A 72,089-nucleotide genomic window follows, 5' to 3' on the forward strand; every position below is an offset into this window, starting at 1 on the left:
AAGCTCGAATAATATCCCCATTCCTTGTAACCAAATGTTTAACAGATACCTTAGGGCCTGGCTATAAGGTATCAAAAATGGCCAGCGGCGACCTACTTCTTGAACTACGCGAGAGCATCCAGTGCTCAAAACTCTCAAACATCGATTCCATAGGGGACATCTCTGTCTCCGTAACTCCCCACCGATCCCCCAACACAGTCAAAGGCGTAATCTCAGAGGCTGACTTCATCCATCTAACAGAAACCGAAATGCTTGAAGGACTTTCCGATCAAAATGTAATTGAAGTGCACAGAATCAAAATCCGCAAAGACAACAAAGAAATAGACACCAAACACATGGTCCTCACGTTTAACACCAGCAGTTTGCCCGAAACGATCGATGTTGGATACCTGAAAATCACCGTAAGGCATTACATACCCAATCCCCGTCGCTGTTTCAATTGCCAGAAGTTTGGCCATGGCTCACAGAGCTGCCGCGGCCGCAAAACCTGCGCGAAATGCGCATCAAAGGACCACCAGTCTCAGGAATGCGACGCAGCTCTACGCTGCGCGAATTGTGAAGGAGATCACGCTGCATACTCCAGGGCGTGTCCGTCCTGGAAAAAGGAAAAAGAAATCATCACCATTAAGACTAAAGAAAACATTTCATTCAAAGAAGCGAGGAGGCGTTTTGTGCTTACCAATTCATTCTCCTTCACAACAAAACCAAACTTCGCTGATGTGGTGCGCGGGGGCGTAGCACCACACAGCGCTCCGGCACCTGCCGCGGCCACTTCCACCGCGCCTGTGGCAGTGCCATCCACGCCCCAGGCCGAGACAGCGAAAGCTGCTCTGCCAACTACAAGCCAGGGAGTGCCGGCCCACAGGTCAGCATCCCGCAGGACTTCCCCCCGTCGTGGGAGGCTCCCCCCCTTCTTCGCGGTCGTCCAGCACCTCTTCCGAGGTGATGGATCAAACTCCCAGCCCGTCTGCTTTACAGCGGCGGAACAGCTCTCTTGAGCGAAAAAAAGGCAGGGCTACCATAACGGCCCCAGAACATAAGTAAACCTCTCGTTGCTCCTACCCCAAAATATAAAACATGGCTTTTCTAGTTCAGTGGAACTGTAGAGGAATATTGAGAAACTACGATGACATAAAAACATTTTAGGGTCAATGTCACCCGTAGCCTTGTGTCTCCAGGAAACCAATCTAGGTCCACAACATATGAACATCCTGAAGCAATATAGAACTTTTAGACACGATCGTGAGCAGGCAAATAGACTCTCTGGAGGCGTCGCGATTATCGTACAAAGCGGCGTTCCTGCTCGAGAAATAAAACTCAAAACAAAACTTGAAGCCGTTGCGGTCAGTGTCGTCAGCCAAAAAACAATTTCTCTCTGTTCTGTATATATTCCTCCACATTCTACATTAACAGTCCACGATTTACAAGAACTTATCAATGAACTTCCAGAACCGTATCTAGTAGTTGGGGACTTTAACGCTCACTCCCCTTTTTGGGGAAGCGAGCACTGTGACTCTAGGGGTCAAATAATCGAAGATTTTATCCTCACAAACAATGTATGTCTTTTAAATACAGGAAAAGCCACCTACTGCTCCCCTGCCTCGGGGAAAATGACCTTTTTAGATTTGTCTTTTAGCTCACCTTCTGTTTTTAATGATTTTAAATGGGATGTCATTGACAACCCATATGGCAGTGACCACCTCCCTATACTAATCACTTTAACATCCCCACCGGAAATAATCCCCACAAGGCCACGGCGCTGGAAGCTTCACCTCGCCTACTGGTCACTTTTTAGAGCAAAGGCAACTTTAGAAGATATAGTTTTAGATAATCTCTCCATCGACCAGATAAATGAAAAGTTCACTAATAGTATCATAACTGCCGCACTCACAGCTATTCCACAGTCGTCAGGAGTGGTGCAACAAAGTCATAAAATATGGTGGACAAAAGAGTGCAAGGAAGCAAAAAAACTACAAAACAGAGCTTGGGGTAAATTTCGCCGGTACCCGACACATGAAAATCTCGTTAATTTTAAGAAGGCAAGAGCCAAAGCTCGGTACGTCCGTCGGGGTGCCGAGAAAGCATCATGGCAGAGTTATGTTTCATCCATTAACAGTCAGATGACATCTAAAAAAATGTGGGAGCAGGTTCGCAAATTAAACGGTAGCTTTTCACCATTCACAATTCCGCTTTTAACAACACCTGGCACACAAACAAGCATACAGGAACAGGCAGACATATTGGGGAACATTTCACTGCAGTTTCAAGTTCATCACACTACACGCAGTCCTTTTTAAAATACAAAAATACAGCTGAAAAACAGCGGCTGCCAACAACTGGAGGTGCAAATGAAAAATACAATAGTCTAATTACCCGCCAAGAAATCAACAGAGTACTGTCTGCCGAAAAAAAAAACTGCTCCAGGACCCGACCATATACATTATGAAATGCTTGCACATCTTTCTGAGCCTGCCATAGAAGCACTTTTAAGATTCTTCAACACAGTTTGGATGTCAGGGAAAATACCTGTAGCCTGGAAGAAATCTATTATTGTACCGTTTCTTAAACCTAGTAAACCCCCAACCTCTACTAGCAGTTATAGACCCATAGCCTTAACCAGTTGCCTCGCCAAATCCTTCGAAAGTGTCCTAAATATAAGACTAACCTTTGTTCTTCAATCCTGTGAACTGCTTGATATCCATCAGTGTGGATTTAAAAAAGGATGCTCCACTACAGATCACTTAGTCCGCCTTGAAAATACTGTCAGAGAAGCTTTTATACACAAACAACACTGTCTTAGCGTCTTTTTTGATTTAGAAAAAGCATATGATACAACCTGGAGGTTCGGGATTCTCCAGGACTTAGCTGAGCTCGGCATCCGTGGCAGAATGCTCAACTCCATTAAAGACTTTTTGTCTAACCGCTCATTTAATGTCCGCCTAGGCTCGACCCTTTCGAGGGACTTCATTCAGGAAAATGGAGTTCCTCAAGGGTGCATTTTAAGCACAACTCTCTTCGTTGTAAAAATGAATTCTATTAGAAAAATAATCCCAAGGTCCATTATGTATTCAATGTATGTTGATGATCTTCAGATAGCATGTACATCTTCCAATATATCCACATGCGATTACAAGTACAACTTACAATCAACAAAATGGCAACATGGGCAGACAAGAATGGTTTCCAGTTCTCAACACAGAAAACAGTGGCCTTACTTTTTTCACTCAAACGAGGCTTGCACACAAATCCAACATTACACCTCAACCAAACCGAGCTGCCTTTCAAAAACGAACACAAATTTCTAGGCATCACCTTCGACAAAAAACTAACTTTCCTGCCTCACATAAACGCACTGAAAAAGAAGGCGTCGCTAGCACTGAACATACTGAAAGTCCTATCACGCAAACACTAGGGTTCAGATCGGGTATGCCTTCTACACATTTATCGCTCTGTAGTACGTTCCGTTTTAGATTATGGTTGCATAGTGTATGGATCAGCAAGGCCATCGTACTTGAAGCGACTGGATCCTGTGCACAATTCGGGATTGCGCCTTTCGACTGGTGCTTACAGGACGTCACCCATAAATAGCCTGTACGTCGAAACCAATGAACCACCACTTGCAGACAGACGAACAATGCTCACATGCTCATACATTTTAAAGATCCGTTCCCAGCCTAAACACATCTGTTACCCACTCGTTACAAAGTGCCCATCCCGAAGACTATTTACCAACAAACCTCTAGCAATCAGACCACTTCTTCTCCGCTTTGAAGAGAAATGCCAAGAACTAGACATAATAAACGTATTACCTAATATTGCCCGCAAACCTGATCCACTCCCGCCTTGGTACTGCCTACCATCTGTGTGCGACTTCACATTAACACAATTTCAGAAAAAACATACTCCACATGAACAGATATTACAGGAATATTTAGCACTCAACGAAAAATACGGAGAATACGAAGCATTTTATACCGATGGATCAAAATCGGCGCACTACGTGGGAAGTGCTGTAGTTCAGAATAATTGGGAAAAAATAGTACGGCTACCTGAGTGTGCATTCATTTTCACCGCCGAGTGTTACGCAGTCTTACTGGCTGTAGAAAAAATAATAAATGAGAACATTCAGAACAGTATCATTTACACTGATTCTCTGAGCATACTAACCTCACTTCACCATAGCAATGCATTGATACCACTAATCGGGGATATTATACACAACATAACAAGCGCGATAATACAGGGACAAGACATAAAATTTTGCTGGGTTCCCAGCCACATTGGAATCGCTGGCAATGAGAAAGCAGATGAATGTGCTGGAAAAGCTCGGAACAAAGAAATCAAGAAAGTGAACATCCCCTACAATGATTGTATGAAGTTGGTACAGTGCAAGCTAAGAAATAAATGGCAGTCGCAATGGAATATTGAAAGAAATAATAAACTACATTTAGTAAAACCCATCCCAGGCGAATGGAAATCATGCTCACACCAAAAACGATTCATCGAAGTTATTCTATGCCGTCTCCGTATTGGACACACACATCTCACACACAACTTCCTACTTACAAAAGAAGACAAACCTGTTTGTGAAAAGTGCGGAGATGAACTAACAGTAACCCACATATTATTCTCATGTACGGAACTTGAATCTATAAGGAAAAAACATTTTACTACCTTTTACAAAGAACAGATTCCTTTTCATCCAGCATTGATTTTAGGCAAAGATGCACTTGTCAGTATACCCTGTGTTTTTAGCTTTTTAAGGGAAGCCAGTATTCTTCACAAACTTTAATTTACTCACCCTGTGCTTCACTACATACAGTTATACACCTCAGCCACTTTCTCAATCATGAGAGGGAGGCTGAGGTCTTTATCTGAGCTGTTGGGAGCCTCGTAATCCTTGCCGAGCCAAGGATGTCTGCGGAGGCGACCCAACCTTTAAAAGTTTCTGCTCTCAGACATTTTTAAAATTCTTGTCTTTCATCAGCTAGTTAGTAAAAATAACTTTTAGGCCCTTTACACCACCGTTTTTATCCACTTTGTTTTCAAACTCTGACCAAGCCAATTTTTCCATACCTTGTTCTTGGCGCATGATAGCCTTAGCTGCTTATGCGCCAATAAATTCAACACAACAACAACAACACCTTGGCAGAAATATGTCTCCTCAATAAATAGTTCAATAACATCAAAGAAAATGTGGGAAAAAGTTCGTAAATTTACTGGTGACCATACCCCTTTCACACTTCCTCTCTTGACAGCACCCGGGACACAAACATCTTTAGAAGAACAGGCCAACATACTGGGCGAGCATTTTGCTGAGATCTCAAGCTCATCCAACTACACAAACACATTTCAGAAACACAAAGCAATAGCTGAAAAACAAAAATTTCCATCTGGAGCAGGTGTTCATGAGGATTATAACCAGCCTCTCACACTACAAGAATTAAATAAGGTACTATCTTCTGGCAAAAAGACAGCACCGGGACCAGACAACGTGCATTACGCTATGCTTGCACATCTCTCCGAGGCTGCTGTAGAGGCACTGTTAAAATTCTTTAATAAAATCTGGATAACTGGAAATATACCTGACAAGTGGAAAAAAGCAGTCATAATACCTTTTCTCAAACCCGGAAAACCACCAACAAGTCCTAGCAGTTACAGACCAATAGCCCTCACCAGTTGCATTGCTAAATCTTTCGAAAGTGTAATAAACATTAGATTGACCTTCATACTTGAATCTCAGCAACTACTAGATAAACACCAATGTGGGTTTAAGAAAACATGCTCCACCACAGATCACCTTGTCCGTCTAGAAAACACCATCCAAAAGGCGTTCATCCACAAGCAGCACTGTATTGGGGTCTTCTTCGACCTGGAGAAGGCCTACGATACTACGTGGAAGTTCGGCATCCTCCGTGACCTAGCAGAGCTAGGTATCCGCGGCAGGATGTTGAACTGCTTGAACGACTTCCTGGCTAACCGCACATTCCGAGTCCGCCTAGGAGCAACTCTCTCCATGACTTTCACCCAAGAGAACGGCGTACCCCAGGTGTGCATTCTAAGCACGACACTCTTCATAATAAAAATGAATTCCTTAGCTAAAGAAATACCCAAGTCCATAATGTATTCAGTTTATGTAGATGACCTACAAATAGCATGCACGTCCTCCAGCATATCAACCTGTGAGAGACAAATACAAATCACACTAACTAAACTAGGTGCTTGGGCAGACAGGAATGGGTTTATATTTTCTCCTCAGCTGTTCTTTTTTCATTGCGACGAGGCCTACAGGTCGATCTAAATCTATACCTGAATCACACTGTGCTACCAATTAAACAAGAACACAAATTTTTAGGCCTAACTTTCGACAAGAAACTCACATTTCTATCACACATTAACAACCTTAAAAAGAAAGCTTCTCAAGCCCTCAATATCTTAAAAGTTCTCTCATGGAAGCGGTGGGGGTCCGATAGAGCAAGCCTCTATAGCATCATTTACACCGATTCCCTGAGTATGCTCAAAGCACTGCACTCCAGAAATGCTGCTGAACCCATAATAGGTAACATCATACATAACATTATTAAAATCACAAAACAAAAACATAACATTAAATTCTCCTGGGTTCCTAGCCATGTTGGAATCGTAGGTAATGAAAAAGCAGATGTATGCGGTGGACAAGCCCGGAATGGCCAAATAAAACAAGTGAGCATACCGCACAGGGATTGCTTAAAGTTTATCAACAGTAAACTCAGAAATAAGTGGCAGGCCGCATGGCAAGATCACGTAAACAACAAATTACAATCTGTGAAACCAATTTTAGGGGAATGGCAATCATGTAGGCATCAAGAACGTTTTACCGAAGTTATTTTATGTCGGCTCCGCATTGGACACACCCACCTCACGCACAACTTTCTGCTAGCCAAACAAAATAAACCTCTCTGTGAAATGTGTGGTGCTGAACTCACAGTGAACCACATTTTAATTTCATGCATAAAACTAGAAGAACTAAGAAAGAAATATTTCACAACATTTTACAGGGAAAGCATCCCATTAGACCCCATGCTACTCTTAGGTGATCGAGCACTGGTTGACATTTCATGTATTTTTAGGTTTCTCAAGGAAGCCAACGTTTTAAACAAAGTCTAAGTATTTTTAAAAAGCTTCACCATTAACAAAAACTCTAACCTTGTGTTTGGCGCAGCATGGCCTCAGTTGCTTTTGCGCCATAAAAATCAATATAACTAACTAACTAACTAACTTGTTCTTGGGGTATGATAGCCTCAGCTGCTTATGCGCCAATAAACCCAACACAACACAACACACAGCTTGTAGTGCAGTTAGTTGTACACCTTTGCCACTGGTTGTCCTAGAATGCCTTTGATTGCCTGCAACGTGTGCCTGGACTCGTTGTTTTCGTCGGCCCTTGTCAGTTTGTTCGAGATGCCTGCCTATGCCATGAAACTAACGTATTGTTCTGAGGCTTCAGTGTATCCATTTATGCTGTGTGCCTGCTCAGTAGCTGTGACTGTGGGTCTGCAAAGTGTCCTTTCCTAGGTTTATGTACCATTTCAAAGTAATCACAATGTTGAGGCAAAGGGTTGATCTTTTCATTCAGGCGGATGGTTTTGCTGCTTTTTGATACAAAGCTTCCAGTAGCTTGTCCGTCACCAGTTCTTACTGCTAATTTGAATATGAGCTCTTCGTAGCGCCTCAGACGACAACCAGTGCCGCTTGTTTTTTTTGGAATATCTTCTCTCCACAAATGTGACAGATCTGCTTGGATATGAGTTTGGGATAGTAGGTGCAATTGCTTTGCTCTTTGGTTTATACTAGGTCTCCTCGGTTTGGGTGCTCTTTCTGCACTAGTTCTCAAAAGTACCGTGCCAGTGCAGCGGCAGTTCTTCCAGTGCGAGTGTGGCTTGACACTAATGCCTTTGATGCAGCGGTCAAATCGAGGGCAAAAGTGCAGAAACGTGCCGACCTTTGCTGCGGTAAATGTTTGGATGTTGGCATTTGTCGCGTGCGTTCACATGTGTGCGGTATTGTGCATGTTTAGCGCTCAGCACTGTGAAGTTGTTCGAAATGACGTATTATTTGGCAGCGGCCATTGAACTTGCTGACTCTGACAGCGAGGAGGAATTTGTGTTTGCACTTTCTGTTGCGTTGTGCAAAGTGGCGGATCATCTGTCACCGAGTCAATGGGTACTTCGAACAGGTGACAACTAAAAAGTTACGAGGGGGCACTTTAGTGATCTAAAGTGTAATGAGGTGAAAACTTTTCCCGTAGTGCTTTCCAGCTTCCTTACTCTAGACAAGAACTGCATATGCGTTGGCAGGAAGTTGGCCTAACATAGTGGTTAGCGCACTCGGCTATGGAACGGAAGGATGGTGGTTCGATTCTCACCGTGCACAACATTTTAGGGTTTTTTTTGTGGACTTTCACTTGAAATGTAATGGACGGACGGACAGAGTCATGGCCACAGGTATGAGACATTAATACTTGTACTTTGAGTTCAAGGGGCTGTTCAGGCTGTCACGCGAGACATTTGACAGTTTGTGCACGTGGTTCCTGCAGCCACCCTTCTACCCGAAAAGTGTCTCCGGCCATCCGCAAATCACTGCAGAAAAGAGTTGCCTTATAATTTTGAGCTACCTTGGAGCACAAACAAGCATGTACTCGGTAGCTGACAGATTTGACGTTTCTAGAGGCCCGTGTGCTGTGCGATGTCAGTGCACGTTAAAGAACCCCAGGTGGTCGAAATTTCCGGAGCCCTTCACTACGGCGTCTCTCATAGCCTCAGCCGCTTTGGGACGTTAAACCCCAATAAACCAAACCAAACCAGATTTGACGTTTCTGAATCGTTGGTTGCACTGTGCATGCAGCGGGCACTGCACTTTCTGCAAGCAGTTAGCGCTGAGGTGATATGCTGGCCAAGTGCTGCCGACATGGCCCGCAGGGAAGTTGACTTTCTGAGAAAAAGCGGTGAGAAAGGGCCCCGCAACGCCGTGGGGTGCGTTGATAGCAGCCACATATTCTGAAGCTAGAAGACTCCACTGCTTCATATATCGACCGGAAAAAGTGACCTTCAAGAATCCTTCAAGCAGTCTGCAATGATCAGAACAGGTTTTTCGATGTCTTTATTGGTTTTCCTAGTTACCATACAAGGACAATGGCTCAAGTTTTCCTGCAAGGAAGAAGCGATTTAAGAAGTTTCACAGCCAACAGAGAGTTGCCATTGAGAACACCTTCGGTCTTCTGAAGCAACGCTTTAGATGACTAACTACCTTGTCGATGCAAAGACAATTATGCAGTGTTGCCGTATAGTCATGGGAGCATGTGTACTCCATAAAATATGCAATTCTGAGAGGGACTTTATTGCAGAGCATGCAGACCTGGCTGCTTATGATGATGCTGGTAATGATGAGCCGAGTGAGACTGACACAAATGCAGGACACTGTGAAAGCCGAAATAGCCCAGCACCAGTGTTGACCGAAAAAGAATGCACACAGGAGCAATGTGAACTTGAACTCGATGCTCATTTATTTGCCTCTAGTGACTAATTTTCTCCTCGTGCTGCTGCTTCTTTTGTGCCTTGGCTTCTTGCAGCACCTTCACGGGGCTGCTGATTGCAGTCCTGTCCTGACGACATATTCTAGCTGGTTTTGCTTCGGTGCTGCGGGAGGGCATAGCTGGTTCCTCTTCAACATCAGCAGGCCCATTGTTGGGCAACATGTTCTCTCTCCTTCCCTATTGCTTTCATTAATAAAGGTTCATTAATTTCAACATAACAAAATTGTTCGTTCCATGCTATAGCTATACAAGAGAAGTGGCAGAGAAATATGCTTTAGGTAGCTTGGTTTCTCGCCATTCCTGTAAGGAGAGGAGCGTACATAGCATATTTAGGAGCTGGAGAGATCACTATAAAGTGAAGTAAAAAAATTAATTGCAGATTCAAGAAAGTCATATTTACCTGAATTGTACAATAATCAGAATTCGTTAATTAGTCAAGATTTCTCTGTACAGGCCCCACGAGAAACACATGCATGCCAACATGTGAAAGCAAATTAGAACCACAACTAAACTAAAACATGCCAGTTCACATTATGTGAACATATTAAAATGGCACAGTTTTAAAAAATGTTCACTTGTCAACTTACGCAACTACTTTTCCTGGTACGAGCAATGCCACAGGGGTAAATATATGGTGCTCTTTCTTCAGCACCTCAGAGAGTTCTCTGTCAAGAAAATACAGTGTCACATTATCTTCAGAGGATATCTACATGAACAAACAACTGAAATGTCTGCTGACCATATCGTTCGAACAAGCAGGTTGCTTGCGAATGGCCAGGTGAATCGTTCTTTGCTTTAGACTTTTATGTACTCTACATTATTTTCTATTTATTTTCCGCTTGCAGTGGTGTGATGTGGCAGCCAAGTCACAGTTTATTTCATCGGCAAGTTTTCCCGCATGGCCTTTTTGCCAAGCGTTAGTACCTCAATATTATATAATACGCTCTTGCATATGGATAGCATAAGTTACAGCACGTTACAAACTTATACCATTGACCTGTGTGCTTTCGTGTAACTTTTAACGCCAAAGAACAGATGAAACTGAGAAACGATGAATGATGTGCTTTTAGAAGTAGATAGTAAACATATCCGTTGCCAGTTCGCCAAGCCATAACTTACGGCTGAGAAAACGTGCACCTAAAATTCAGCAACAGATTCAGAGGGGTTAATGACACAAAGTGCACCAATGGTGCATTGCAGAAATGAGGCATCTGTGCTATCTGGTACGCGTCATTACGACATTTCACACGCTGTGACTTACCTAAAGCCACCCTTTTTGCCAATGCTACCTTTGGCTTCCTTGTACTTCGTGATCAGGAATCGAGAGTTGCTCTCGCTCCATGATTCGCGTTCACCGTCGCCAGACGGTGGCGATGAACCACGACATGGAGGCACAGGTGACGGCGTGGGCTGCCGAAGAAGCGTTGGCGGGAGCCAACTGGCACCCTCAATGACAGCCGGTACCATGGGTGGAGGTGTGCTGGGTTCTGCAACATGCAGTACACTGATGTGAAGGCCGCCTAGGCAAATAAAATAACTTGCAGCACATCACAAACAGCAACATAGTTAACCAACAACAGTACTCACCTTCAGTTTTGTAAAGGAACCGATCATCGCTCTGCATGTGCGAGCCGTACTCGGCAACCACGACATGTACCGGTGATACGTGCTTACACACGGACTTCCCCGAAGTGAACTTGGCGAAATGGTAGTGCAGAAGTGTAGAAAAACCCGTGCAGCGCTTGGCCAAATCGAGTGCTGGAGTGCAGGTGGCGTTGGCTACACCAACAAATCGAGTGCGCGAGTGTAGCACTGCCTGCACTAGTGTAGAAAGTGTAGCCAAATCAAGGAGACTAACCACCAGTCATTTGTCTTTTGCAGGAGCTGTTCAAACAAGCTAGCTAGACTTTCAAGTTGTGGCAGGAGTTCTCCATTAAAGTGGCAAGTCCCATGAATTTTTGCAGCTCACCGATCATTACTGCGCCTGTTCTCTCTTGAATGGTTGTCTTCTTCTAGTGTCATGCCTTTTTCATAAAGCATGTACCCCCAAAACTTTGAGTTTGTTGTCTGTAAAGGCACACTACCAAGTTCATTTTCAGTTCGTCTTTCTTTGGCATTTCAGTACCCTGCCTAGGCATTTGTTCTGTTCCATGTCCTTGCCATATGCAGCGGCGTCTGCTTAGACATTGCTTGTTTCTGCACAGTTTAGGAGCGTTTGATTGTGTGTTGCAGAAGGTACTCCAACAAGCTTTTCAACCTGTATAGCCCACAGTGTCTGCAGAAGGTCATGTACTAGGAACCCTCTTCAAGTTCCAGCTGGTGTTACTGCAGGGTTAGGTCTAGTTTGGTATTCATTTGCATTGTTCATCTTCTCTGTGGTTACTTCAAGTATTTACGGTGTGTCTATTTCTTTCAATGGCTTTCTTGGCTTGTCTCAAGTCCACATGAGGTGAAATGTTGTTGCTCTTGCAGATTGGTACAATAGGTGAGGCACCCAAGGTGTTGATCCTTGAATTGGTCCCGCAAGGGCACCTTGTGTAACGAGGTGTTGGTGCTTGGCGCCACCACGGACCCTTTAGCCCCCATACCGAAGCTGTCATCCGTACCGTGGCGATAGGTTGAAAGGTGGAGGGAAGAAACCTTGAACGGTGGCGGTCGAGGAAGTGGTCAATCCTCGGCCGATGGGCTCCTCGTCTGTCTACCAGGCGGGGAGTCCCGGGACCTTCCTCTGTGTATAAGGGTGAATCAGAGGCGACAAAGTATTGGGAACCCTTAGTCAGTACATGCCGTATGGAAAAATGTGCAAAAAAACCTGATCGGCCCCCGAAAAGGGGTCGCACCGATGTGAAGAAACTAAGTCCACAGAAGCCAGAAGCGTTTGCGAAGTTTTTTATGCTTCACTCAAACACTGATGTACCGGTAGCCAACCTATCTGCATTTGTCATCGCCAACACCCTAAAAAGTTGTGTAGGCAAAGACTACAAAGCAAAAAAGCAACGAACCGGAGACCTCCTTGTAGAAGTAAACACAAAAGAACAGAGCACCAAACTAATGTCACTACAGAATCTTGGAGAAATGAGCGTACAGGTAACCCCGCACCGCACCCTGAACCACTCAAAGGGCGTAATATCTGAATATGAACTCCTACAGAGTACCGATGCTGAAATGGAAGAAGAACTAGCCGAACAGGGAGTAATAGCAGCCCGACGAATAACCATCCGGAGAAATAATGCTGAAATCAAGACCAAACACATTGTACTAACTTTCAATAGCACAACTCTGCCTCACTCCATCCACGCCGCATACCTCCATTGTAAAGTCCGCCCATACATACCGAACCCGAGACGATGTTTCAAGTGCCAGCGCTTTGGACACAGCATGTTGGCCTGCCGGGGCAAACCCACTTGTGTCACATGCGCAGAAGACACACACACAGAAGAAAGATGCGAACGCACACCAAAATGCATCAACTGCAATGGCGCACATGGCGCGTACTCCAGGTCGTGCCCAGTCTGGAAAACAGAAAAACAAATTATAACTTTGAAGACTACAGAAAACCTGTCCTACCTTGAGGCAAAAAAACGCGTCTCTTTCCAACAGAAAGGGACATACTCTGAAGCGGTGACGCGGGGACCGCCGCCGCCTTCAGTTTCTGTCGGCACACAGGTCTATCCGGTGGACCTGGTGTCGACACCCAAGTCCCCACCACAGAAGTCGGTGGTACAGTTCACAGGGCTGAAACTTTCGCGAGAAGACCACGCGATACTCGCCGGAGGCCCTCAGGCCCCACTTTCAGCAGCGGCATCCTCGGCGACAGACACCCAGAACAGCTCTGCTGAACTGGACCTGTCGCCCCACCCCTCTAAGAAGGCGCCTGCTGGCCCAAGAGACTCTGCCCCTGGAGCAGAGCATGGTTCAGTGGTGCCAACAAAAAAGACGAATGCGAAGGCCACGGGCCATCGCAAACAAAAAACATCCTCCACGTCCACCGTGGAGGAGATGGATGTCAGCGAAAGTCCGCTGACATCTAAAACACACGCAACCGCGGATTCTCCGCGGAAATCCGGCGCCACGAAAGTGGCGATGGATACAACTGCTGGTTTGCCACCGCTGCAGCGGCGGCGAGACTCCCTAGAGAAAAAAGGGAAACCACGAATCACTGCTCCTGAGAATAAGTAACTTTCCCCAATCCCCAACTTATCACAATGGCGTATCTAATACAATGGAACTGTAGAGGTCTACACAGAAACTACACAGACATAACCGATATGCTCAAAACAATGGCACCTACAGCTGTGTGCCTGCAAGAAACGAACCTTGGGCCACAGCACACAAACATCTTAAAAAAATATAATATTTTCCGGAAAAACAGAGTACAAGCTAGCCGACTCTCAGGAGGCGTCGCTATCATTACGCAAAGCGAGGTCCCTGCAAGAGAGGTATCATTAAAGACGAACTTAGAAGCGGTCGCAGTAAACATCATTAGCCATAAAACAATAACAATATGCTCTGTGTACATACCACCACACAACACAATAGCCATGCATGACCTTGAAGAACTTCTGGAACAGTTGCCAGAGCCATATGTAATGATAGGGGATTTTAACGCACACTCCTCATTCTGGGGAAGTGAGCATACTGATTCCAGGGGTCAGCTCATCGAAGATTTTATTCTTTCGACTAACATATGTTTAATGAATACGGGAAAAGCAACGTACTGCTGCCCCAGCTCTGGAAAAATGACCTGCCTAGATTTAGCGTTTGCATCACCATCTGTTTTTAATGATTTTATTTGGGATGTTTTAGATGACCCCCGGGGAAGTGATCACTTACCTACGGTTTTAAAGCTAACATCAGCGACATCCATCCTCCCTACGAAGCCTCGGCGATGGAAAATTCACCTCGCCGATTGGGCACTTTTCAGAACGAAGGCCACATTAGAAAAAGAATATGCCGAAACCCTTACAATAGAAGAAATAAATGAAAAATTTGTCACATGCTTAATATCTGCAGCAATAGAAGCCATCCCACAAACGTCTCAAACTGCACGAAAAACACAAAGTCTGGTGGTCAAATGAATGCACATTGGCTAAAAAGCAGCAAAACAAGGCTTGGGGCAACCTTCGCAGGTATCCCACTGCAGGGAACTTGCTCACCTTCAAAAGGGCTAGAGCCAAAGCACGATACATTAGACGCAACGCAGAAAGGGCATCATGGCAACAGTACATATCCTCCATAAACAGCTCAATATCATCAAAGAAAATGTGGGAGCAGGTACGGAAATTCACTGGAAATTTTACTCCTTTTTACATTTCCAATGCTAACAACACCCGGTAATCAAACAACATTAGAAGATCAGGCCAACATATTGGGTGAGCATTTTTCCACAGTTTCAAGCGCATCCAACTACACACACACATTTCAAAAGTACAAAACAATAGTAGAAAAACAAAAACTTCCCTTCAGAACATGCATACATGAAGACTACAATCAGCTTATTACAATGCAGGAACTAAACACAGTACTAACATCCGGTAAAAAGACAGCACCAGGCCCAGACAGTATACATTATGCCATGCTTGCTCACCTCTCTGAGACTGCCATAGAGGCTCTCCTAAAATTTTTCAATAAAATATGGATGAGTGGAGAAATCCCCCATGCATGGAAAGAAGCCATCATAGTACCCTCCCTAAAACCTGGCAAACTACCAACTAGTCCCACCAGTTACAGGCCAATAGCACTCACTAGCTGCATAGCAAAATCATTCTCCCCGCAGGGAGGCGTCTGCAGCATACAGACGTTGGTGAGTGGCGACACCACGGGGTTAACCCGAGCATCCGCAGGGACATCCCCGCAGGGGGATGATGGTGAACAATGCGTCACCACAGACCCGAGCATCCGCGCTTAGCCGTGCGTGGCATCGCCGTGTCCGGGGAAAAGGGGATCCTGGTGGTTGAGCCGATGCCGAGCGTTTGGACCCTTAAGGCCCCTCGGCGGCGGCAACACACCACTTTGGCCCCAGCTTCCTGTAGACGGCACCTCCGGCCTGACCCGACCGGGGGAAATCGGCAGTCGCCTTTTCCTGTCCTCCCCTCTACCTTTCACTTTCCTATTTCCTTTCTTACAACTTTCCTGTATCCTCCTCTCTTCTTTGTTTTTTCCTTTTTTCCTGGCGGCGAGGGTTAACCGTGTGTGACCAACTACCCTGAGTTGAGTCATATTAGGTTATAGTTGAGGTGTACAGCTGGCGTGGGCAGGACTTTCTTTCAAGTACCTGTCGCGTCCCCTTGTTGGACTCCATGGTGGGTGGCTGGCACCATGACCGAAAAACTAAATTTTTTTATGGCTCCCCCCCTTTCAAAACTTGATCGCTCTCTCAAGAGAGGGCGGACCGAAGCAGATGACTTTTTCCAGAAAGAAAAGTATCCTTTCCAAACTTTCATGTCATTCGCAGTAAAGCAGAAGAAACACAAGCAAGGATAATATCCCCATTCCAAGTCTCAAAACGCTTGACGGATGCCTTAGGCCTTGGCTACAAGGTGTCAAAAATGGCCAGTGGCGACTTACTTCTTGAACTGCGCGACAGCATACAACACTCAAAAGTTGCAACAATTGTATCCATTGGGGACATCCCTGTCTCTGTGACCCCACATCGGTCTCTGAATACTGTACGAGGCGTCATCTCTGAAATAGATTTTGTCCACCTTTCTGAAAAGGAAATGCTCGAAGGACTTACTGACCAAGAAGTTATAGATGTCCACCGGATCAAGATCCGGAAGGATGGCAAAGAAGTGGACACCAAACACCTGATCTTGACATTCAACATGAGCACATTACCCGAATCCATTGAAGTAGGCTACCTGAAAATAAATGTAAGACCGTATATTCCCAACCCACGCAGATGTTTCAACTGCCAGAGATTTGGCCACGGCTCACAGAGTTGTCGCGGCCGCAAAACTTGCGCAAAATGCTCTTCGAAGGACCACCAATCCGAAGAATGTGTTGCTAACCCACGGTGTGCAAACTGTGAAGGAGACCATGCTGCCTACTCCAGGGCTTGTCCGTCCTGGAAAAAAGAGAAAGAAATCATTACTCTCAAGACTACGCAAAACATTTCTTTCAAAGAAGCAAGAAGGCAATACTCTCAAACAAACAAATTCTCCTTCACTGCAAAAACAAACTTCGCCGATGTGGTGCGTGGGCGCGGCGCACCACACCAGGCTTCGGAACCTGTCCAGGCCACACGTAGTGAGCCTGTGGCGGGGCCATCCGCGCCGTCTGGTGGAGTAGCTCACGCTACTCCGCCTACCCCAAAGGAGGGGACGCAGACCCCCGGGTCGGCGGGCCCAAAGACCTCTTCCCACAGGTCGAGGTCAAATTCGAAAATCAATGTGCCTCCTGCACGGTCGTCCAGTGCCTCCGCAGAGGCGATGGACACGACCCCGGGAAGCCCCTCGCCGTACACGTCGGATTGTCTGCGGAGCTCCCTGGATCGGTCAAAAAGAGACAGGCCCCGAGTCACGGGGCCATAAACAACTTGATCTAGTTTTTTCAATCAGTACAAACACAAAACTAAGATGGCTTTCATAATACAATGGAACTGTAGAGGAATGTTGAGGAACTACAGTGATATAACTCATATTCTAGGGTCAGTGATGCCTCTAGCCCTATGTCTCCAGGAGACCAATCTTGGTCCACAACATTCAAATATCTTAAAACATTATACAACTTTTAGGCGTGATCCCGAACATGCAAATAGACTCTCGGGAGGCGTCGCAATCATCATCCAAAGCGGCGTCCCGGCTCAAGAAATCAAACTGAAAACAAAACTTGAGGCGGTTGCGGTTAGCGTCATCAGCTACAAAACAATTACAATATGTTCTGTATATCTTCCCCCACACATCACATTAACATGCCAAGATCTAGAAAGCCTGATCGATGAACTGCCAGAGCCATTTCTGGTAGTTGGCGATTTTAACGCTCACTCTCCGTTTTGGGGAAGCGAACGCTGTGACTCTAGAGGCCAAACAATCGAAGATTTTATACTTTCGAATAATGTCTGTCTTTTAAATACGGGAAAAGCCACATATTGCTGTCCAAGCTCAGCAAAAATGAGCTCTCTCAATTTAGCTTTCGCATCACCATTACTTTTTAACGATTTTATATGGGATGTTTTAAATGACCCCATGGGCAGCGATCACTTACCTACCATCATCAGGCTCTCATCGTCGACTCCAATCATCCCCACAAGGCCACGGCGCTGGAAAATTCAGCTCGCCGACTGGTCACTTTTTACAAAAAGTGCCACTCTGGAAAAGGAATTTTGTGACGACCTTACCACAGATGAAATTAATCAGAAGTTTACTGAATGCATGATATCGGCCGCAACACTCGCTGTACCACAAACAACAGGACTTGCACAAAATAAACATAAAACGTGGTGGACAAAAGAATGAAGATTAGCAAAAAAACAACAAAACAAAGCCTGGAGCGCTCTGCGTCGATATCCCGCTGCAGAGAACTTACTTACCTTTAAGAAGGCAAAAGCCAGAGCGCGGTATGTGCGAAGAAGTGCAGAGAAAACCTCTTGGCAGAAATATGTCTCCTCAATAAATAGTTCAATAACATCAAAGAAAATGTGGGAAAAAGTTCGTAAATTTACTGGTGACCATACCCCTTTTACACTTCCTCTCTTGACAGCACCCGGGACACAAACATCTTTAGAAGAACAGGCCAACATACTGGGCGAGCATTTTGCTGAGATCTGAAGCTCATCCAACTACACAAACACATTTCAGAAACACAAATCAATAGCTGAAAAACAAAAATTTCCATCTGGAGCAGGTGTACATGAGGATTATAACCAGCCTCTCACACTACAAGAATTAAATAAAGTATTATCTTCTGGAAAAAAGACAGCACCAGGACCAGACAACGTGCATTACGCTATGCTTGCACATCTCTCCGAGGCTGCTGTAGAGGCACTGTTAAAATTCTTTAATAAAATCTGGATAACTGGAAATATACCTGACGAGTGGAAAAAAGCAGTCATAATACCTTTTCTCAAACCCGCAAAACCACCAACAAGTCCTAGCAGTTACAGACCAATAGCCCTCACCAGCTGCATTGCTAAATCTTTCGAAAGTGTAATAAACATTAGATTGACCTTCATACTTGAATCTCGGCAACTATTAGATACACACCAATGTGGGTTTAAAAAAGCATGCTCGACCACAGATCACCTTGTCCGTCTAGAAAACACCATCCGGGAGGCGTTCATCCACAAGCAGCACTGTATTGGGGTCTTCTTCGACTTGGAGAAGGCCTACGATACTACGTGGAAGTTCGGCATGCTCCGTGACCTAGCAGAGCTAGGTATCCGCGGCAGGATGTTGAACTGCTTGAACGACTTCCTGGCTAACCGCACATTCCGAGTCCGCCTAGGAGCAACTCTCTCCATGACTTTCACCCAAGAGAACGGCGTACCCCAGGGGTGCATTCTAAGCACGACACTCTTCATAGTAAAAATGAATTCCTTAGCTAAAGTAATACCCAAGTCCATAATGTATTCAGTTTATGTAGACGACCTACAAATAGCATGCACGTCCTCTAGCATATCAACCTGTGAGAGACAAATACAAATCACACTAAATAAACTAGGTGCTTGGGCAGACAGGAATGGGTTTAAATTTTCTCCTCAAAAAACAGTAGCTGTTCTTTTTTCATTGCGACGAGGCCTACAGGTCGATCCTAATCTATACCTGAATCACACTGTGCTACCAATTAAACAAGAACACAAATTTTTAGGCCTAACTTTCGACAAGAAACTCACATTTCTATCACACATTAACAACCTTAAAAAGAAAGCTTCTCAAGAGCTCAATATCTTAAAAGTTCTCTCATGGAAGCGGTGGGGGTCCGATAGAGCAAGCCTTTTACAAATATATCGCTCTCTGGTTCGCTCCAAGCTGGACTACGGGTGCATAGTATATGGTTCGGCAAGAGCATCCTACTTAAAAAGATTAGACCCCATTCATAACCTTGGTCAGCGCCTATCATCTGGAGCATACAGAACATCACCAGTAGTTAGCCTTTACGTTGAAACTAATGAAGCCGCTCTTGAGGATCGCAGAATTGCCCTTACATGCTCATATGTCTTAAAAATCCGTTCTCTTCCGAAACATCTCTGCCATCCAATTGTCACCAAGTGCCCTTCTAAAAGATTATTCATCAACAAACCACATTCTATCAGGCCATTACTACTGCGCTTTGAAGATAAATGCGAAGAGCTAACAGTGCTAGATGCCCTACCAAATATTGCACAAAGGAATGAATGTGTGCCACCATGGTACAGCCTGCCTTCAGTATGTTACTTCACAATGACACATTTAGATAAAAAGCAAACGCCACATGAGTACATATTACAGGAATTCTTTGCACTACAAGAAAAGTATGACACCTACATTGAATTTTATACCGATGGCTCAAAAACAGAAAGTCACGTTGGAAGTGCAGTAATCCAGGGAAAAAATAAACAGATAATGCGACTACCAGAATGCGCATCGGTGTTTACTGCTGAGTGTTATGCCATCTCTGTAGCTGTAGAAAAAATAGTAAGAGAGAATATCAAAAATAGCATCATTTACACCGATTCCCTGAGTATGCTTAAAGCACTGCACTCCAGAAATGCAGCTGAACCTATAATAGGAAGCATCATACATAGCATAGTTAAAATCACAAAACAAAAGCATAACATTAAATTATGCTGGGTTCCTAGCCATGTTGGAATTTTAGGTAATGAGAAAGCAGATGTATGCGCTGCACAAGCCCGGAATGGCCAAATAAAGCAAGTGAACATACCGCACAGGGATTGTTTAAAATTTATATACAGTAAACTAAAAAAAAAGTGGCAGGCCGCATGGCAAGAGCACGCAAACAACAAATTACATTCTGTTAAGCCCATTTTAGGGGAATGGCAATCATGTAGGCACCAAGAACGTTTTACCGAAGTTATTTTATGTCGGCTCCGCATTGGAAACACCCACCTCACGCACAACTTTCTGCTAACCAAACAAAACACACCTCTCTATGAAATGTGTGGTGCTGAACTCACAGTGAACCAGATTTTAATTTCATGTGTGATCGTGCACTGGTTGACGAGAAGGCTGGAGAAGGCTTACGATACCACGTGGAGGTTCGGTATCCTCCGTGACCTAGCGGACCTAGGTATCCGCGGCAGGATGCTGAGCTGTTTGAGCGACTTCCTGACCAATCGCACGTTCAGAGTCCGCCTAGGCGCAACCTTCTCCAAGACTTTTTTCCAAGAAACTGGTGTACCCCAAGGGTGCATCCTCAGCACGACATTATTTGTCATCAAAATGAACTCCATAGGAAAAGTAATCTCAAAATCCATCATGTACTCAGTTTACGTAGACGACCTCCAAATAGCATGCACGTCTTCCAGCATACCTACCTGTGAGCGGCAAATACAAATAACAATAAATAAACTGGCTACCTGGGCAGATAGAAACGGATTTGGATTTTCCCCTCAGAAAACAGTAGCGGTTCTGTTCTCTTTGAGATGAGGCCTACAGGTCGACCCCACACTATATTTAAACCAAACCCCATTACCGTTCAAACAAGAGCACAAATTTCTAGGGATAACTTTCGATAAAAAACTCACTTTCTTGCCACATATAAACAGCTTAAAGAAAAAAGCTTCCCAGGCCCTCAATGTGCTGAAAATACTATCAAGAAAACGCTGGGGGTCTGATAGAGCTTCCCTGTTACATATATATCGTTCTCTGGTTCGCTCTAAGTTAGACTATGGGTCCATAGTGTATGGCTCAGCAAGACCGTCCTACATAAAACGACGCGATCCTGTCCACAATCTTGGTTTAAGGTTGTCTTCCGGTGCTTACGGAACTTCCCCAATAGCAAGTCTGTATGTGGAAACTAATGAACCTTCCTTAGAAGATCGAAGAACTGCACTAACTTGTACTACGTCCTAAAAATCCTTTCACAGCCCAAACATCTCTGTTACCCAATTGTCACGAAATGCCCATCCCGAATGCTCTTCAACAACAAGCCCCATGCGATTAAGCCGTTGCTCTTGCGCTTCGAAGAAAAATGTCAAACTCTGAACATACTAAATGAAATCAAAAATATTGCCCCAATACACGAAGCACTAGCACCGTGGTACACTCTCCCCACAGTGTGTGACGTCACACTAACACGCCTCAGTAAAACCTGTACGCCACACGACCATATAATACAAGAATATCTAGCACTACAAGAAAAATACAGAAACTACACGTCGTTTTATACTGACGGGTCAAAAACTCATGCTCATGTAGGAAGCGCAGTAATACAAGGAAAAAATGAAAATGCAGTACGACTGCCCTCATGTGCTACAGTTTTCACCGCGGAGTGCTACGCCATTTGTGTTGCGGTACAGGAAATAACAAATGAAAACATCAAAAAGAGCATCATTTATACAGATTCACTGAGCGTCCTTACAGCATTAAACTCCAAAAATGCCACGGAGCCACTGATTGGAAGCATCATACAGAATATAGTAAAGGTCACAGCACAAAAACATGTTATAAAATTCTGCTGGGTTCCCAGTCACGTTGGCATTAGGGATAATGAGAGAGCCGACACGTGTGCTGCACAAGCCAGAGCCATGGAGGTGAAACATGTGGGTTTGCCTCCGAGGGATTACATGAATTTAGTGCATAGCAAACTAAGAGCCAAATGGCAAGCTTCTTGGGAAAATGAAAGAAACAACAAGCTGCATACTGTAAAGCCTATTTTGAAAGAATGGAAATCATGCCGTCATAAAAACGTTTTATCGAAGTAATTTTATGTCGTTTACGCATAGGCCACACACACATCACCCATAACTTCTTATTAACAAAAAAAGACAAACCTGTGTGTGAAATGTGTGGTGAGGAGCTCACAGTGAATCACATTTTAATCTCTTGTTCGGATCTCGAAGAACTTCGGAAAAAAAAATTTACGGTATTTTACAATGAACACATTCCATTTCATCCCGCATTGCTTTTAGGCGAGCAAACACTCGTCGAGTTTTCACTTGTTTGTAAGTTTCGAAAGAAAGCCAATGTTTTAAATTTAATATAATGTAACTTCTATACACTTAACATAACATCATCTAACCTTGTGTTTTTCGCATGATAGCCATAGTTGCTTATGCGCCATAAAACCCCATATAACTAACTAACTAACCTCGAATTGGTTTTATGGCATCATGTAGGAGCAAGTGTTGAATTTCTGCTTCCACTTTGTTTCATAGACATAGTAGTATCCACGTCGGGGTGTTTCATAGACATAGTAGTATCCACGTCGGGGCTTGTGCTGCTGGTGGCACATTATTGTTGATGTGCATTTTTGCCATCTAATGAAGCTGTATTGTGGATGGCCCTAGGATCATGGCGTGCTCGGGCGGTCAGGCGAGGGCTAGCGAGACTCACCTGTGGTTGCTGTCGCCGGAGCTGGTAGAGCTGTGGAGACGTTACTGGCAGTGTCACGGTAGGGGTAAAGGAGGCCCGCTGTGGTGAGGGTCCAGGCAGCTGATTCCTGGGGATGACTCAATGCAATCGAGCCCTGAGCAAAATAGGAGCCCCGGCACCTTGGACACACTTCTTTCACTTCAACTCCACTTCCGCTACTGTTTGCCCACGCCGCAGTCGTCCACTATCTACATTATCTCAGAAGCGTTCTTCATGCCTTTTCGTGATTGACCATTTACCTCCAGTGGCTGCATTGTAGAATTCTGTCTGGTTTCATCTGATGTGTTGGATACCTAGGTTCTCGGAAGTGTCGTATGTGTTGCAAGTGCTCTTCAGCATCGCCACTGAAGACGAGGAGATAATCATTCTAAGGCGGGGAAGTGATCCTGCAGATAACTGTGGGAACAGGCAGACGCTGATAGTTTGTACACTAATGGGGCCCAGGGACCTTTCCTTCACTGCAGCTGAGGCGATATACCTTGACTCTTTTCCACTCAGCAATAAAGTTCAGCTTGTTTGACATGGCGCCTCTTAACACCATTTTTTGCATCCAGTCAGCCGCATTGCGCATTTTGTGGTGGTAAACTACAAGGCCAATTTCTTCAGAGCCTAGTTTGCACTCATGGAGTTGGTCAGTAATTTGGCTGGTGGCGATACGATGCCTATGATGAGGTTCCTGATGCTGGTTAGCAGACTTTGTAGTGCGAAAGCACTTAGCCTCCTACACCAGAAAATTCGAAGGTGGACATGAAGCCTCTGAGATAGTCACGTGACAGTGTCGCGTCAGCCAATATGAGGCTGGGACGAGGAAAACATCGGCTGATTTATTGGCAGTAGTGCCAGGTTTCAATGCAGCCAGCCGGAAGAGAATCGCGAGAGGCTCCAGCGCGAGGAGGAGGCCAACCAGGCTCCTTGGTGTCGTCTTTGATGGTAGCCACTACTACCTGTGCTCTGTGAGGCCGGTGGTGCTACTGCAGCAGGCCCCCCTGCTAGTGAAGGAGCCCGGCGGAGTTGGAAGCCGGAATGAGACATGTCGCTCCTGAGGAGTAGCATGGGGAAGATGGCGCAGATGGGCAGCCAGCCATTTACGGCAGAGAAACCGCACAGGAAGGTGTACTGGGGAGAACGTCCTCTATGCAGGCTGGTTTCAGGCAGTCGATAGAAATAGAATTAGGGCATCTTTGAATGTCCACGATGAAAAACTTTGACTGTCATTCGAGTGCACGGAACAGGCCATAGTATGGTTACTGAAGCGGTTTGCGGACGCAGTCCTCACCGAATGAAAATGTCAGTACAAGTTGACAGCTCAGGAGGAACGTGCGAAGATGGGTGAGTCTGGTGTTGAGGTACAGGAGCTCGAAGATGACGGGAAAATCTTCGAAGCTGCGTCACGTAATCCGTGGGATCGGTGCTTGGAGAGGAAATAGTGACGTCAAAATAACTTTTAGGCCCTGTACACCACCGTTTTTATACACATTGTTTTCAAACTTTGCTAAACCAGTTTTTCTAAACCTTGTTCTTGGCGCATAATAGCCATAGCCGCTTATGCGCCATTAAACCCAACACAACACAAACACACAGAATTCGCCAGGAAGACGGAGAGGTGTGCCGAAGACAAATTCTGCCGGAGTGCAGCACAGATCTTGTTTCAAAGTAGCCCAGGGGCTAAGCAGAGTAGTATCCAGTTGTGCTTTGAGGGCTGTCTTTAGCGAATGGTGGAACCTTTCAATCATGCCGTTGGCGATAGGATGGTAAGCAGTAGTGTGAATTTGAGACGTTCCAAGCAGGTCCGTAAGATTCATGAAAAAGGAAGATTCAAACTGGGGGCAATGGTCGGCGGTGACAGTTGAGGGAACACCGTATCGTGACACCCACCCGGCGGCGAACGTTCTGCCGATGGTGTCACTGGTGGCATTGGGGAGAGGGAAAGCTTCGTGCCAGCGAGTGAAACAGTCGATGCACATAAGCAGAGAGGAATATCCAGCAGAAGGTGGCCAAGGGCCCTAGATATCGATGTGGGCGCTGTCGAAACGTGCTGATGGCGGAGGGACCAAGCCGAAAGATGTTTTGTGTCGCTGTGTTTTATAGACTGCTGACATGCCAGGCAGGTACGGGGCCAGAAGCGCACGTCTTTGCTGATGCCAGGCCATACGTAATGCTGCGTAATGAGAGGCTGCGTGGCAGGAATTCCAAGATTGGAGAGTGTTGAAAACAAGGCGATTAAACACAGAGGGAACCAAAGGGCGGGGAGTGCCTGCCATTGTGTCCCAAATGATGGGGACAGGGCACGAACGGAGGAGAACTTCACGGAGAACCAAGGAGGCGGTGACCTTGAGAAGGTCCGTGGTTTCCGCGTCCTGGTGCTGTGCTATGGCGAGGGTGGCGAAGTCGAGGTTGGCTGACGAGGCGGCAGAAGTGAATGAAGCAGTGACACATGACAGTGCATCAACCGGGGCGTTGTCAAGGCCTTGCACATGCCTGATGTCTGTTGTAAATTCCGCCACGTACTAGAGATGACGGATCTCACGTGCTGAAAATTTACTGCTCCCCGACTGAAATGCCGAACGGACATGTAGATGGCTGAAACTCACGGCCAAATGTACTGTAGCAGCTTTCAGCAGGGGAAAACTTCTGCGAGAAAAACGATAGAGGGCTCCAGGCACCATCCACGAGCTGGTGAAGTATGGTTCCAACGGTAGTGTCGGAAGCATTGGTCCTGAGGCGAAGAGGTGCATCAGGACATGAATGGGCCTGGAGGGCGACATCGGATAGCTTCACTTTGGCGGCTTCGAAATACTCTAGAGCGGCGGACGACCATGTAAGTTATGCAGAGTTAGCTTCCTTGTCTTGAAGCATGTCTGTTAATGGTTTGAGGAGGGCTGCACAGTGAAGGATAAATCGGCGATAAAAATAGATAAGGTTAAGAAATTCGCAGTTAGCGGATTGAAGGAGGCTGCGGAAATTCTTGAATGGCCTTGACTTTCAATGGAAGCCGACGGATGCCCGTACGGTCAATGTGGTGGCCGAGGAAGTCAAGCTCCGACTTGCCGAAGTCACACTTGGCTCTGTTGATGATGAGGCCATGTTCAGAGAGATGGTGGAAAAGCTGCCGGTGGTGTTGCAAGTGCTGTTCAGCATTGCCACTGAAGACGAGGAGATAATCGATGTAAGCCATGCAGAAGGGTAGACCTCGAATCACGTTGTCTGCAAAGCGTTGAAATGTTTGTCCAGAGTTACGGAGCCTGAAGGGCATGCGGATGTATTCGAAGAGGCCGCAGGGTGTAATGATGGCAGTTTTGGGTTCGTCAGATGGTTCCACGGGGATTTGGTGGTAGGCTTTGACCGGGTCAGTTTTAGAGAAAATGGTGGCGCCATACAGTGATGCTGTGAAATCCACGATGTGAGATAGGGGATAACGGTCTGGAACTGTTGCGTTGTTGATAGCGCAGTAATCGCCTCATGGCCGCCAGTCCTCTGGTGACTTCTTTGGTACCATGTGGAGAGGTGATGCCCAGGGGCTAAAGGAGGGTCGGATAAGGCTGAGCTCAAGCATGCGCGCGAACTCGGTGTGGGCAATCTGAAGCCGGTCTGGAGCAAGGCGCTGAGGTCAAGCGTATGTGGCTGGGCCAATGGGATCAGTTTGGTGCGTGACCTGGTGCTTGATGGGCAGTAAGAAGTTGGATGGACGGGTATTCATCCAGGAGGGTCTCAAAGGCCGACTGGGGTATGCTGGGCATAGAGGCAAGACAATGGCCGCCACGGTGGCTCAGTGGTTGTGGTGCTCGGCTGCTGACCCGAAGGATGCGTGTTCGATCCTGGCCGCTGTGGTCGAATTTCGATGGAGGCGAAATTTCAGAGCCCTGTGTAATACGCAATATGAGTACACGTTAAAGAACCCCAGGTGGTTGAAATTTCCAGAGCACTACGGCGTCCTGCATAGCCTGAGTCGCTTTGGGATGTTAAACCCCCATAAACCAATCTTGCAAGACAGTCTGGCATGCTGGTTTACACGGTGCCTTCTAACCCAACGGTGAGTGGCCAGACGAATCTTGACTTCCATTGTAGCTTAGCTCATGGCAAAGGCTTTGCATAACGGCTCTTTTTGGATGCTATAAGTTCCGCTTTGTCTGGCCTGTCGTATGCAGCCGCCATGTGGTGAGGAGTGGCTTGTCGCTTTTGCTGAAAGCTTTCTCTGTATGAAGCTTTTGAGCGCTCCACAGTGTCTTGCAGCAGTGCGTCAACATAGTCTGCACGAAAAGAAGGAAGCAGTGTTGCCTTAGCATATATCACTGGGAGCTGTCTGTATTACAACATATTTACTATTTAGCAAGCATGCATTTGGTTGGCTTGTTTGCATTTTGTTTGTTGCTGATTGTACACTTGTCCCCTGAATAGTGCCTGTGGATGCACTAGGGCTTAATATTGGAAAGTACTGAACTGTGTTTGCATCAGCATATTTGCACTGACTCATGATCAGTTTTCGTAGCTGGGTTTCCGTACTGTAGCTTGGCTCCTCCTTCACTTTACTCACAGTGAAGTGGCCTCTCCTGGCCTTTGAAGCTTTCACTTTCCAGCGTTCCTCACCAGCTTCGGTGACAGCGTGTTCTCGTGAAGCATTTTCATTAAAATGCAACACGGCAAGGCGAGTCCTGAAAATTAAAAAGACGATGTAACCTCTCTTTCTTGGCTGCTGTTTGTTGCTTACCTTTCTTGCACTCCCTCCTCTGAAAAAGCATTTGACTTTGGAGCAAATCTGCTCAGCATACTGTGGAACGACTCCAAAGAGTTCGTCTGCACCTTCGGGGAAATTTGTCGTATGTCCCGGAGCAGCATTCGGCTGTCCACAATTTCGCGCAGCTCCAGGAATGCTTCTGATGCTAGAAATGGATTGCGATAATAGGTTATTAATCATCACATTTTAATACCTTATATTATCACTATTAAAATGGGTATGCAGTTGTGCCTCGTTAATATCGACACTTTGGTTTCTGAATAAAATTGTCTTTTAAGCCAGTCATCTGTAATACCAAATCTTGAAGCAAAAAAATTTGCTGTGATTAAGGTCTGCTTTTGTGCATATTGGCGGCTGGCGAAGTTGAAATTAGACATCATTGTGGTCACCGTTGTGCTTGAAATAATGTAGCGCAGCTTGATGCGCCTGCAGGTTTATATGTTTGATGACATCTTATGGCTGAAGGACCTAACTGCTATTGCGACTGTTCACATCTCTCGAACCACTGCTGCAGCCTGCATGTCAGCACTCATTAGGCTGACAGCTGCTGAGCGTGGCTTTCTACATAGCACAAGCTACTGTGGGAGTTTTCAACAGTCCCTCCTGCAAGCTGGAAAATTGAGGCCCTTCGATAGGATAGCTTTGCACATTAAACCACAAAAGAAAAGGGCCAGCTTTCAGCCATTTGCACTTTTCACTGCATTCCTCTGTTATCCTGCACTAATAATGCTGAAATTGAAACACTTGAGTGTCGCAATAGAAATTTTGCTCTCTTCCGTCCTAAATTCAAAAATACGTGAGCCATGATGGATACTGGGCACTTTCCCATGTCCATTGTTTGGACAGCAGGTGCTTGCATTAACAAGGCCTGAATACCAACACTGTCAAGTGTGGTCTCCAGAAGTATTGTCTATGATTTGCGTAGTCCATATTAATGGGGGTCATATTAATGGGGCGCAACATAAGCATTTTATACAGCATTTCAGGTGCTACATACTTTGTTTCAGCCATTTCCTGTTCTCAAGCGGTTCATGTAGACAACGCTTGTAAGGGCCATCATGTCCGTCATGCTTGTTTCAGATGTGGTTCAGCAGGCTTCTCCACATACTAATAACAGGGTCTTCATCACCTTTTGCTGCTCCAGCTACCCAGTAAAGATGGCTGGTAATTAACTGGATCCATGCTGTCACAGCTGCATGCTTACGGCTGGCAGCAAGCAGCTTCTTCTTGAGACCTACATTGAATGAGGAAAGAAATGTCACAAACAGGCCTATTAAGATGGGGAGAAAATATGGTTCCTTGCCTTTAGCAACATGCCTGACGTCGAGCCAGTGCTTGATGTCTGGCCGGCTAGTCCTGCAGTACTGCCTGATGGCAGGGTGGCGGTCTAAGAAAAAAAAATGAAGTTTAGCGACTGGGCTCGTTGCAAATGTTAAGAGCACAGTTAAATACTGAGCAATTCGTGATGATGGTGTCAAAGTCTCATTAAAAACATTCATATCAAAGTGGAGAATTGGGCCAGTTGACACATATTGGGAAGAATAAAAGTAACAGAAAAGACACGCATTAAGAAACGCCTTTCCTTACTGCGTCTGTGTCTTTACTACTGGTTTTATTCTTGTTAGTGTGTACTATCTGGGACAAAAGCAACTCATCTCCACTTCAAATTCTGCACCGCAAGTTCACTGGTCTTGATACTAGGAGTGCGTCAGGTGATGCCCACATGCAGTGCTGTACAGTTCAGAACTTGGAGGGAGTTCAGTTTCTTTTCATAATTAAATTCAAAGGCGCCAAACCATACGCACACACACACACAGGAGAAGAAAGACGAGACAGAGCGCCACTCACAACTGATTTAATGTGCCGAAAAACACGTACATATATGTCACTGTCGGCGCATGCGCAAGGAAGACATTCAGCTTCATGAAGATAAGCAGTGATCAAAAAACGCTTTTTCAGCCTTATACAGGTTTATCGACGTTTCACTGACGCACAAGTTGCCCCTCTTTTCGATATGGAATGCTTCTCTCAGTTACCTGGCTTTTGTCACACTACTCTTTGCCAAAATCCGCACATCAGAAAAGCATGGTTCACAAGTACGCGACGGGCAGGTTCTGATGTGCATGGGTAAATGGGGGCCATCTTTATTCTGTTCTACATTTCTTTGGTATTCTCTGATCCGCTCATTGACACATCGCCCGGTTTGTCCGATTTCGGAACTGCCGCAGGAGAGGGGAACTTCGTACACAACCCCTACCGCACATTTCGTGAACGGTCGCCCATGCCTGGTACCGCAGCCACTTTCTTTTACTTTTTCTTTTGTTTTGGCTATTCGAGAGCAAAGGCTTCCGAGCTTTTGGGGGGCGGTAAAAACGAGTGGCACCCCATGCCTACTCGCAACCTTCTTCAGGTTGTGGGCCAACTTGTGCACATACGGCACAGCCACCGGTCTCACCTCTTCTCGAGGGACCTCCTCCCCTACTCCTACTACCTTCTTCTTCAACTTCCGTAGGAGGCTTTCGGCAACCTGTGTCACGACCGAACCAGGGAACCCAGCTGAAGCCAGCCTAACCAATTGATTATCAAAACTCTGTCGCATCTTGTGAACACATGACTTCCCTAGAGCAGACTCAAGGCAAAGTGAAGCAATTCCTCTTTTAACTAGTTTTGAATGCGAAGAGTCGAATGGCAGAAGCCCCTTTTTTGCACGTGGAGCATATGCCCAACACACCTGATCCATACAGAACTCAATGTTTAAATCTAAAAACTGTAAAAGATTGTTTTCAGGCAGTTCATAAGTAACATCCAAGCCTTTTCCATGTTGTCTAAAAAGGGATAAAACACTGTTTACTGTACCAGCGAAGTTAGAGCTGCCGTCCTTAGTTAAAACAATCAAGAAATCGTCAATGTATCTAAAAACTTTAAAAACATGGTTAGTTGGCAAAACCTGCAGAAGCTTTTTGTCAATTTGTGACAGAAAAATGTTGAATAAAACCGGGGCGACACACGAACCAATGCAGATACCGGCCTTCTGCAGAAAGAAGCCTTGGTCAAAAGAAATAAAAGTCGACTCTAAATAAAACTTTAACATACTTAAAAAATTGTCAGTAGAAATACCGGCTGAGTTCTGAAATGAAACAGGATCATTTCTTTCAATACAGTCCCGAACAGAAGTAAATAGGGCATCATGGGGCACGGAATAAAATAAATTAACAACATCGACTGAAAAGGCACGCCCAATCCCAGTCTGAGATTTCAAGAAATCACAAACATCTTCAGAATTCTTGGTAAAAAACGGGTCTTGTAAATCTAGCTTGCTCAAGTGCTTCAACAAGTAGAGACTAATATGCTTCTGCCACGACCCCTTTTCCGTAACTATTGTTCTGAAAGGTAAACCAACCTTGTGTGTTTTCACTGAGAAGAACACATTCAGGGCGTTATTCTTGGTATTCTTGATTTCTTTAGCAAGGCTGGACAAGCCCAAACACTCGCACATGAATACACATGGAGTAGGAGTAGGGGAGGAGGTCCCTCGAGAAGAGGTGAGACCGGTGGCTGTGCCGTATGTGCACAAGTTGGCCCACAACCTGAAGAAGGTTGCGAGTAGGCATGGGGTGCCACTCGTTTTTACCGCCCCCCAAAAGCTCGGAAGCCTTTGCTCTCGAATAGCCAAAACAAAAGAAAAAGTAAAAGAAAGTGGCTGCGGTACCAGGCATGGGCGACCGTTCACGAAATGTGCGGTAGGGGTTGTGTACGAAGTTCCCCTCTCCTGCGGCAGTTCCGACATCGGACAAACCGGGCGATGTGTCAATGAGCGGATCAGAGAACACCAAAGAAATGTAGAACAGAATAAAGATGGCCGCCATTTACCCATGCACATCAGAACCTGCCCGTCGCGTACTTGTGAACCATGCTTTTCTGATGGGCGGATTTTGGCAAAGAGTAGTGTGACAAAAGCCAGGGAACTGATAGAAGCATTCCATATCGAAAAGAGGGGCAACTTGTGCGTCAGTGAAACGTCGATAAACCTGTATAAGGCTGAAAAAGAGTTTTTTGATCGCTGCTTATCTTCATGAAGCTGAATGACTTCCTTGCGCATGCGCCGACAGTGACATATATGTACGTGTTTTTCGGCACATTAAATCAGTTGTGAGTGGCGCTCTGTCTCGTCTTTCTTCTCCTGTGTGTGTGTGTGCGTATGGTTTGGCGCCTTTGAATTTAATTATGAATAACTACCAACTAGCCCAACAACAAGTTCTTCTAAGATCAGTTTCTTTTGTCCCCTATAGTACCAACTGGCCCTGTTCTCCATTGTACTGAATCATGCTTGTTCCATGGGCAACCTTCTTCATATGCAACTTTCCAAAAATGAAGGCACCACATTCATAAGTGCCATCGCCATCATAATGTGCAAAGCTAGTGTAAAACAAGCGTCTTTCTGTGCTCCTCAGTGTGTCTGTCTTTTCCACTGGTTTTATTCATGCCATCATTGTGGCCAGTAATCTGGTTTTGGTATTTTAGCACTTAGTGACAATACATCATGGAAAATTGCAACCAACAAGTTGTTAGTAGTGTTAATGTTACTAAAAGAAAGATAACAATGAGTGTATTTATTATATGTAATGAGTGTAGGCAACAATGCAGCACTGTGCATTCGCATTATCTTATGTGATATGTGACGTGCATCCAAGTGCAAGAACAAGAAATGCTACCTGTAGTCAGTGAACAAATGCTTATTCCCATGTATTCCACTGCAGCCAAGCATTTAATCAGCCCTTGCTTTTTCATTGATACGCTGTTCGGTACCTCTGGCGACTGCACAAGTAAACAGTAAGCGTATTATAAAAATGGTGACAAAATAATTATTCCAGATGCTCCAGGCTTACCTCACCAACTTGAACTTGCGCAGTGTGCAATATGGCTCCAGTCTGCACAGCCAGTACGCTATATCGCGTGTTGCGTAAATCAGAGAAAATCGAAAAAAATTCTCTCGGCCTAACCGCACGTTTGTTCGGGCTCAAATTTCGTACAGAGGTTGCATTTAGTGGTCAGTTTTGTTTTATACTACATTTAGGTGGGGTACTTGCCTGATTTGGTCAGAATTATTTGGAAATTCCAATGGTCTGCGGCGACGGCGAACCAAAACCGAAAGGCTTCGCAGCACTGGTACTCCTGGCGCCATCTCGCGCCCACCGAAGAAACCCAGCTATGCTAAGTTGGTGAGCAAATTATCTTTGCTTGGTGCTCTCTGCTGCGAAGCAGCACAAGACATCACCGAAAATATGGTCGTACAGCGATCAAGAGGAGGCCATGGCCGTCTGTAACTTTTCTATGCGAGTCCAACTCCTCCCCGCCGCCACCCGCAGCCCTCCTCGGTACAGGACTTGTTTCTCCGGTAAGTGCGAGATGGCGCCACGGGTACCATTGCTGCAAAGTCTTTCGGTTTTGGTTCACCGTCGCCGCAGACCATGGGAATTATTAAATAATTCTGACCGAATCAGGCAAGTAGCCCACCTAAATGTAGTATAAAACAAAACTGACCGCCAAATGCAACCTCTATGCGAAATTTGAGCCCGAACAAACGTGTGGTTAGGCTGAGAGAATTTTTTTTTATTTTCTCTGTCTTACGCAACAGTCGGTACGTCATATTTAGCACTGTAACCTGGCGAGTCGCACCGGTCATCTCCTGCCAGGTCTACTGGACTAGGCCACTGGCAAGTCGCACTTGCTTTTGCTGAAAAAGCTGCAAAGAAGAATATGTACAGTTTAGATTATACAATACAAAGCTCACAGTGATGTATTTGCAGTAAATGCGTATTAGCACAAGGCATCCTTCCTTCTTGTGTTTCAGTGTTTCTTGAAATACTTAATTACCTTCGGATTTTTTTGGTCTGCGCATTTACTGAACAACGATAACAGAGTGAAAAAATGCTGATGACTTCAATACTAGCACATGCAGTTGGTCTCTAAAAGCATAATCCATGACAACATAAGTGCCGGGTCAGTGGCATTGCACTGCAGGCACTGGTGCAGTACATATGTTGCTTTGTACTGTAGTTATCCAGTTTTCATTATGAAAGCACGCACCATCAATCTTTATAGCAGGAAGCAAGTATGCCCGTTGGTAGTTGTAGTATGTCCTCTGTGTGATGCCTTGCACCCCGATGGATTGCAGGAACTGAACTGTTGATGTCACCACTGAGCCAGAAAACAAGATGCCTGCAGCCAGGAGCATGTTGCTTGCTGCCTTGCCTGCAACCAGTGGTTGGCTTCTCCAGAGGAAAATGTACTGCAGTGGGCAATCCCCCTTGACAGTGAGAAGGCTGCCCACCATGCTCATGTCAATGGTTCTTGTTTTCCCGTACACTGTGCTGGTGTCAAGCAGCTGTCGCAGGCAATATTCAAACACAAGGAATTTTTGTTCCTTGTGAAAGGGAACTTCAGCCAGCAACTGGCCTGCTTCTTCTTGGTGGGCAGTGACATCAGCAGTCAGTGCTGTGTGATTTTTAATGTTTTCTGCTATTAAGTGATGCAGTAAATGTTAAAGCACGCAGTACCAATGCAGTTTTTTCCTTTTATCAGCGGGAAAAGAAAAAGTACCCTTGCAGATAACTGCACAGTAGGGATATGCGAGTAGTATTTTTTCCAAAACCGAATCGAACATTCTTATGAACATTCTCAACTTGTGCAGATATTTGCTCTAAATGAGACAGCTAATTGCTTTGTGCTGTAACTTATGAAGTTGCAGCTGTAGCTACGAATATACTACGAATACATTACGAACATACTATGAATATACTACCACCACATCTCAGTCGATGAGAGGGGCATGAGGTGCATATGAGCCATAGCCTGTGAGATTGGGCATCAAATCAGGCTTTGCCAAGCAAATCGAAGCATTGCCACATCATCCAATATTCCAAGCCAAGTGTGAGAATTATGAATGCCACCACACAAATGAAGTATATTGCACTCTGGATCCTGTCTTTAAAGAGAGCTAGAAAGCGCCTTACTCAAACTTTGTGGCATTATTCGTGTAGCCGCGTAGAATTATTCTAAAACACAACAACGCAGTTGATTAGGTTGAAACAACTGAGCGTCTACTGTATGATTCACTTGAAAAAATAGAACATTTTGAATACTCGCATGCCCCAACTGGACTTATATTCCATGTATCATCCGGCTGGTTTTGATAAGTCTGTCCATCTACAGTTGCAGTGGAATGCACAATTTCTTGGCTGTCTGCAGCTGAGGCTTTAAATTTTAAGCAATGAGATACCATGAAAACTAATGCTATCAATACATGCAGAAGTTGTTGTCAGATGATAACACATAACTGGGGTCCTTATCTGCAGTTGGGTGCTCCTCACTGTCATCTTCAGTGCAGTGGGACTCGTCCACTTCCATTGGTATTGGTGTGGAGCCACGAAGAGGTTGAAAGTTTGCTGGCACAGGTGGCAGCAGATCAGGTACCGCTGCAGCTGAATATGTTGTCTCAACTGCATTGGTCTAAACTACTTGGTCGGCCTGTATTCCAGCTTCTCTGGTGGCAGGCCTCTCCATTTGCACCTTTACATTTGCAGCAATCAGTTTTCAGCCCAAGGCACACTTGTGTGGCTGAAAAAATCGCTTATATTTGCAATGGCTGGCAGGGTTTACATCCACTTTTGGCTGTCAGCAGTTACTAGCCTTTAATTTTAAGTTTACTACCTCGGCTTTCTCGTAGATCACTTACCAATTGACTGGCGTTCCCATGTCGCCTGCATTGCCGCAATTTCCTGCTGACACCTGAAGGGCATGCTTGCAATGGTTCCTAGGGAAGGGTATTTTTAGCAATACTGAAGTTTACATGAATTATTTTACATGCTTTTAGTTTTAGCTACTCCAGGCGTGAAGTGTACTTTACAAAAATTGCAAAAAGGAAGAGTTATGAGCCAGCTGAAAAGAAGTTACACAAATATACTGAAAACAGACATTACTGGTGTGGTTATAAAATATGCACCCACAAAATATTGATTTCTTTCTCGTTCCCAGGTTTATTAATGACCTTTGAGACGAAACACAATAAGTCTGAATTCAATGGCATATTAATATGGCAAGCAAAGGGCGGACACAATGAGGGACGACAGACAGTTTGCTATTGCATGAACCAATCCAGCAAGTACCTGTTCTGTTGAACCTGACGTCTGTATGTCACATACTCTTGGCATATGTTAATAAGTCTCCTCTTGGATGTGCCAGTGCAAACCATATGTCTTGCATCATCCATGAGGCAAAATGAACTTCTTTAAAGCACTGCTGTCTTAACAGCTCCAAAAATATTTTCACCTCTCTAGGAAGAGCCAAAGCATCTGAATCGCTTCCAGAGTGTGCTGCAGGCTCAACACATTTCTGCTTGAAAGCACATAAATAAATAATATACTGTGGTATTGTAGAAAACTGTCCAGTTAAGCTTATGCTTAGCATCTACATATGTTATTCATGCGTGCAGACTGGTCCCTTGTGCAGCTCGCCCGATCCTATTTTTCTTTCCTTTTTACACTATGCATTTCATAGCGCTATAGGTAGAAATAACAGGGCTGACAAGGGGATCTGCCAACATCGCGGAGCGAAGTGGAAAATCTGTGCTCGGAGAACTCTCATATGGACCGCCGCGGTGGCTCAGTGGTTATCACGGGTTCGGCACCGGCCACGGTGGTCGCATTTCAATCGAGGCGAAATGCGAAAGGCCCGTGCACTGTGCGATGTCAGTACCCTAGCAGGTCAAAATTATCGTGAGCCCTCCAGTACGGCGTCCCCCGCCCGAGTCTGTTTGGAACGTAAAACACTAAAAACAAAAACCAAACCAGCTCTGTTGTACGGAACTGTGCGCAGGGTACATGCTCGCTTTTGTAAGTTTTTAGCACCTCTGTGGTTGTTCCGCTCGTGTGGTATGAGCCACGCAACTCTATCTGGCTGGAAGCTGTTCCTACAAAATGCACACGAGGTACAGTACATGCGGTCGCAAAACAGGGTTCGGCTCATGCACCCGCGACTCCATGCGCAATTCCTAGGCTTGGAAACGCTCGCCTGGGTACATTTCCTGAGCTCTATTTGCCACACATGCGCAATGTGCTCGCGAGCGAACATGCTGCACGTGTGCACAACTCAAAGCCAGGAAACTTACCTTTGGGGGGGAGAAACAGCGTTGGCAGCATGTTGGATTTGAGCAGCAGCTTCATGTTGATGCCAGATTGCTGTACCAAACTGGGATTACACTGGTACGCATCAGGAGCAAAGTGGCGACCGCAGACTCTTAGATCCCAGCAATTGTCCGATGCTGACAGCCCGTTGTGGTGCAGCCAACCTGCTTGCTTGTCCCCTATTGGGACACGATGCCTCATCGTAACACCGTGCCTGTCCTGGGCTTTACATCCAACTACACAGCAAGGGAGGTCCCCTTTTGACGAGAACACGTGCTTTTGTGAGCAGACGAATTTCCTTCTTCACCGGAACTACTACATTACTTTCAAGAAATGCGCTGGATTCTTACCTCTGTATACGTGTGTTTTAAAAAATAATAATCCGTCAATAAAATAGTGTTTCAAGAAGCATCAGTGCTCAGTTTCAAATGCATTATTGCAAAAATTGTGCGTGATGTCAGGGGCAGAGCCAATGATAAGGGTCGCCCAGTTCATGGCCAAGGCTGCCCAGTTTACGTCACATGGTAGGGGCGGCTAAAAACGCGCAGTGAGGTGTTGCCCTAATCGGCTGTGAGCGGCAAGTTTTAAAAATTGTTTGTAAATTATTGGTTCCACGCGCAGCTTTTTGAATCACACTAGAATACTAGCAGAGACCACCTCTACAGGGTTGTTGCAATAAAATATGATTGTAGAAACCATTTCAGGGTCCCTTTAAGACAGGGTTGTCCACTATCACCATTGCTATTGACGATTTTATGACAAACATGGAAAGAAGGCTGCAAGGACGTAATTTAGTATATAGTCCTATAACCTAGGCTGAACAGTTGTGGAGTAGCAGCTCCCTGATTTTATGAATGCAGACAATATTGTGCTTTTAGCTGATGGGCAAAGTGATCTGCAGTCCCTCTTGAATATTTGAGGCAGCGAAGACTTTTGGAGAATACCTAACTGTATGCATAAACAGGGGCAGCATTTGTATGGGAAAGTATGAACAGTACTCGGCTTAAAGGGAAGAGACATGCTGCGGTAACGAAGCATACAGCACTTTATGGATATAAAAGGTATGAAGTGCTGAGGTGTTTCTGTGAAGGAGCAGTGGTGCCAAGGCTATATTTTGGGAATGCGGTTTTGGGCTTAAAGCAGAACAGAAGACTTGGTGAGGTGGTAGTATAAGCCAGTGATATGGCGCTCCAGTGTGACATGGAATGTCGATCATTCGAAGCCTGCAAAGCACATACTAAAATATTTTACGAAGAACATTTGTGGAAAATGTGATGTGGAAAAAGGGTGTGTCGTTCTTCAGAAGATCGGTGAAGGGACGAGCGATACCGGCGAAATCTTTCATAAAACGGCGAAAATACGAGCACAAGCCAACAAAGCTGCGCACATCTTTCGACGACCTTGGAAGAGCAAAGTCCTTCACAGCTTGAATTTTGATGGGATCTGAGCATACACCAGAAGCGTCAACGAGGTGTCCGAGAATAGTGAGTTGGCGACGACCGAACTTGCATTTCGATGAGTTCAGCTGAAGTCCGGCATTACGAAACACTGTCAGAATATTGGAGAGGCGCTTGAGGTGCGTGGAAAAAGTAGGCGAGAAAACCACAACATCGTCCAGGTAACAGAGGCAAGTGGACCATTTAAAGCCGCGAAGAATGGAGTCCATCATTCGTTAGAAGGTAGCCGGGGCGTTACAGAGGCCGAACGGCATGACTTTAAACTGCTATAAGCCATCAGGCGTCACGAAGGCGGTCTTCTCGCGGTCCTTTTCATCAACGGCAATTTGCCAGTACCCCGATCGAAGATCAATTGAAGAGAAATATTTGGCGCCGTGGAGGCAAATGCATCATCGATCCTCGGGAGTGGATATGCGTCTTTTTTTGTGATGCGGTTGAGGTGCCGATAATCAACGCAGAAGCGCCAGCTGCCGTCCTTCTTTTTCACCAGGACGACTGGTGAAGCCCAAGGACTTGACGAGGGCTCGATGATGTCTTTTGTGAGCATCTTGTCCACTTCTTGATTTATGACGGTGCGTTCGGCGCTGGACACTCGGTACGGACGTCTGCGGAGAGGAGCGGAATCACCGGTATTTATGTGATGCATCACCACAGAGGTCCGAGCCAAAACATGGCTATCAAAGTCGAAGATGTCGCGGAAAGATAAGAGGCACCTAAGATCGCGAGCTTGCGTCGGCGGTAGGTCAGAAGCGATCATGTCGGCGTAGTCGTCCGGTGGGTTCTCTGTTGATGGGGCCGCAGGCAACCGGCATTGCTGAGTGGAAGGTAAGCAGCTGTCCACCACTGATATCACACATTCGGCAGCAGGGCACAGCGTGGCCTTGCGGGAGCGGTTGGATGGATGAACCAAAGTTCAGGACCGGAAGGTACGCTCGGTTGGCCGACATTGTAAATACATTGTGTGGAAGCGCAATGCTGCGCGTCAGGGCGACGTCAAGTTCCGGAGTGACTACGTAGTGACCATCAGTACAGGGGGAACAGATGAGAAAGAAATGTAAGCTGCGGCTTGAGGCGGTAGACGGACAAAGTCGACAGCACAAAGACGGTGTATAACTGGGGACGGCGACTCAGCAGAAAGAGGAAGGTCAAGCTGAACAACATTAGTGGCGCAGTCAATGAGGGCTGAATGCTCGGACAGGAAGTCGAGGCCAAGAATGACGTCATGAGGGCACTGGTCCAGAACAGAGAACAGAACGGATGTATGGCGGCCGGATATGGTCACACGGGCTGTGCATAGTCCAACTACAGGAGGCGTTCCGCAGTCGGCAACGCGGAGAACGGCTTTGGGTGCAGGGGTCAGTACTTTTCAGAGGCGGCGTCGTAGGGTTGAACTCATGACGGATACGTGCGCGCCTGTATCGATCAGGGCTCTCACAGGCATTCCATCGACATGAATGGCGAGCAAATTATGGTGTGCGCGAAGGGCTAATCGAGGATTTTGGGACTGGGGCTGTACTGCAGCATCACCTCCAGACACTGCAGCATCTAGTTTTCCACTCGCAAGCGTCCGTAGGGGCCAGGAGAGGAGCGACGGCGTTGGGGCGAACGAGACTGTCGACGCAGGGGGTACGGGGAGCGGCTGGAGCGGGGAATCTGGCCGTCGACTGTAGCACTGTGCTGGGCTGGAGGGGGCGTGTAGTGGACGGTAGAGGACGGTATGTGCTGCGACGGGACCAATAATTTCGACAGTGGCGGGAGATGTGGCCATTGCGGTGACGATAGAAACAAATGGGCCTGTCGTCGGTTGTCCGCCAGTCGTTAGGGTTTCGCCGACGTGGAGTGAAGTACGAATGTCGTCCAGGAGCAATCGCAGTGATTTTGGGTGGTGGTGAAGACCGTACAGGGCTGACGGGCTGGAAACCAAGGTTTGCAAGCTCTTGGCGGATGACAGCTTGTACCAGAGAGATGGTAGGCAAGCGGTTGTCGCCATTATGTAGATGCAGGGGGGCAGGGGACATAGCTTCGAGCTCGCGTCGGATGATGCGCGTACATTTTCTGGGGGCGCTGGAGTTTCCCGGTGTCGCAGGTCTTCACATGAGGAAGTCGCAGCCGTGTTGGGGAGGCGTGTGTACGGCTGGCTGATACGTCTGCTTTTGGCGTCCTCGAAGCGTCGACATTCCTTAATAATTCCGTCGACTGTAGTGCAGTTCTTGTATACGAGCAAGTTGAAGGCATCGTCGGCGATTCCCTTCAACACGTGGCCGACTTTGTCAGACTCGGGCATGTTGGCGTCAACCTTGTGACAGAGGGCCAGAACATCTTGAATGTACGACACATAGGACTCCGTAGATGTTTGAGCTTGGGAGGCGAGGTCCTTCTTAGCGGCAAGCGTTCGGCCGAGCGGCCGTCCAAACAATTCGCGGAGTTTCTCTTTGCACACGTCCCAGCTGGTCAGATGGTCTTCGTGGGTCTCATACCAGACCCGGGCGGTGTCTTTTAGATAGAATATTACATTTGCGAGCATAAGGGTCGGATCCCAGCGGTTGTAGGTACTCAGTCGTTCGTACATGTTGATCCAGTCGTCGACGTCAGTGTTGTCGGTACCAGAAAATGTCCCAGGGTCACGAGAGGGGGGGGAAAGAACGAGTGATGTCATGGCCGGGGCTGAGGTTTGCTGGGAGGCGTCTTGAGTCATGATGAGTGAAGGCAACTGGCGGCCGCTTCGGAGCTCCGTCGTCGGTACACGTAGGGGAAATCCGCACCTCCACCAAATATGTTGCGGGAAAGAATATATTAGAGCGCAGCTCTTTGGCGTCCGTTCCTGGGTTTCGCGTCGTCGTCGTCGTCGGCGTTGTCGTCGGCCTCGTAACCAGCTCCGCCCCCGTTTCATCCGCAGCTGGGGTTGACTCACTATCGGCGTCAGCGGCATCAGTCAGTCGCTGCTATCTCTTCCCTCCTCCCTTTATCGTGTTGTCCGCTTGCTGCGCGCGCTTCTGCCCCCATCGTTTGCCGCTGGATGTACACGCCGCCCCCCTCCCCCCTCTTCCTGCGAGTCTCCGGTTGTCAAAGCGCCGGCTCGAGCTTAAAGGGTCCCTGAAACGGTGTCCATGTAGGCAAAGAGAAGTCGAAGTATTGATGGACATTGAACGATCCATCATCCTACCGCAAAAATTTTTGATCTACCTTGTGCGGAACCAGAGATAATGGCTATTAAAAATGACCACCAGCCTTTTCCCTCTCAACTCGTACACCGGAGCGAACCATAAAAAAATAAAGATTACAGGCCGGGACCATGCTCCGCCCACAAATACGTCATCGACGAGATCGGTTTGTTTACTTCCGGTTGACGCGCTCTTTCGCTCGATCGCTCGCTCGCTCGCTTTCCCGCTGTCTGCTGTGTTCACCTGTGTCTCGCAACCGTCGCTGCGGCTTCTCTCGTACTATAGACCCCGAGCTGAAGGAACGACTTTTGCCGATGAGTGCCGAAATGGGATTTCAGCCTTAAGGCGGGGACACATGTGCGAAAAGTGTGTGCGATTCGCTGCGGCGCGCCGTTGTGAACGACGTCGTAACAACCGATCGCAGCTCGTCGCCTGCGTCCAACCTGCTGGATGTCTACGACAAGCCGCGCGCGGAAAACGCAACGACGGGAAGCGGGAGCCAATACGAGTGCGGAGAGCGGCAGCGTCATGATGCCGTACAGCGCGCTGCTCAGGGCGCTCGGGGCCGAGCCACGCCGGACCGGCCTGCCAGCCTTGATGCCGGCCACCGGCGACTGAAAAACGCGCTAGTATTGTTTGTTCTCGTCCATAGCAAGCCCTTGGATAGATGCATGTCAAAAATGCATAATTTCTGACGATCGTTGGCCAATACCGAGTTGCTGGTAAAAGTGATGACTGCGATACAAGCAAATTTCATCCAATAGCCGATTTGGTGCTGCTGCTACTTGGTGCGGTTCGCCTACCGTCTGCTAGCTCCGTTGCTGAAGGCATCGTGGAAATCGAACATATCTTTTATTATGGGACGAGTTCGCAGTAAAGCGATGTGAATAGTAGGCCTTTTATTATAGCGCAGGCAACTTCCGAAGCGCCGTCAGCTGCGGTTTCAATGCGAAACCAGATAGGCCTAGCGACGACTAGGGCAGCCTGGGACCAGCGCGCAGTTCGTCGCGCGGCGTTGCCGCAGGCGGTGTCGTTGCCGAAAGATCCACTTTTGCACAGACATATTTTCGTTGCTCGAATCTAGGAAGCATCCTCGCTGGTATCATGGCTGTTCTGCATTTTCTTGTGCGAACGTGATGTACGCCGAGCATGCCGGCCGGCCGGCCAGCCTGGATCCCGTCTGCCGGCGACATAAAAACGAGCTAAAGTGTGTTCTTGACGTAAATAATAAACCCTGGGATAAGAAATGTGAAAAATGTGTCATTTTTGAGGATCGCTGACCAATACTGAGCTGCTGGTAAAGGTAACGACTGTGATACGAGCAAATTTCTTGCCACAACCGTCTCGCAGCTGCCGCTGACCCGACGTGGGGTCCGGCTCGCCTGGTGCCCGCTCGCTTCGCTGCAGAAGGAGTCGCGGAAAGTGACCATACTATTATTTTATTGTGAGATGATGCTGTTGACTGCAAAGCGATGTGTAGAGTAAGCCTTGTATTATAGCTCAGGCGACTTCCGAAGCGCCGCCCGCTGCAGCTTCGATGCCAAAGAGGCAATAGGCCTAGCGACGACCACGGCAGCCAGGCAGCAGCAGAGCTCGTCGCCCTGAGCGCCCGCGAGCGGTGCCGTTGCCGAAAGCTCGCAACATAAGCAGGCGTGCTTTGTCGCTGCTCGAGAAGTATTTCTGATAACAAGGCGATCTTGCCTTGTGATATTTGTACACCATCCCAAGCAGCGCTCAGGCATTGCTGCACGGCGGCGAAGTGTGACACCGGTTGTGAGCGGAGCTTGGGTAGGGCGGCGCAGCGATGCTCACCGCTCCGTGTCTCCCTGCTTGTAGTGGGGCGGCAGTTCGCAAGCGACGATCGGTGCAGCGCGTCGGCCCAGCTTTTAAGGACACGCCGTTCAGAAATCGAGCGCTGAATCCTGACGACGACGACGGCTCGCTCACTTCCATCTTTCGGCAGACAGTGCCGAAGGGCAACATCTTGCCGAACCCTGGCTTTGCAACCAACGACACAGCACTGCCGGTCCATTTTGATTGCGCATGCGACGGAGGTCGCGACAGAAATCAGTAGTGCGGTGACTCCAAATCGCACCTCAATTCTCGATTCGGTTCGACGGCGGCGCCGGCGGAGTGACACAAGCGGCACGAGCAGACGAAAACATTGTAAACCGGAAGTGCAGTACTAATTTCTGACACCGAACACACAATAACTGCGTAAACATGCATATAAACGACAACTCTGCTTGCTGAAATGCGAAATGTTTCCGAAAAGAGTAAGAGTGTGAAGTATCTAGAGCTTCTAGTTTGTTAAATGCGTGATTTCACGTTGGCACCGCGAACCAATCATAGCCCAGCACTTGTGACGTAAAGAGTACAAACTGACGTAATGAGTACGGATTCGGGCGGAAGTTCACCGCCGCTGGTCGCCGCGAGGCTCGGGAGAGGTAGTTTTTGAAAATGTATTGTAAATTATCTACTCGCCTTTGATGTATTGTACGCGGCATGAACGTTCAGTGGCCTACGCTCTACATAATGCAAGTATTTGTTTGCCAACCTCAGACACCCCTTTCAGGGACCCTTTAATTCCTTTCTTCGCTCCTCCTCCAATGCAACCCCTGTGCGGTGGCAATCAGAGAGGCAGATCGGTGGCGGCGGATCTGTATATGTGCACCGCCCGAGCCGAAATTGCCGCTGCCGTTCGCCCTGTGCGGTGGCAATCAGAGAGCCAGATCGGTGGCGGCGGATCTGTATATGTGCACCACCCGAGCCGAAATTGCCGCTGCCTTTCGCCACTGCGAAATTATCTGCCAGTTCTTTCTGAGCCATGAGCGAGACGACCGATGGAAGTCCTCCGTCTGCTAAAAAAAAAATTCTGTGATAGCGCATACATGTGTTACTCGATTGCTTTGCCTCAATCTATCGAAAAGGTGAAACAGCTTATTTTCTGCGCTCAAATTTCGCATTAGGAAGTAACGTAATCGTCGGTAATTTTTTTACAAATACTTATAAATAGCAAAGAACAGCTGTGAGCGGCGCCGAGAACACAGTCCGAACTTCGTTGTCGTCTTATACTCTCCCCACTCGCGCCATCGCTCTTTGTCGTCGTCGTCTACCCACTTCAATATTTACTGAAACAATTACTTTCTGCTCATGTGTTTAAAAAGAGCGTTGTTTTGGCCACTCTCAGTGCCGCAGCTATCATTTGGGCCAGAAATACCTGCAGCAGATAATTTGTTCACTATCCCTTTAATAGTTTTAATGGTATGAACTTCTGCCATGTTACGCTTTTGCAAGGCAGGTCACAAGAGCAGGAGTTATAACAGAGTAGCGCCATTCGCTTCAGTTTTCATTCGGTCCCTTTAATTTCTTGGTCTTTCGAAATTGCTTTTATTGTTGCTGCATTATTTTCTGCTTATTCGTGTGTTTAACAGGTGCCAAGTATTTCGCCACCAGTTTTTCGGACGCTTTCCCAGCAAAAGTGTCCACCATTGCGACAGCCACAAAGTTGCGACGCGTCACAGCCACAGCAGGTGCCCATAGAGCAGGGCAATACTGAGAGCGCACAACACGTTGCGGAAGCTGAGGATACTAGCCAGGTGACTAGTGCCATAAACTAGGGCCATAAATTTTCCTGGTTTCTTAATAATTTTATGCCTCTTTTGCATGATTGCCTTGTCTGCTTTCTAATTTACTATGCGGTAGAGGCAGTGTATACTTCTGCTGTAGCAGAGACATAAGTTGGGAGTCAAGCGAATGCAATGATTAAGAGTTTGACGGGCCTTTATGTTACACGACAGTGCAGAGTGGGCTTTCATGCTTTTGAAAATCCAGTTTTCTTAGTAATAAGTGCATCGTTTATCTCTGAAAAACCATCAATATGACCACAAAGAACCTGCTGAATTTTTCCAGTTAAGCGCTCCCCGCAGGGGCGTCTGATTCATGCAGACGATGGTGAGTTGCGACACCACGGGTACCTGAACATCCGCAGGGACATCCCCGCAGGGGGATGATGGTGAACAATGCGTCACCACGGACCCGAGCACCCGCGCTTAGCCGTGCGTGGCATTGCCGTGTCCGGGGAAAAGGGGATCCTGGTGGTTGAGCCGATGCCGAGAGTTTGGACCCTTAAGGCCCCTCGGCGGAGGCAACACACCACTTTGGCCCCAGCTTCCTGTAGACGGCACCTACGGCCTGACCCGACCGGGGGAAATCAGCAGTCGCCTTTTCCTATCCTCCCCTCTATCTTTAACTTTCCTTTCTCTTTCTTACAACTCTCCTGTTTCCTCCTCTCTTCTCGGTGTTTTCACTTTTCATAGGCGGCTAGGGTTAGCCTTGTGTGGTGTAACTACCCTGAGTTGCCCATATTTGGTTATAGCAGTGGTGTACAGCTGGCGTGGGCAGGGCTTGGTTTTCAAGTTCCTGTCCCGTCCCCTTGTTGGGCTCCATGGTGGGTGGCTGGCACCATGGCTGAAGAACATAATTTTTTATGGCATCCCTTACATCAAACAATGATCGCACTCCAAAAAGAGTGCGGACCGAAGAACTTACAGCCCAGTACTTTCAAAAAACAAAAAAAAAACGTTTCCAAAATACCACGTCATCCACAGTGAAGCTGAAAAAACTGCCAGAAAATTGTCCCCCTTCATAGTTTCCAAATGTCTGACCGATACCTTGGGCACGGGCTACAAGTTGTCAAAAATGCCTAGCGGTGACCTGCTTCTGGAAATTAAAGACAGCAACCAGCACTCCAAACTCTCCAGCATAGTTTCAATAGGGGACATTCCTGTCACAACAACTGCACACCGATCCTTGAACACCGTTCGTGGTGTGATATCGGAGTTTGACTTTCTCGACCTGACTGAAGACGAAATGCTTGAGGGTCTCAAAGAACAAAATGTCACAAATGTACTTCGCATCAAAATCAGAAAAGAAAACAAAGAAATACCAACCAAACATCTCGTCCTCACTTTCAACTCCAGCACCCTCCCTGAATACATCGAAGTAGGTTACTTGAAGATCAAAGTCCGACATTACATCCCAAGCCCCAGAAGGTGTTTCAACTGTCAGCGATATGGCCATGGGTCGCTGAGTTGCCGTGGTCGACAAAACTGCGCAAAATGCGCCTCACACGAGCATGTCTCTGAGAACTGTGAAGCCGCAGCCCTGTGCTGCACAAACTGTGAGGGAGATCATCCCGCCTACTCAAGATCCTGCCCAAGATGGAAAACTGAAAAAGAAATAATTACTCTAAAAACAAAAGAAAACATTTCATTCAAAGAAGCTCGTAATCGACTGTCACACAACATCAACACATTCTCTTTCACTGCAGGAACAAATTTTGCTGATGTGGTGCGCAGGGGCGGCACACCACACCTGTCTCCGGCCAATGCCCAGGCAAAGCCTGAGGCAGGGCCTTCCCCGTCCCCGGCAGGCGCAGCCAAGGCTACCCTGCCAGCTCTCAAAAAGGGCCCGCCGGCCCCTCAGTCGGCTGCCCGCAAGGCTTCCCCCAGTCGGCAGAGGCCTGTAAACCGCACACCCGCGGGATCTCCGCGGGCCTCCAGAGCCTCTAGCAAGGCGATGGACACAACGGAGAGCTCGCCTCCGCTGCAGCGGCGGCGCAGCTCTCTTAAAAGAAAAGATAAGAGCCCAGTAATGGCACCCCCAAAACCAGTATCGTAACTTCTTAACTACACTCCCCAAAATTGTCCAACATGGCTTTCCTTATTTACTGGAACTGCCGTGGAGTATTAAGTAATTATTCGGACATAAAAGAACTTCTAAACACACTTTCCCCTGCGGCTTTATGCCTACAGGAGACAAACTTAGGTCCCAAACAGCAGAATATCCTAAAGAAGTATAAAGTATTTCGTTGCGACCGAGAGCAGGCTAACAGGCTCTCAGGAGGTATTGCTATTGTTGTGCAGAGTGGAGTTGCAACGCGTGAAATCAAGGTTAAAACAAAATATGAAGCAGTTGCAGTCACCGTTCTTGCTTATAAAACAATAACAATATGCTCTATATATCTTCCACCACACCTCACTGTAACAGTTGTAGGGTCTGCTCGCGGGCAAGTCAAATCTCGCGCCGCTCACCGCGGGTAGCCTCGGACCCCTTCTTCCCGAGTGGGAGGGCGGGGGGAGCGAGGCTGGGAGAAAGCCTTTATAAGGCGAGACCGGGAAGGCTCACGCGCTCTCGCTCTCGGACCAGCCCTGCAAACGGACCACCTGACCCAGCTGCCACGACGACGACCGGCCCCCTGATGTGAGAATAAACCCTTTGTACAAAGTCCTGCCTCGAGTGACTGCCTGTGCGTCCCCGCGCAGAGGAATCGCCCACAAATAATGGCGCCCAGCGTGCGGCTTTAATTAACACCTTGTGGACAATTTCTCTGCCGATTTTGGGACGTGCAGTCAGACTCGTGGCAGGCCCTCTTTGTTCAGGGCCACGCCGGACCGATAGGGTTAAGGAGCGGGTCAGGCGGAATGTTCGCGGGGTAGCGACTTGTGTAGTGTTGTAAATTTGTTAGGGGTTTTGTGTTATTTATGTAGTTTTCGGGCGTTTTGTGTTGTGTATTTCCGCGTGTTTGTAGATAGATTGTTGTGTATGTGAATGTTCTTGTTGCCATGAGCAGTTAGCCGGTGCGGCCGGACAGTTAGCGCGAACTATGCCTCCCAGAAAGGGTGTTTCAGCCACGGCGTTGGATGGCGGGGCAGCCGGTAGTGAGACGGCCGACGCGGCGGCCGTAATGGGGCATGTGACTGAGATGTTTGCCGCATTAGCCCGTCAGCTCGGTTCGGTGGCTGGCGCCAACCAGGCCGCAGCATCGGTAGCATCGGCGACAGCATCGCGCCCGCGGATAAATATGGAGATCCCCTCCTTTTCCGGGTACACGGACGCGAAATCAGTCCACGAGTTTCTACAACAACTCGAGGACTACCAGACGGCTCTGGGCGCCCCAGATGACGTAATGCTAGGGCAGGTCCTGCCTGTAGCACTCGTCGAGAGCGCGGCGCGATGGAGGCGCTGCCAGCCGACTTTCCAGTCGATGGCGGACTTCAAAGACCGTTTCCGCGCCGAGTTCTTGCCGCCTGATTATGAGCGCCGGATGCTGGAGGAGCTCGCGTTGCGCACCCAACACCCAGAGGAAAGCCTCCTCGAGTACGTACGCGCAATGCAAGAGCTGTACAAGAGGGCAGATCCGACGGCAACCGACCGAGATCAGGTTGCGCGTGTGATCAGGCAGTGCCATCCACGCTTCAAGCCGTATCTGCGGGGCCGCAGTTTTACAAACCTCGAGGCCCTAGCGCAGGAGGCCAAGACCGTGCAGGCGGATTTACTCGCCGAACTGCGCTACCAGCCGCCCCCCAGGCCGGCCGAATCGCTAGAACCGGGATGCGCATGGGATGGAGGCCGAGAATGCGCGATGAGGGCTCGGCGCGCCGAGGTAATGGCCGTGGAAAGGCAGGCGGAACCCCCTGTTGTCCCTCGCGCGCTTGACCCGTACGCATTCGAGCAGCGGCGTCGTGCCGGCCTCACAGGCCACGCGCCGAGCGAGCGTCAGGAATGCGCGGAGAAAGGGGAGAGTCGTCCCCAACCGCTTCGTGGAACGAGGGGTCCTCCTTCCACGCGGCGGGTGAACGACCGGCTTTGCTGGAATTGCAACCAGCCCGGCCACGTCGCACGCGAATGCCAAGCTAGGCGTATGCAGGGAAACGCCAGGCGCTGGCGGTGATGTCTGGTGGCACCGACCTTTCACCGTCAGCGGGAGAATTTCATGGTTGTCAAGGCGCTAGTCAGGAAAAGAACTCCCGCGCCGGCGACAGGGAGGCCTTTGTCCCGCTCGCCTGTAGAGCTCAGGGAGTCGTTCCGCGCTCAAGCCCTTTTATGCTAGTGCAGTTAGCTGGTCGATGCTACTCTGCACTCGTAGACACGGGCTCAACGCTGTCACCGGTCGGTGACGAGGTGTACGAGGCCTGCCGGATAAGTAACATCCGTGTCAGACCGGCCGAAACCCCGTTAAGCTTAGCAGCTGGGGCGGCAAAGGCAAAGGGAGCAGTGCGTCTTACGATGCGCTTTGACGGCAGAAAGCGGAGACATCGCTTCGTCTATCTGCCTGGCTTGTCGATACCAGTAATTCTGGGAAGGGATTTTCTCTCGAGCGAAGGCATTGTGCTCGACATGGGGGAGAATGGCTATCGTTACAGCCAGCTCGCCCCCCTCATTCCCTTCGAAAGCGCATCCTTGCCCGGCTGTCCTGCACAAAAGGTGGGTGTCCACACCTGTGCGACAGAAAGGCAGGTGAGCTCCCTCGAGATGCTGAGAGACGGTGGCCCGTTAGAAGCGATTATTGCGTCTTTCTCAGGACCCAGTAGTCAGCGCCGAAGGCTCGCGGAAACTTTACTCCCGTTTTCGGATTGCTTCACGGAGAAACCGGGCAGAACCGACCTGCTTCAGCACGAGATTCAGACGGGTGATACGCGCCCTTTCAGGTGTAACCCGAGGCCGTTAAGTGCGCATAAGAGGCAGCTTCTCGACTGTGCCCTTGACGAGATGATTGACACCGGTGCGGTGAGACCCTCACAAAGTCCCTGGGCGTCACCAGTGGTTCTAGCACCGAAGAAAGATGGATCGGTCAGGCTGTGTGTTGATTATCGTAAGCTCAACTCACTGACGCCTACGGTTGCGTACCCTTTTCAGTCGATCGAGGCTGTGATGTACGCGTTAGGGAACGCGAGGTTCTTCACAGTCCTAGATGCAAGCAGAGGGTACCTGCAGATTGAGGTGGCCGAAGGTGACATTGAGAAAACCGCATTCACCTGCCACCGCGGGCTCTTCGAATTTACTCGACTCCCGTTTGGTTTGTCTAACGCCCCGAGCACGTTCATGCGACTGATGGACATCGTGCTGGGCGATGCAAGGTTCAACTACGCCATGGCGTACCTCGACGACGTTGTGATATTCTCACAGTCGTTCGAGGAGCACCTCATTCACCTGAATTCCGTTCTCGATAGAATGAGACGTGCCGGTCTAACCATTAATCCAAAGAAAGTGCAGTTGGCATCGAAGAGAGTGAACCTCTTGGGCTTTGTCGTGGATGATGGCACACTGAGACCAAATGATGACAAACTGCAGGCAATCCTGAACTACCCCTGCCCCATGGATGTGAAAAGCTTGCAGAGGTTTTTGGGAATGGTTGCGTTCTACAGGCAATTCATCCCGCGCTGTTCGGAGCTTGCAAGGCCGCTGAACCTGCTGTTGCGTAAAGGCTCGAAGTGGGTCTGGGGCAAGGAACAGAGTGACGCATTTGTTGCCTTGGCTCGCGCGATAGCGAATACCGCTAGTCTGCGCCTCCCCGACCTGAACAAGCAGTTTGTCTTGCAGACAGACGCTAGTGACTACGGTGTTGGAGCTGTTTTGTTGCAGGAACACGAGGGCAAACTGCGCCCTGTCGCGTTCGCTAGTCGCACGCTCACATCGGCGGAGCGGAATTACTCCGTGACCGAAAAGGAATGCCTGGCGATCATGTTCGCATTGTCGAAGTTCGACATGTACCTAGACGGAGCGGTCTTCACCGTGCAGACAGATCATCAGGCATTGTCTTGGTTAAAGAGGCTCAAGAACCCCGCAGGCAGACTCGCGAGATGGGCGCTGACGTTGCAACGTTACGCGTACGCCATCGAGTACCGCCGGGGCAGCTTGAACAAGGTGGCCGATGCTTTATCTCGCGCACCGTGGAATGCTGGCGGAAGCGCTTCAGAGGCGCAGCCCAGTTTTGTAAAAAGCGGCGTCACCGCTGTTGGAGAGGAGGAGAGGGCGGACGGGTGTCGCGCCCGGTTTGGAGAAGGAGGAGGCGGACAAAGGTCCCGCACGGTGCTGTGACGGAAGGGAAACACAGCAGCTCGTGGCGGCGACCGCTCGCCTGCCTAGGAGCAAGGCAGAAAGAAATCTGTCTTGGGGAGTAGCGGTCAGTAGAGAAGAGCTGATCGAGGCCCAGAAAGCAGACGGTCTTTGCCAGCGGGTGCTGAAGGAGCTTGCGAGCAGCGCAGCTTGCACCGGGAACGCTGAGGGCAAGTACGACGCGTATCTGCTGGGCGATGATGGCTTGCTGCTCCGCTATATTCCCCAACTTGACGAGGAAGAGGCGATAGCATCCCCTTTCCGAGTCGTGGTCCCGAGAAGGTTGCGGAAACGGTTCCTGCAGTACTTCCATGACTCAGCGCTGGCAGGCCGTGGCAGCGGCAGTAAGACTTACGACAAGTTATGCCGTGTCGCGACCTGGCCAGGCATGAGAAAGGATGTGCTGGGATACGCCCGTACCTGCCCGGTATGCCAGGTAGCCAAGCCGCGGGCGGGCAAGCCCGCTGGCATCATGAAGGCGGTAGTTAGCAACTACCCGTGGCAAGTGGTCGCGTGCGATATCATGGGACCCCTCCCTCGGTCCGCGCGCGGAAACCAATTCATCCTGGTAATAACGGACCACTATTCTAAGTGGGTTGAGGTTTTCCCCCTTAGGAAGCTTGTGTCGGAACGAATTTGGGAAAAACTGTTGGAGACTTTCACTCGTTTCGGTTTCCCTTCCGACCTGATTACAGACAATGCTTCGTATTTCACAAGCAAAGTCTTTGTAGACTCTTGTCGGGCGCTTCAAATCCGCCACAGGAGAACGAGTCCCTACCACGCTCAGAGCAACATAACCGAGCGGGTGAATCGAAATCTGAAGAGCATGCTGGTCGCGACGACCGAGCAGCACAGAGATTGGGACGCGCGGCTGTCCGAACTGGCGTTCGCTACAAGGACAACCGTGAACAGGTCAGTGGGTATTACACCCGCTTACTTGAATTTTGGGAGAGAGATCGCTTTTCCGCTAGAGAATACCCTACTCGACGCGGCGGGGCCTGCGCCCCCTCCGCTTTCGCAGTACGCGGCAAGGCTCCGGGAGCGCCTGGAGGCAGCGCAGCGAGCAGCCCGCGAAAACCTCGATGTGGCGCGCATGGAGCAGGCGGATCAGTACAACAAAGGTCGCCGTCACGTCGTTTTCAACACTGGCGACTTAGTACTCAAGAGAACGCACCCACTTAGTAACGCAGCGCGCGGTTTCGCCGCGTCGCTAGCGCACAAGTGGGCTGGGCCGTACGAAGTTACGGCACGGCCTACGCCGCTCACCTACCAGCTGCGGTTGTTGACAAACGGCGAAATCGCCGGTCCGGTGCATGTCGCTGATTTGAAGGCTTTCCACCTTCGCAAGGACGATGGCTGCGAAGCGGTGGAAAATCAGCGCGATGCGGCGATCTCACCCCCGGGAGGACGAGCAGGTAGCGATGCGGTTCGCAACCGACGCTACAACCTGAGGACCAGGTAGCACCCGTGTCTCTCGATCAATTATCACTCGCAATGCTCTCGCCCTCTCAATATGCCTTCTAGGAAGCTCCAGCGGTCCGACACCCGGGGCTCGGACTCCGGAAGGGATGGCAGACCACCGTCGAACGGTGGCCGCCATCAAGGCGCGCCACCCGGCCGGCGGCAGGGTCCACGCGAGTGGCGCCGGTTCCACGGCCGCGGTGGCCCCCACCGCCAGTCTAACCGCGCGCCTGCCCACTGGAGAGAACCTCCCAGTGGTGCAGGACAACGCAAGAGGGCCAGTGACGACCAGGCGCAGGGCCCCCCTCAGCACCCAGCCGGCGCTTCGGCCGCCGAGCAGCCGCAACCCAAGCGGCCCAGGGTCCTGCGGCACGTGGCCACCTGGACCACGGTCGCCAACGGAGCGGCCATCTCTTACTGCGCGCGGTCCAGGTGGCGGGACCAGGCGCAGCCCCTTCGCGGCGGAAAAGCGCTTGGCGGCTGCAGCGCCTTCCCCCGCTGCGCCACTGCAGAGGGGCAGCCCGGAGGAGGCGGCCCTCCGCATCCTCCAGTCCAGCCGCCCAGACCTGCTGTCCCCGGCGGCCGAGGAGCTTTGGAGGGCGCTGCCGGCAGGGCCCCCAGCGGAGCCAGGCGCCTCGCTCCCCCAGGCGGCTCGTGAGGAGCCCGTCCAGCCAGCGGTGAGCGGCCCCCCGGCGAGCACCCCTCCCCCCTGCGACGACTCTATGGACCCGGAGGTCATCGACCGCCTACTGGCGGACCCCGGGACGGACGTTTGAGGGGGGGGGGGAGATGTAGGGTCTGCTCGCGGGCAAGTCAAATCTCGCGCCGCTCACCGCGGGTAGCCTCGGACCCTTCTTCCCGAGTGGGAGGGCGGGGGGAGCGAGGCTGGGAGAAAGCCTTTATAAGGCGAGACCGGGAAGGCTCGCGCGCTCTCGCTCTCGGACCAGCCCTGCAAACGGACCACCTGACCCAGCTGCCACGACGACGACCGGCCCCCCTGATGTGAGAATAAACCCTTTGTACAAAGTCCTGCCTCGAGTGACTGCCTGTGCGTCCCCGCGCAGAGGAATCGCCCACACACTTCATGATTTAGAGGCACTTTTTAAACAGTTACCAGAGCCATATCTGGTAGTAGGAGATTTTAATGCGCATTCCTCTTTTTGGGGGAGCGATCAAACTGACAACCGAGGGCATATTTTAGAAGATTTTATTTTGTGCAATAACGTCTGCCTGCGTAACACAGGGAAACCAACATACTGCTCTCCGAGTTCAGGAAAAATGAGCTGCCTAGATTTATCTTTTACCTCTCCATCTGTTTTTACTGATTTTAAATGGGACGTCCTCGATAACCCTTACGGAAGCGACCACCTGCCTGCAATAATTAGTTTATCATCATCACCGAAAGTCATCCCGAGCAAACCACGTCGCTGGAAGCTACACTTAGCAGATTGGGCGCTATTTAAAGACATGGTCACTCTCGAGGAGATCTTTTCGGATGAGCTTAGTGTCGATGACCTGAATGAAAGGTTCACAACCTGTATTATTACTGCCGCGCACCAATGTATTCCCCAATCCTCAGGAGTCGTACAACATAAACATAAATTATGGTACACACAAGAATGTAAGGAGGCAAAAAAGAAACAAAACAAAACTTGGGGCACTTTTCGGAGGTACCCAACGCATCAGCATCTCGTAAATTTTAAAAAGGCGAAAGCCAATGCGCGCCGCATCCGGCGTGATGCCGAGAAGACCTCCTGGAAAAACTACGTATCATCTATCAATAGTTCAATCACGTCAAAAAAGATGTGGGAACAGGTGCATAAATTAGACGGAAAATTCTCTCCCTTTACAGTACCATTTCTAACAGCCCCTGGAACACAAACAAGTATAGATGAACAGGCTGACATACTAGGACAACATTTCTCTGACGTCTCAAGCTCTTCACACTACACACAGTCATTCTTAAAACACAAAAACACAACCTAAAAGCAGAACCTTCCAACGACTGGCAGTACAAACGAAACATACAATACATTCTTTACAATTCAGGAGATCCGAAGCGTACTGTCCTCCGGTAAACAGACAGCACCTGGCCCAGATGATGTACACTATGAAATGCTTGTCCACCTGTCCGAAGCTGCTGTAGGGGCACTTTTGCTATTTTTCAATAAGATATGGGCGACCGGAAAGATGCCAGAGGCTTGAAAAAAAGCAGTTATCGTACCGTTCTTAAAACCTGGAAAGCCGCCCACCTTGCCTAATAGTCTAATAGTTATAGGCCCATAGCTCTTACAAGTTGTATAGCAAAATCATTTGAAAGTGTGCTCAACGTCAGGCTAATGTTCATTCTGGAATCACGTGAACTGCTCGACATCCACCAGTGCGGATTTAAAAAAGGATGTTCGACAACTGACCACCTCGTCCGCTTAGAAAACACAGTCCGAGAGGCGTTCATACACCAACAACACTGTCTGGCAGTCTTCTTTGACATGGAGAAAGCATGCGATACCACATGGAGATATGCGATTCTACGTGACTTGGCAGATCTTGGCATCCGGGGTAGGATGTTGAACTGCCTGAAGGATTTCCTGTCGGACCGGTCTTTTCAGGTGCGCTTGGGTGCAACCCTTTCGAAGAGCTTTGTCTAGGAGAATGGGGTACCGCAGGGCTGTATCCTAAGTACTACTCTTTTTGTCGTGAAAATGAATTCTATAGCGAAAATAATTCCCAGCTCCATTATGTATTCTGTGTATGTCGACGACCTTCAGATTGCTTGCACGTCCTCCAGCCTGTCAACGTGTGAGAGGCAAGTACAACTCACATTAAACAAGCTAGCAATCTGGGCAGACAAAAATGGGTTCAACTTCTCTCCACAGAAAACAGTAGCTGTTGCTTTCTCGCTTAAAAGAGGCTTGCAGATCGATCCGAACTTACACCTAAATGGAGCCACACTACCGGTAAAACAAGAACATAAATTTTTAGGAATAACATTTGATAAAAAGCTTACATTTCTGCCGCACATAAACAACTTGAAAGTAAAGGCCTCCCGTGCAATGAATATCCTTAAAGTACTCTCAAGGAAACGCTGGGGATCGGACAGAGCATGCCTCCTTCATATCTACCGTTCTCTAGTGCGCTCATGTCTAGATTATGGGAGTATAGTGTACGGCTCAGCAAGGCCTTCATACATAAAAAGATTAGATCCAGTTCATAATCTAGGTATCCGCCTTTCTTGTGGAGCATACAGAACGTCTCCGGTAATGAGCCTTCTTGTTGAAGCAAATGAGCCATCACTCGAAGATAGAAGAAAAGCCATTACATGTGCATACATTCTTAGAATTAGGTCACAAACAAAACACGTGTGTTATTCAATCGTCACAACATGCCCGTCTCGAATAATATTTACAAATAAGCCCCAAGCAACCAGGCCTTTGCTAATGCGGTTTGAGGAGATCTGCCGAGAACTTGACTTATCAGAAACATTACCAAATGTTGCAGAACGTTGCGACGCATTTGCCCCTTGGTACAGTTTTCCATCGGTTTGTGATATAAGCCTTACACAGTTCAACAAAAGACAAACTCCACCAGAACACATCATACAAGAGTTCCTTACGTTAAAGGAAAAATATGATAGCTACACCGAGTTCTACACAGACGGATCGAAAACTACAGGTTATGTTGGAAGTGCAGTAGTGGAAGGGAACTGGGAAAAAATAGTAAGGCTTCCTCAGTGCGTATCAGTTTTTACAGCCGAGTGTTATGCTGTGTTTCTTGCTACAGAGAAAATAAGCAAGAACATAGAAAACAGTATTATCTACACAGACTCCCTCAGTGTACTGAAAGCACTACAGTCCAGAAATGCAGTTATGCCATCACTAGGTACAGAGGGCAAAACGCATGTCTAGAATACGCTCTGAGCGTATTTCGGGCGTAACACGCGATAACTAGCGATATGATTGGGTTAAAAATGGTCTGGATGTAAACATGTGCTGTTAAACTCATAGAATTTCATCGTCATTTCTTGCTTTCTTGGTCGCAGCGGCTTTGGGAGCTCCGGAACACACAGTTTGGTTGTTCTAGGCATGCGTTTTGCCCTCTGTACTGTCATACATAACATAACAATGATCGTAACACAAGGGCATAAGATAAAATTATGTTGGGTTCCTAGCCATATTGGAATTGATGGTAACGAGAGAGCGGACACATGCGCCGCTCAAGCCCACAAGAAGGAAATACAGAAAATAAACATGCCACACAATGATTGCATGAAGCTAGTTCAGAGCAGAATGAGAAACAAATGGCAGAGCACATGGAATAGTCAGATAAATAACAAGTTACACTTAATAAAACCAATATTAGGAGAATGGAAATCATGTACTCATCAGGAACGCTTTTTTGAAGTTATTTTATGTCGTTTACGTATTGGACACACGCACCTTACCCACAACTTTCTACTAACAAAACAAGACAAACCTACCTGTGAAAAATGCGGAGATGAACTGACAGTAACTCACATTTTAATCTCATGCACAGAACTTGAAACACTCAGAAACAAGTTTTTTACCCCGTTTTACAAGCAACACATCCCTTTTCATCCGTCATTGATTTTAGGTGAAGAAGCTCTTATTGATAAGTCAAGTGGTTTTAACTTTTTAAAAGAAGCCAATGTACTAGAAAAACTCTAAATTTCTACCCTGTGCTTTACAATTTATTGACGCACCTCAGCCACCCTCCCGCGAGAAGACGGCTGAGGTCACTATTACATCGGTTGGGGACCTCGAGATCCTTGCACAGCCAAGGATGGCTGCCGAGGTTGCCGACCCTTTTTAAAGCTTTTACCATCAGTCACTTCTAAAATTTTCTCTTATATTTTTACTAGGTTGCAGGAATTAACTTTTTAGGCCCTTTACACCACCGTTCTTTTAGACCTTTGTGTAATATCTATATAAAACAATTTTCATACCCTGAGCTTGGCGCATGATAGCCTTAGACGCTTATGCGCCATTAAACTCAACTCAACTCCAGTTAAGCACAAAAATTTTATAGAATTGCCCTCGGTGTCCCTTTAAGGTATTTGTTATATTTGTCACCATCTATGCTTTTTTAAAACATAGTGACTGCCTAGTTGGTTCTGCATGTTACGTGTTTGCGTCCTTCTCGTCTCGTCCTTGTTGCTGCTGCGCTGCAATTTTCCAGTATGCTTTCTTCACTGTGTTCGCTGTTGTAGGGAAAGTGTAGCTGAAAATCAGCACTACTTTTGTATGGGTTATCATTTCTGTCATGTGAGCAGTTTCAGTGTCCATTAAATTTGTTGTCAATGAACTCATTGGTGGTCAACTGGCGCCATATGATAGTTTTCAGTGAACATTGAATCAATGAGGACTGACTCGGAGGTTTGCAAACGGCCAGTGCAATCTCAAAGGCTGTAGAAAAGTCTAGCGCTCACTGTATTGGAAAAAATGTAAAACTTCAAATTGACTCGAGGAAAATCTGTTTTAAAATTGTAAAGCTGTTAACTTGTTCCACCAATTTTATTCAGTACTTCAAATAACAGCTCCACAGAATGTTAGTGTAAAGAGGCCAGTACTTCTTTGTTGTGCACCCTGTCCTTGCCTTTAACATGTTTTTGCCTCTTAGACAACCAAATTTGCTATGTGTGCCATCCGCTGCAACGTAGGCAGCTTTCACCACAACAAGAGCAGCTTGGACAGTCAATGGTCTGTGCTAGCTTCACCGATGAAAAATCACCTGCTTTTTTTCCCTGAAGGCAACGGCCAACACCTTCTGTTCTAAAACCCAAACATATCGGGAGTGGCGAACTGCCAAACCAATGCACATGCTTTTTGGCGATATCCTGTTTCAATGACGCACCGGCATCGACTTCATGCATGGTTTCAGTCTCCTCTTAAAGCATTTTGTTACGGCAATTACTGCAGACATTTCTAAATCACTATACCGGGGCACACAGTGGAAGTTGACCGCTATGCCTGCAGCTAGCCACTCGGAAGGTGACACAAAGGACAATGGAAAACCGTGACAGAGATGTGCAGTAAACATCAGCGAGAACTCCAAATTATTTTTCCCCAGAAGTTGTAGTTTCCCGCCCGGCAACTTGGTTTCGGATTTGGGTTGCTGGAGCCTCTATGATGCATTTGATTCCCGCCCTCACCCGTTTACCCAGTATTGCATCTCGTCAGTGTCCTCTCTCAGCATTTTTGCCCTCTCGACATCTCCTCCAAAAAGGAAGCACAACCTCGCTGGAGTGTTCCTTGGTTCGCCATAAAAGAATGCGTAGGCATGCCCAGGCGCCAAAGCATTTACCTAGTTCGAATTATCGGTTGCAACACCCATGCAGGTTCAAATTAACAGTCTATATTTTACATGCATTCCTGTGGAGCACGGATGGACCAAGTTGTGCAGTTTGAATTGGCCAGAAATTAGAATTAATGGCCTTTCAGTGTAAGCACCTTTTGCTGAGCAACATTCTATTAAAAACAGGTGTTACTTTCAAATGTGACTTGCAGGTAATGACTTCATTTTTATGCCTAGTGTATATTGCTGTGCTTGGTGTCGCATGCTCACCGCTCATTAAGCACTGAAGTTTGCCATTTAGCAGCAATGCATTTGAATTAATGTCAAAATTTTTGATCGCCATAGAGAATGCCCGTATGAAAGGGCAATAAGCGATCAGTTTAAATCAGTTGGAAGCGCTCCTTATTCATTTAAACCTCCTTGCTGCTTATAAATGCCTCCTGCATTTCGAGCAGTCAGCATAACAGCATGGACAACATACTGAAAGTATGCCAAAAAACAAATTGTAAAGAATGCTGGGGGCTTCTCTTCATGCCTGCAGAAAACACATAGCTCATTTAATCTGTACCAAAGGCTCTTTTTTAATTCATTTTTCATGTTGTGACCCTCTATATAAAGCTGTGTGACCCTTGTTTTAACTCACTGCTTTTTCTTTTGTCTTGTAGGTGTAAGATGTACCTGGGTATATGACACCTGTACTGGCAACAGTGAACGACAGGAAGGAGACTTCTATATGGTGAGCAGTTTCATGCACGATGAAAAGGCATAGCACACATTCGAACTTGCAATTCTTAATGTGCGCTTCTCTTTCTTTCCTCTTTGTTGCTATGGCATGTCTGCCCACTAATGGACTAAGAAAAACACCTAAAAAAGTGTATTCGTTGATGCCTGTGCAGTTGCTTGCCAACATTCACATTCACATTCATTTATTCCACATTTATCCTGGTACAGAAAAAATGTGAGGGCAAGGACTAAAAGCTGCTAGTTAAGCAGCTTGACTAAGGCCCTTGCCCCCTTTGATGGCAGCGTACAGGGGTTTAAAATCACACAAAAAATTACACACAATGATTACATTAGTTTCTGCAGAAATTCTTGCACTACAGCACAAAATACGATCAAATAATATTTTACGCGCGTGCACCAGAAAGCATTATACCGAGTCAACACACACACACACACACACACACACACACACACACACACACACACACACACACACACACACACACACACACACACATATATATATATATATATATATATATATAAACTCTATACACAAAAATTTATACATGTACATACTTCAAAAATGAAATCTGAAACACAGACAAATGTATTTATGCAGAAATGTTTCTCTAATTACAACATGGAAATGCCAGTCCTTAATCTATTGCTTCATACAGTTAAATTCCTAAAATATTTAACGAGTGCGGGTCTTGACGATGTTCTTATGTCCATGTCTGTGTCTTGAAGTGTGTTTAATAATACTGGCAAGCGATGTTCCAATCTATTAAAACCGTTATTTGTGCGCGAAAAGGGGACTAGCCAAATGTTTCTGTGTCTTATGTTGTAAGGAACATCCAAAGATTGTCTAAGATTGCACAGCGAGAGAAAGCATGTATTGGATTTTGCCAACGAGATTTTATACTTCATACTTAAGTTTAAATTGTGCAGATGTACAGCAGGGACTATATTATATGTTGAGAAAAGCTCTGTTGTATGGCCATCATACGGTAAGCCTGCAATGTGACGGATTGCTTTCTTCTGCATTAAAAATAGTCGGTGTATGTTCGCCTTTGATGTCGTTGCCCAAACAAGGCTACAGTAATTGATGTGTGGGGTAAATAAGGCATTATATAACATTAGCTTTATCTTAGGTGGGACAATGTAACGAAGTCTGCACAGAACACCACAGGCCTTGGCCAAGTTGCGAAGCACATTTGTTACATGTGCATCCCAATTTAGATGTTCATTAAATACTACACCTAAGGTTTTCACCTCATGTACAGTATCTATTTTTTCTTGGCCTATCTTTAAACAAATACTGTAATCAAGAATTTTTTGCACAGGTCGAAATAGGACAGCCTTGGTTTTTTTCGTATTTATTTCTAATGAATTTACTTTACCCCATTCTAACAGTTTACTAAATGTAATATTACCTAAAGACGATAATTCACTAATGTCCTCTGACTGAATAAAGAAACTTGTGTCATCGGCATAGACTACAAAGAATGCCTGGTTGCTTATTGTTACTATGTCATTTATATAGATAGTAAAAAGAATGGGTCCTAATATACTACCTTGGGGCACTCCACAAGATATATTGCGTAGAGCTGACGACTCCTCTTTTAGTGAAACGCTTTGTTGTCTCGCGGACAGATATGATTGTAAAAGGGCAAGAGGTATTCCACGGAATCCGTAATGTTCAAGCTTAGAATATAGGGTTGTGTGGTTAATTCTGTCAAATGCCTTGGAGAAATCTACAAAGCCGCCTAGTGTTAATTTTCGTTGTTCGAAACCTTTAATAATAAATTCCTTTTGTGTGAGAAGGGCCAGTTCTGTTGACATACCCTGCCGGAAACCAAACTGCTGGATGGATATTATAGAATGCTTATCACAGAACGATACAACTCTTTTGCAGATGACTTTTTCCAATCCTTTTGATATGACAGGCAGCACAGAAATAGGCCTATGTGGGACTACTCACGGAATTACCCATTTCTATGACCGCATTTACCAAACTGTTGAAACGGAACCACCACTCAGCAAGTGGCTAACAATAACTGTACATAAATTGTCATTGTCACTTTTTTGGGTGCCTACATGTAATGCCTAGAAAGGCATGGAGAACAGTCCTGGGCATTCAAAGCTGAGTGAAATGTGATTTCTTTACTCAAGTTATCGGATATTTATGCACTGTTGAGGTATGGTTTCCGATATGACGGGCATTTTGGTGTGCGTAGTTTTTCCTCTCATATATGGTGAGTTCATGGTTATACTGATCGTTTGTATTCCATGCAGGTTCATCTCGGTAAGGGGGTGTACAGACGCGGACAAAAGTAAACGTAGCACGCAACTGTCTTCGAATATTTTTCACGCGTCACCTAATTGAAAATTCCAGCAGTGGTACGCGCATGCTGGTAGCAGAGGTTGGTGGGCTTTCTTGTAGACAAACAATGTTTCTTCATTTCCAATGGAGCAGACATGGTTGCACTTTGAACGGAATAGCGTGCTCCGTTTACTTATGACCACGCCTGTACGGGCCCCTGGGTAGGTGGAACTGCTTACTAACGAGATCAAAAGATGCAAACTTTTGTAAAGAAACAGCAAAAATTCTTTGTCCTATCTCGAAGCTGAGAAATAGAAGTGTAATGGGTGCCTTCTCTCGCCGTTGCCTCAATACTGAGAGTGGAGGCACGACAAGAAAGGCCCTAACTCCTAACAAGGTGGTGGCTGTGGCTAGAGAGTGTTCAAAGCCTGACAATAGTCTTTTTTTAGTACTGGTTGCATTTATTTCACAGCCGCTATACATATCCTTGCATTTAGGGGGTGTTTTGATCTAGTTTTCGGGTTTGTGTTTTCTGTGCTTGACTAATTTCAACGATGTAGTATTTATGCAGTGAACTAAAGCATCGGTTGATTCTTTTGTCATTTCTTTTGTAGATGGATTTGCCGCATTCATCACAGAAAGTCCTAACGATACGGCTCTGTCCAAACGGATGAAGAAAATGAACAGATACATTGCTGGGATGCTAAAGGATTTAAATAAAGAAGCCAAAGATTTCAGTCATTACTCTTATTGCCTGATATTGAACACCTGCACATGTGTATAGCCGGCCAAATCTTTAGCTATCGTACACACCTGCTTTTTCTGTGCTCCTGCACTTTGCGATGAAGCTAACTTGTGGAAAGCTCAATACTGTATAAACACGGGCTTAGTGGTACTGTGCTTAGATCTGATATTTTCACAAGTTTGCTCTGTCATAAACTTCAGGAGCATAGAAAATGCGGCCGTCCCACACGGCATCTAAAGATCTGGCGGGCTGTACATATCCCATATGGCCCGTATTTCCCATATCCCATATAGCCGGTATTTCCCTTATCCCATATGGCCCATATTTCCCATATCCCATATGGCCCGTATTTCCCATCTCCCATATGGCCAGTATTTCCCATATCCCATATGGCCCGCATTTCCCATGTCCCATATGGCCCACATCTCTCTTATCCAATAATTCCGTACGTTTTGAACTTCTCCCCGCAGGGAGGCGTCTGCAGCATGCAGACGTTGGTGAGTGGCGACACCACGGGGTTAACCCGAGCATCCGCAGGGACATCCCCGCAGGGGGATGATGGTGAACAATGCGTCACCACGGACCCGAGCATCCGCGCTTAGCCGTGCATGGCATCGCCGTGTCCGGGGAAAAGGGGATCCTGGTGGTTGAGCCGATGCCGAGCGTTTGGACCCTTAAGGCCCCTCGGCGGAGGCAACACACCACTTTGGCCCCAGCTTCCTGCAGACGGCACCTCCGGCCTGACCCGACCGGGGGAAATCGGCAGTCGCCTTTTCCTGTTCTTCTCTCCATCTTTCACTGTCCTATCTCCTTTCTTACAACTTTCCTGTATCCTCCTCCCTTCTTGGTTTTTTTCCTCTTTTTCCTGGCGGCGAGGGTTAACCGTGTGTGACCAACTACCCTGTGTTGAGTCATATTTGGTTATAGTTAAGGTGTACAGCTGGCGTGGGCAGGACTTTCAAGTTCCTGCCGCGTCCCCTTGTTGGACTCCATGGTGGGTGGCTGGCACCATGACCGAAAAACATCAATATTTTATGGCTCCCCCCCTTTCCAAACTTGATCGCTCTCTAAAAAGAGTGCGGAACGAAGCAGAGAACTTTTTTTCGAAAAAGAAAGCAACATTTGCCAAATTCCATGTCATCCACAGTGAAGTTCAAGATAAACAGGCCAGAATTCTTTCTCCATTCATGGTATCGAAATGCTTAACAGAAGCTTTGGGCCCCGGCTACAAAGTATCAAAAATGACCAGTGGCGATTTATTACTGGAACTCCGAGACAACGTCCAAACCACCAAACTCTGTAACATTGTGTCTATTGGGGACACACCTGTCTCCATCACTGCACACCGATCACTCAACACTGTCCGTGGCGTCATCTCAGAAAATGATTTTCTACATCTCACAGAGAAAGAAATGCTGGAAGGACTCTCAGATCAAAGTGTCATAGATGTGTACCGCATCAAAATCCGCAAGGACAACAAAGAAATAGATACCAAACACCTAGTCCTGACTTTTAACACATGCACATTGCCCGAAACCATCGACGTTGGATACCTCAAAGTAAATATAAGACACTACATCCCTAACCCCCGAAGGTGCTTTAATTGTCAACGGTTTGGCCACGGATCACAGAGTTGCCGCGGCCGCAAAACTTGCGCGAAATGCGCGTCAAAGGACCACCATTCTGAGGAATGCGACGCAGCTCTACACTGCGCTAATTGTGAAGGAGACCACGCTGCATACTCCAGGGCATGTCCGTCCTGGAAAAAGGAAAAAGAAATCATCACCATTAAGACCAAAGAAAACATTTCATTCAAAAAAGCCAGAAGGCGTTTTGCACTTAACAACACATTCTCCTTCACAGCGAAACCAAACTTCGCTGATGTGGTGCGCAGGGGCGTAGCACCACACAGCACTCCGGCACCTGCCGCGGCCAGTTCTACTGCGCCTGTAGCAGGGCCACCCACGCCCCAGGCAAGGACAGCGAAAGCTGCTCTGCTAACTCCAAGCCAGGGAGTGCCGGCCCATGAGTCGACATCCCGCAGGACTTCCCCCCGTCGGGGGAGGCCTGACACAAACACATCCGCGGCTTCCCCGCGGTCTTCCAGCACCTCCAGTGAGGTGATGGAGGTAACTCCCGATCCGCCCGCTTTGCAGCGGCGGAACAGCTCTCTTGAGCGGAAAAAAGGCAGGGCCACCATAACGGCCCCAGAACATAAGTAAACCCCCAATCGTTCATACCCCAAACATAAACATGGCTTTTATAGTTCAGTGGAACTGCCGAGGAATATTGAGAAATTACGATGACATAAAAAATATTTTAGGGTCAATGTCACCCGTAGTCTTATGTCTCCAGGAAACCAATCTAGGTCCACAACATATGAACATCCTGAAGCATTATAAAACTTTTAGACGCGATCGTGAGCAGGCAAATAGACTCTCGGGAGGCGTCGCGATTGTCATACAAAGCGGCGTCCCTGCTCAAGAGATCAGACTGAAAACAAAACTTGAGGCAGTTGCAGTCAGCATTGTCAGCTACAAAACAATTACAATCTGCTCTGTATATATTCCTCCACATCTCACAGTAACAGTCCACGATCTACAAGGCCTCATTGATGAACTTCCAGAACCATATCTAGTAGTCGGGGATTTTAACGCTCACTCCCCTTTTTGGGGAAGCGAGCACCGTGACTCTAGGGGTCAAATAATCGAAGATTTTATCCTCACAAATAGTGTATGCCTTTTAAATACAGAAAAAGCCACATACTGTTCCCCTGCCTCAGGGAAAATGACCTGTTTAGATTTGTCTTTTAGTTCACCTTCTGTTTTTAACGATTTTAACTGGGACGTCATTGACAACCCATATGGCAGCGATCACCTCCCTGTACTAATCACTTTAACATCCCCACCGGAAATAATCCCCACAAGGCCACGGCGCTGGAAGCTTCACCTCGCCGACTGGTCACTTTTTAGAGCAAAAGGAAATTTAGAAAATATACTTTTAGAAAATCTCACCATCGACCAAATAAATGAAAAGTTCACTAATTGTATCATAACTGCCGCACTCACAGCTATTCCTCAGTCGTCAGGAGTAGCGCGACAAAACCATAAAGTATGGTGGACAAAAGACTGTAAGGAGGCTAAAAAACAACAAAATAGAGCTTGGGGTAAATTCCGTAGGTATCCGACCTATGAGAATCTCTTGAATTTTAAAAAGGCAAAAGCTAAAGCTCGGCACGTCCGTCGCAGTGCCGAGAAAGCTTCATGGCAGAATTATGTTTCATCTATCAACAGTCAGATCCCATCTAAAAAAATGTGGGAGCAGGTTCGAAAATTAAACGGTAGGTTTTCACCATTCACAATTCCGCTTTTAACAACACCCGGCACACAAACAAGCATAGAGGAACAGGCAGACATACTAGGGGAACATTTCGCTGCAGTTTCAAGTTCATCTCACTATACACAGTCTTTTTTAAAATACAAAAACACAGCTGAAAAACAGAGGCTCCCAACAAGTGGAGGCACAAATGAAAAATACAATTGTCTAATTACCCTCCAAGAAATCAATAAAGTACTATCTGCCGGCAAAAAAACTGCTCCAGGACCCGACGAAATACACTATGAAATGCTTGCGCATCTTTCCGAGCCAGCCGTGGACGCACTTTTAAGATTCTTTAACACAATATTCATGTCTGGGAAAATACCGGAAGCCTGGAAGAAAGCTATTATTGTACCGCTTCTTAAGCCTAGTAAACCCCCAACTTCTCCTAGCAGTTATAGACCCATAGCCCTGACTAGTTGCCTTGCCAAATCCTTCGAAAGTGTCCTAAATATAAGACTAACCTTTGTTCTTCAATCTGGTGAACTTCTTGATATCCATCAGTGTGGATTTAAAAAGGAATGCTGCACTATAGACCACCTAGTCCGCCTTGAAAATACTGTCAGAGAAGCTTTTATACACAAGCAACACTGTCTTAGCGTCTTTTTTTATTTAGAAAAAGCATATGATACTACCTGGAGGTTCGGGATCCTCCAGGACTTAGCTGAGCTTGGCATCCGTGGCAGAATACTGAACTCAATTAAAGACTTTTTGACTAACCGTTCATTTAATGTCCGTCTAGGCTCAACCCTTTCAAGGGATTTTATTCAGGAAAATTGAGTGCCTCAAGGGTGTATTTTAAGCACAACTCTTTTTATTGTAAAAATGAATTATCTTAACAAAATTATACCAAGGTCCATAACATATTCAGTCTATGTCGACGATCTTCAGATAGCGTGCACATCTTCCAATATATCTACATGTGAAAGACAAGTACAACTTACAATCAACAAACTGGCAACATGGGCAGACAAGAATGGTTTCCAGTTCTCACCACAGAAAACAGTAGCCTTACTTTTTTCACTCAAACGAGGCTTGCACACAGATCCCACATTACACGTAAACCAAACCAAACTGCCTTTAAAAAAAGAACACAAATTTCTAGTCATCACCTTCGATAAAAAGCTTACTTTCCTGCCTCACATAAACGCACTAAAGAAGAAAGCGTCGCTATCACTGAACATACTGAAAGTCCTTTCACGCAAACACTGGGGCTCTGATCGGGTATGCCTTCTACAGATTTATCGCTCTGTAGTACGTTCCGTCTTAGATTACGGCTGCATAGTGTATGGATCAGCAAGGCCGTCGTACTTAAAGCGACTGGACCCTGTGCACAATATGGGTTTGCGTCTTTCAACTGGTGCTTACAGGACATCACCCATAAAAAGCCTTTACGTAGAAACCAATGAACCACCACTTGCAGACAGACGAACAATGCTCACATGCTCATACATTTTAAAGATCCGTTCCCAGCCTAAACACATCTGTTACCCACTCGTTACAAAGTGTCCATCTCGAACACTATTTACCAACAAACCTCTAGCAATCAGACCACTTCTTCTCCGCTTTGAAGAGAAATGCCAAGAACTAGACATAATGAACATATTACCTAATATTGCCTGCAAACCTGATCCACTCCCGACTTGGTACTGCCTACCATCTGTGTGCGACTTCACATTAACACAATTTCGGAAAAAACATACACCACATGAACAGATATTACAAGAATATTTAGCACTCAAGGAAAAATACAGAGAATACGAAGCATTTTATACCGATGGATCAAAATCGGCGCACTACGTGGGAAGTGCTGTGGTTCAGAATAATTGGGAAAAAATAGTACGGCTACCTGAGTGTACATCCATTTTCACCGCCGAGGGTTACGCAGTCTTGGTGGCTGTAGAAAAAATAATAAATGAGAACATTCAGAACAGTATCATTTACACTGATTCTCTGAGCATACTAACCTCACTTCACCATAGAAATGCAGTGACACCACTAATTGGTAATATCATACACAACATAACGAGCGCCACAATGCAGGGACAAGACATAAAATTTTGCTGGGTTCCCAGCCACATTGGAATCACTGGAAATGAGAAGGCGGATGAATGTGCTGCGAAAGCTCGCAACAAAGAAATAAAGAAAGTGAACATCCCCTACAATGACTGTATGAAGTTAGTACAGTGCAAGCTAAGAAATAAATGGCAGTCGCAATGGAATATTGAACGAAATAACAAGCTCCACTTAGTAAAACCATTTATAGAAGAATGGAAGTCATGCTCCCACCAAGAACGTTTCATCGAAGTTATTTTATGCCGTCTCCGTATTGGACACACACATCTCACACACAACTTCCTACTTACAAAAGAAGACAAACCTGTTTGTGAAAGTGCGGAGATGAACTAACAGTAAACCACATATTATTCTCATGTACAGAACTTGAATCACTAAGAAAAAAACATTTTACTACCTTTTACAAAGAACACATTCCTTTTCATCCAGCATTGATTTTAGGCAAAGATGCACTTGTCAGTATACCCTGTGTTTTTAGCTTTTTAAGGGAAGCCAGTATTCTTCATCAACTCTAATCTAATCACCCTGTGCTTCGCTACATACAATTATACACCTCAGCCACTTTCTCAATCACGAGAAGGAGGCTGAGGTCTTTATCTGAGTTGTTTGGAGCCTCGAAATCCTTGCCGAGCCAAGGATGTCTGCGGAGGTAACCCAAGCTTCAAAAGTTTCTGCTATCAGACATTTTTTAAAATTCTTGTCTTTCTTCAGCTAGTTAGTAAAAATAACTTTTAGGCCCTTTACACCACCGTTTTTATCCACTTTGTTTTCAAACTCTGCTCAAGCATATTTTTTCCATACCTTGTTCTTGGCGCATGATAGCCTTAGCTGCTTATGCGCCAATAAACCCAACACAACCCAACGTTTTGAACTTCATATGGGCCTTTTTCAATAGGGAAACCTATAGGATTTAAGCACAGATCTCTACCAGTTCTACAATTTAACCCTCCTTTAGAACCTGGTCCCCATCAGAGGAAAAGCCAAGCACACACCCACACGTGATCATGTCCCGAGACAGCTGTTCTTTCGCTGGCTGACTGTTGATGCCGGTTGTAGCTTCAACTTCCACCGCTGATCACCAGTTGTTGTGGCACACAGGCTATCTCGAACCTGGGCTTCATTTGGTAGTGAAATGTTTTGCCGGGCTAGTAGCGTGTTCAACCGGGCATTGGGTCCAAGAGCACCGCCGCTGTGCCGGCGGAGGAAGGAACGTGGGCCGGAGACGGAATAGGAGAAGCAAAGGAAAACTATATTTACATATTTACAACCTTAGTTACAAGCAATGACAAACAGGGTAACATATGAGAAGAGTCTCAGGGAATCGCGGAGGGAATAGCTGCTCGATGAACTTCTGTAGCGCTTTAAATAGTCCCTCCCGTGGACTTCCCGCCTTTTTCAACCAATCGTAGGGACTTCGTCCTGAGCGCCCCCTTTCAGTGAAGCTAACGACGCTCATTGGGGCTGGCTTTGCCATCTTGTCGAAATCGGGTACTCCTTAACGGCGCTCTCCGCTCCAACGTCTTCCTCGGCTGAGTCACTTCAACTAGGAAACGCCCAAAGGCGAACACGTGCAGCGGCGTCACCCGCGCAGTTGACGAAAGAGCGAGGCGCGGATGAATGGCAGACGCTCGTCTCCGCGGCGCGTGGCAGAAGGCGTTGAGTGATGTCACCCTGGCGGATGTACATACATACATGGTCGCAGGGTCAATACTGCTGCGTTGGGTGCTGTTTAAGGGGAACTCCATAAGTCGGGCAAACCACGTGGTGGCAGTTAGGCAGCAGTGGAGGTATGTGGAATCAAGGAGTCGTATCCGTCCCTCGTGTCCGGTTCCACCTTTCTTTTCAGGAGGTCGCATGGGAGCGCGTGCTCGGACAAACACCACTTTAGCAGAACCCCGCACTGCCTCTGGGAAAGGCGTATGTGTAGACGGATGTGGCAGGAACACACAAAGGGGGAGGGGGGGAGTAGAGTAGTGCACTGCACGGGCTCGGGCCAGCCCAAAAGCCCGGGCCCGGCCCGGCCCGCGGGCCGGGCCGGGACATGATTTATTTTGCCGGGCCTGGGCCGGGCCCGGGCCTGAAGTTGCGGGCCCGGGCCGGGCTCGGGCTTAAAGCTGCGGGCCCGAGCCAGGCTTCAGTCCGTACAGAAACGGCTGGTGTCCGACTTTTCATTCAATATTGCAGAGTGAAGTGCAGAACTGCGGCATTGAAGCAGTGACACGGATGAGCTATGAGTTATAGTACGCGCTGAGAAAAAAACTAAGCTTTATTCATTGACTTATTTATTTCGTTATTTCCACGCCGCGGTGCAAAAACAGTAAAATTCAACCAGCCTTAATTGGCCATTGATCATTCGCGTTCCCAAAACATACCTATACACTATTAGAAATGCATTAGGGAAGAACATATTAATTTAGGACGTTTATGGTCTTCAAGCACATGCCATGAAATACTCAAGCCCTTTAGCTTTTCGTTTCTGCAGAAAGGTGACCAGTCCGGCTATGACCTCAACCTGTGAGATCGCGTTCAGTAAAAAAATGTCATCCTACTGCTTGCTAGGCAGCTTTAATATTTATACTTCGCAGGCGGCAGAATATAACTGATTACAATCATGGGGGAACGCAGAGTAGACTAATACGCGTGTATGCAGCTCTTTTTATTTGGCTCTCGGAACTTCCGAGTTTATCTTTGCCCACCTACACGAGATCAGTCTCCAAAAGACGGGCCTGGCAAGAACTACTCTTCATCACTTCCTTCTGGGTTAAAAAGAACACCCTTTCTTTAAGCCAAACTGCGGTTTCAGTACCTTTGTCGGCCAGTTCCTTATCGGTGTAGTAGCAGTCTACTTGCCCAGTTAATGTGAAACGGGCCGGGCCGGTCCCGGGCTGGGCTTCACTCCGGGATTCACGGGCCGGGCCGGGCTCACTAGAGCGATAATTTAGCGGGCCCGGGCCGGGCCCGGGCTTGAAGCCGCGGGCCTGGGCCGGGCTCGGGCTTCAGGTCGCGGGCCCGGGCCGGGCTCGGGCCTCAAATTCAGGCCCGTGCAGTGCTCTAGAGTAGAGTCACAACAGCTCGTCTGCCGCCCGAAGAGGTCTCGCAGTGGTTGCAGCCAACGCTGCTTCGCGCAGAGACCTGGAGTTGTGTCCGTTCTGCTTTTGGTCACAGCTGGGCCCAATAGTTCTTGCTTCGTTGACAGCTGTAACGGTCTCAGCCAGCATAGTCCAAAGCCCAACAAGTAGAAAGCGCCAAACCAACTTTAACACCTGCCAAGCTGTCTTCGGTCAACAAAATCTCTTCCGAGAAAATAAGCTGCCGTGTGAATTTTACGTCCTCCTCCGAAAGTTTCCAAGTTTGACCAAACCAGAATCCAGAGAGCACGAAGAGTTAAAAGGCAAAACTTCCTAAGATTTTGATGGGTGCCGTAGCATGGTTCATATAACAGAAACCCACCTCCCGTGAGAGCATAAAGAGAAAGTGGAGCTGCTGAACATACATAGAAACAGAAAAATGATTCCCGCTAAAGCAAAAAAGAA

At 47.3% G+C, this 72,089-nt stretch overlaps 1 pseudogene; it reads right to left on the reverse strand.

The window, feature by feature from the left end:
• Positions 1–27,174: 27,174 nt before the first annotated feature.
• LOC149355619 (uncharacterized) lies at positions 27,175–37,218 on the reverse strand (annotated as a pseudogene).
• Positions 37,219–72,089: the final 34,871 nt, after the last annotated feature.

Source organism: Amblyomma mixtum, chromosome 3 (assembly GCF_055824585.1).
Source record: "Amblyomma mixtum isolate Tamu chromosome 3, ASM5582458v1, whole genome shotgun sequence".
NCBI classification, from domain to species: Eukaryota; Metazoa; Arthropoda; class Arachnida; order Ixodida; family Ixodidae; genus Amblyomma; species Amblyomma mixtum.